General features: G+C 38.4%; 1 protein-coding gene, 2 long non-coding RNA genes and 1 pseudogene across 8 annotated transcripts; 3 read left to right on the forward strand and 1 right to left on the reverse strand.

The window, feature by feature from the left end:
- The first annotated feature begins 4,199 nt into the window (after nucleotides 1-4,199).
- On the forward strand, nucleotides 4,200-7,697 carry LOC110931954. Its single transcript, XM_035988120.1, has 6 exons — nucleotides 4,200-4,304; nucleotides 4,465-4,497; nucleotides 4,602-4,877; nucleotides 4,957-5,055; nucleotides 5,179-5,360; nucleotides 7,094-7,697. The coding sequence occupies exons 1-6, from the start codon at nucleotides 4,200-4,202 to the stop codon at nucleotides 7,197-7,199; spliced, it is 801 nt and encodes a 266-aa protein (XP_035844013.1). The 3' UTR covers nucleotides 7,200-7,697.
- Nucleotides 7,698-9,155: 1,458 nt separating this feature from the next.
- LOC110929524 lies at nucleotides 9,156-11,205 on the forward strand. Of its 5 annotated transcripts, none has more exons than XR_004889362.1 (5): nucleotides 9,156-9,243; nucleotides 9,695-10,285; nucleotides 10,362-10,476; nucleotides 10,572-10,628; nucleotides 10,758-11,205. It is a non-coding gene; the product is annotated as an uncharacterized LOC110929524 (long non-coding RNA). The 5 variants fall into 5 exon arrangements; XR_004889361.1 differs by having other exon boundaries at nucleotides 9,695-9,902; nucleotides 10,087-10,285; nucleotides 10,572-11,205; XR_004889359.1 differs by having other exon boundaries at nucleotides 10,572-11,205.
- Nucleotides 11,206-15,636: 4,431 nt separating this feature from the next.
- On the reverse strand, nucleotides 15,637-19,025 carry LOC110927943. 2 transcript variants are annotated; one of them, XR_002586021.2, is made up of 5 exons: nucleotides 18,705-19,025; nucleotides 17,988-18,254; nucleotides 17,767-17,832; nucleotides 15,882-16,124; nucleotides 15,637-15,800 (listed from the first exon to the last, which is right to left on the reverse strand). It is a non-coding gene; the product is annotated as an uncharacterized LOC110927943 (long non-coding RNA). The 2 variants fall into 2 exon arrangements; XR_002586020.2 differs by having other exon boundaries at nucleotides 17,767-17,835.
- Nucleotides 19,026-21,443: 2,418 nt separating this feature from the next.
- LOC110931953 lies at nucleotides 21,444-21,807 on the forward strand (annotated as a pseudogene).
- Nucleotides 21,808-72,089: the final 50,282 nt, after the last annotated feature.

Genomic DNA, 72,089 nt, shown 5'->3' on the forward strand with positions numbered 1-72,089 from the left:
TTAGTGGAATCGCACAACCCGTTGTGCGATCCGCCTACTTGTTGGGCCAATATTAATTGGGCTTCTTGATTTCATTACTTGATTGTTAAGTGTTGCCATGATCTTTACGTATTTGCTATGATATATATACGTGCATTACATGAAATCAAAACCTGACTTGTATGATAACCCTGCTAGGACGTGGTTGACCACTGTTAGTTCAAGAACCCTCTCTTTTTGTGTATCTGCCGAGCAAACCAAGGTGAGTTCACACAGCCAAGGCATGGGATTCCCGGGTTGGGAATTGGGTTGGAATGTTTGATATGGAATGATTACTCGTACTTACGCAATCACTAGACTATAGACCATCGTCCTCAGGATAGTCAGGACACTTACGTAAAACCTACGTAAACTAGTATCTACCATTGTCTCCCGGGTCGGGAGGACACTTACGTAAATCCTGCGTAACCTAATACCCACTACTGTCTTCCGGGTCGGAAGGACACTTACGTAAATCCTACGTAAACCCCACGCGTACCACTGTCCTCGGGGAAGGGCACTCACGTAAATCCTGTGTGACCTAGTACGTATTCCTGTTCTCGGATTAAGAAGAACACATGGTTGCAAATAGTCTAGTAAGTACCATAATGGGAAGCCCCCATTGTTAAGGATAATTGTGAGAATCCCTCACCAATAGTAAGTACCATAATGGGAAACCCCCATTGTTAAGGATAATTGTGAGAATCCCTCACCAATAGTATATACTTGTATGGGAAGCCCCCACTAGATGAACTTACGCATTACTGTTATGAACTTACCTTCTGTGAACTCGCTCAACTAGTTGTTGATTATTTGCTGCATGCCTTGCAGGACCTTAGGTACATTCTGGGAGCTTGCACAGGGAGGAGCAGGTCGTTGTGGGCATATGGATCGTGATTGCTTATGTCATTACATACATTAATACTTATGATTGGGTTTTTACATTAATGCTTCCGCTACACTTAATTATGTTGGTTTGATAAACAGCTATCGTATTGTTGGATAATTATTACTATTTATTTACATGTTCAATATGATTGGTGGCTTGATCCTTGCCAGTCACGCTCCCAAGCGGTGATACTCCGCAGGTGGATTTTGGGGGTGTGACACTGGTAATGCTGAAGGATTTCTTGACGCTGTGTTTTAACAGCAAGCAGATTAGCAAGCAGATTAATACGATGTGTTTTGTTGATGTGTTTCTTCATGAAGGATAGAAGGAAGAGAGAGAGAGAGAGAGAAAGGGGGAGATAGAGAAAATATCGCATGAAATGTGGGGTGGTTATGGAATGACAATTATTTCCATATTTAAAACAAGCTAAATGACATATCTACCCCTGATTAATTAAATAATCTTATCTTTAAGAAACACATATTACCAAAATGTCACCAAGATGATCTCAACCATTAAACACACCCATTGGATGGCCCAGATCGCTTCCTAGACTTTCTAGGAAAAACACACTTTCCGTATGATCCCCACTCTCTCTCTCTCTCTCTCTCTCTCTCTCTCTGTATATATATATATATATATATATATATATATATATATGGTGGGGTTCGGCTACAAAGTCCATTTTTCCTACAAAGTGTACAAAGTCATAAAACACCATAATTTTAGCCATAAAACACACACAAAACTCACAAATAACATAGTGATTATTACTACAACACAATATCCAAACCCTAACAGTCATTAAAAACTTCAAACACAACATTGCACAACTATGAATATAAAACACAACATGATAATCAACATAAAACACACTAATATTCGTGATTCGATAATCAAAGCCTTATCATCCAAAACACAACACAAAACCCACAAATATGGTGTTTTAGTAATCTTTACTGTGTTATTTGTGGGTTTTGAGTGTGTTTTATGCCTGAAATTGTGGTGTTTTATGACTTTGTACACTTTGTAGGAAAAATGGACTTTGTAGCCAACTCCCACCCTATATATATATATATATATATATATATATATATATATATATATATATATAGGGTAGGGCTAGATAGAAAACCCTATATATATAAAAAACCCAAGAAAACCCAAGCTCCCGACATTTTTTTTTTTTGAAAAAAATAACACATGTAATATACATGTTTTTAAGACTTTTGGGCCAAAAAAATCAAAAAAGCGCCGAAGGGATATTTTTTTAAAAAAAAAAACAAGTTTCAGCAATTTTCAGCGAAATTATGGATTTTTTGCTTAACACGTGTTAGGAGCTGAAATTTGTTTATTTTTTTAAAAAAATCCCTTCGGCGCTTTTTTGTTTTTTTTGGCCCAAAACACTCTAAAACATGTATATTACATGTGTAATTTTTTTCAAAAAAAAAAAATGTCGGGAGGTTGGGTAAAAATGGCTTCCCATTTGGGTTTCCAGAGTTTTCTAAGAATTTTAGGGTTTTTTATCTAGCATTATCCTATATATATATATATATATATATATATATATATATATATATATATATATATATGAGATGGATTTGCGCCATGTGGCATGTGATTTTGGAGCTTTTTGATAATGTGGCAACCTATGGTTGAGGTGTTTTGTAAGTTTGGGATGGAATTCATAAAAGAATTCTAAATTGACTAATGGACGTGGGATCCGAATGGAGTTGGGTCAGGTTAATGGTTTCCAAATACACCTTCGTATGTTATTCGGATCATATAAGTTAGGTCAATTATTGTGACCCAAATCATACCTACCAAGCTCTCCCTTCATCTCTCTTCTCTTTCTTCTACAATCATTCATAATCTCATCAGATCTTCAAGATTTTATCAACATCAAAGGTAAGTATACCAAATCGAACCAAGATCTGCGTTATTTATGTTATTCAATTTTATACAAAGTTGATTTTATAAAGATTGTTTCGATTGCCAAAAACCATTTTTTTTTCCTGATTTCTGTAGATCCGATCAAAAAAATTAAAGGTATGTTGTTATTTATGTTATTCGATTGTATACAAAGTTAATTTTTTAAAGATTGTTTCGATTGCTAATAACATTTTCTTTGTTCTTATTTCTGTAGATCCGATCAAAAAAATTAAAGGCATGTTGTTTTAGTTAGTTGTTTATCATGTCTTCCCCATTTATGACAGTTATTGAATTTTGTTGAATTTGTTTTCATGTGAATCCATAATCTGTGATAAAAATCGGACTCCGATAATTCCTCAAACAAAAGAGGTTAGTTAAATTTTATAGTTTTTTTTTTATCTTTCTTAAGTTTGTAATATTTAATTTTATCCTTTCTGTTTAGTATCTTTTTTAAATTAGTAATATATGTTCTGAATGATTTATGGTTTGTATTTTCCCATGGTTAACCGTCAATCTTTTGTGAAATTCGTACTCGGATTGTTCGTCTACCAAAACAGGTTAGTGAAATGTTGTTGGTATTGTTTGTTTTTTGATGTATAGTCTTTCTTATTTCTTATTAAATTTTGTGTCACTATTTTTTTTTTAAATTAGTAATATATGTTCTGAATGATTTATTGTTTGTATTTTCCCACGGTGAATCCTCAATCTTTTGTGAAATTCGGACTCGGAATGTTCGTTTACCAAAACAAGTTAGTTAAATGTTGTTGGTATTGTTTGTTTTTTGATATGTATACTCTTTCTTATTTCTTATTAAATTTTCTGTTTAGGCATAATTTTGAAACTTTATGTGATTTTCTTTTGAAGTTCATATTGTTAGTTTTGTCAGTCATGAGTTTTTCTATTTAGGTTTAAAGATACCTTTAATTTCTTTCTAAATATGTTTTTGTTTCCATAAACACATTACTGTTTTTAAGGTTAATTTTTGTATTCTCAATTATAACTCGGTTTCTGTAATTAGACATTGTTTCTATAAATAAGTCACCGTTATATTTTTTTAAAAAAATTCCTTATTTCCTTTGCAGCTATGGATCCTAAAAACAACGCTCCTTCGTTTTTAAAGTTGATTGATGACTATGATCCTATATTTTTGGTATGTTTCTTTGGTTTTCATTTTATCAACAGACAATAAGTTATTTAAGCTTATATGTTTTTTGTTTCGATTCATAGGAAATACCGTATGATTTTGCAAGCTTATTGTGGGGAGGAAAAGTTCCATATGGTCAATGTCTTGAACTTATTGATGATGACTTATCCTGGGTCGTCAGACTTAAAAGAAATGTTTCGGGGCCTGTCTTAGGTGATGGATTCACCAAATTCGTTAAAGATTCTAGTCTCAAAAAGAATGATTATCTATTGGTCAAGGCTATTGGAACAAAGTGATGATGACCGAACATTTAATGTTTCTGTAAGCGAAACCAAAGGAAAACATTTCTTTTTCATGGTTGGTCGGATGTTGTGATACATTTACGACTGAAAAAGGATGTTTGGTGGTCTTCAATCCTGTAGATTATACTACATTCAAAGTAACATACTTCATTGATGGTGTGAGTCGTAGCTCTTTCTAGACATCGCTGTTATCTACAACATCTCACTTTACTGTAAGATTATTTTTTACTTTCTCTTTATTTATGTTAATATATTTAGGTTTTATGAACTGATAACAAAAGTAACATTTTTATTATTTTTCTTATTATTCCTACAGGTTATTCCCGAGTGTATCCTGCCCAAGTCGTATGATTATACATCAAATGATATAAGTTCCACTATAAATATAGGCAACAAAACGTTTCATGTTAAGATTGAAACTCTTGATGGTAAAGTCGGTTTTACCAATGGTATTGATGTAATTGTTGCTCAGTTTCAATTGGAGGCCGGTTGCTATTTGTTATTTACAAAATTTTTTGGGAATTATTTCCATGTAAGAATTTTTGGTAAAAATGGTGTTGAAAATAATTTTGCTGATGTAGAAGTTGATGAGGTAACTATACATTTGGTTGCTTATTTATATATTTAATTACTATATTGTTATTCTAATGAATGTTATATGTGATTTTCAGGCCGTAGTTGCACCTATTGATTCAGTTGCAGAGCCAGCAGTTGATGAACAACCAGATGGTCGTCTTTATAAGTTTGTTCGTATGGCTTCTACAAATTTCGTAAGTTTTAATATTATTTTTCAAACTACTAAATATTAAATATTACATATTTTTATTGACATAAAAATACAGTATTCTTTTTATATTCTTCTTCTTATTTATTTTATTTTTAAAACAATACAGAGGCTGCCTGATAATGTTTCAAGGATGGCTAAACTTGATTCTGATTTCAAACCTATCACCGTTAGACTTCTGCATCTGACTCAACAACAGGAGTTTACCAACCGTACCAGACGTGAAAACAAAGAAAAGGGTGTTCGTTATGCGTTATGCAGATGGTCGAGATTCATGAAGCTGGCATTAAGGTGGGTGACACGGTTCACTATTCTTTTTATGAAACTGATCAAGTCTTGAATGTTGGATTGGTTGTACCTCACATCAGGCGTACTGATTAGTTCTTTTACATTTAGGTTTGGATATTTGGTTTTCATATGATATACATTAACTTTGTTATGCTTATTAGTTTTTAACATGGTTAATGGTTTTGAATTTTAAGTTATTACATCTTATCATATCTTAGTTTACTATTAGTGTTCCTCTTAATGGATAACACTATTTTTACATTATTCACTGTGCAAACTTTATCGATAATTGTTTCGACTTCGAATGCAGTTTTTGTTATGATATCGATTCATATAATCAGCCACAAACGGTTTTGTCATTTATTCATCCACCTTATTCATCATGCAATTTTTCGTTTATTAATATATATGTATATTTTTTTTTGTTTAGAAAGATAGATTAACAACCCGTGAGTATTCACGGGATATAACCTATATATATATATATATATATATATATATATATATATATATATATATAGGTTATATATATATATATAGGGTAATGCTAGACAAAAAACCCTAAAATTCTTAGAAAACTCTGGAAAACCCAAATGGGAACCCATTTTTACCCAACCTCCTGACATTTTTTTTTTTTTGAAAAAAATTACACATGTAATATACATGTTTTAGAGTGTTTTGGGCCAAAAAAAACACACTACTAGAAAATAGGTCTAATGCAACTTTTTAGAAGCAACCCTTTTCAAATGAGTTGCATTTGTCTCTAATGCAACTTCATTGAACATAAAGGTTGCATTAGAAGATCTAACGCAACCTTTTTATTTAAAAGTTGCAATTTTTACTAAAAATTGCAACTTTTTTCTTAAAAGGTTGCAAATTTTACTGAAATTGTAACTTTTGTTATAAAGGTTGCGTTGTGAAAATGTAAATGCAACTCTAATTTTAAAAGGTTGCATTGTTAGAAGTTAAATGAAACTCTTATTTTAAAGGTTGTATTGTTGGAAGTTAAATACATTTTGTATAGCAAATGAAAGATAAAAATTCAAAAAATAAAGTCGCTTCCAAAAGGATATTGAACGTGTATGATTTACATCGATCAAAAGTCATATACTAAAATACCGGTACTGATTCTGAAAATACTATTACCAAAACTGATGTCGGGTCGGTATTGGTTCGGTTTGTCACGCTACCAGTACCATACTGACAAATGTTATACAACTTACGATACCAAAAAATACTCAATACAACTTCTTTTCCAACAAATACATACTGATCGAAAGAAAAACTAAATACATCACAAACGCAGATTAGTTAAGAAAATTCAAACTAATATAAACAGTGAATTTAAAGCTTAAAAACACAATTATTTCATAAAATATACATTTTAATATATAATATTAATATTAATTCATACAATATACATTATATTATATTATACTATAATATATAATATATATATAATGATTATAATAATAATAATAATAATAACGTTAACTTTAGCTTGCTCCCAAATTAATTTTATTACCTATAATGTTTAATATATAAAAAACGAAATATAAATTTTATTTTCCTCACATCCCTAAAAAAAAAACCCCAAATTCAAGTTTTTTTTTGTGCTATTACCCGGTCACTACCAAATTACAAATTTCCAACTTCCCTCTCTCCCAAAATTTCCCTCCTATACCCTAAATCAATTTCCCTCTCTAGAATTGCTAATCCATTTTCCCTCTATGCAGATCTCCACCAAGGTTAATGGAGCACATAACTATCGCACCAATGGGAGTCACCGCCACCGAGCGTTCTCTCTCTATCTCCCTTTGTCCACTTCACCACCATCGCTGACTGTTGACCACCGTATGCTGCTGCAATCCGACGTCCCAGTGCCCTTGCCCCTTTACGATTTGCCAGCCTGGTCCAAATTTTGTAAGACTTTTCTCGTTTCTGCACATTTACCAGGATCATCATAAACCCCCTTAATTTTTAGTCGCGTTGATATTCTTATTGCTAATTTGAATGCCATGTTTGTTCCCAATTTTATGTTGTTTGTTGTTGTAATTTTGCTACCTTTTATAAATTAAGTGATTTTATTGTATTGTGAAAGTTGTATGATTCACCTACCCTTTCATTCGAGTCCAACAATTTTTGTATGTTTATTATTGTCATAATTTTATACATAGAATGTATTTTCTGCAGATGTAAAAGAAACATGAGATGATGAGTGTATTGTGGGGTTACTATTAAAATTAATAATCTGTCTAGTATTCAGTTTCATTAGTTAGCATAGTGGCTTCTTTTTAATAACTTTCCTTAGACTGCAGGGAGTGGGGCATTGGTTGGGGCGGGTAAACCCCTTCAACGCCGGCTGCTCCATTCTGGGTTGGTGTTGGTTGGGGCGGTGCTCCTTCGGCATGGGGCGGGGGGGGGGGGGGGTGACTTGGCTGGCTTTGGTTGGCTGGTTCAATAAGGCTGGTTTTGGTTGGCTACTTTAATTAAAAAAAATTCACATGGCTGGCCACGCCATGCCCCTCATTTTTCACCATAAGCTTGTGGATCCCACCCTCGTCACGTGTCGAGCAATGCCCCCAACCCAAGCCCCTCCACTCCCCGCAGTCTTAAAGACTTTTGTATTCGGATTACCTATATTATGGTTTAAACATATGAATTGTCCATTAAATTAAAGGTTAAAGTCAAAACCAATATGTTTTTTTCATGACATCAACTCTTCATCAACATGCTATGTGCTTTTTTGTTTTCTCAAAGAAAATATGATGTTGATAAATCTTGGATTTTTGAATGACAACCATTATTTTAATCTTTGTACGTTAAGTGGTCAAGTTCCTTGTTTTGATTTACATCTGAAGTAATCATATTGATTTGCAACTGCAACTGTATGGAAATAGATTGCTTCATTCCAATTCTAAGTTTGTCTCTAAATATTCATATGTTCTATCTGATTAACATGATAAACTTGCCCCAGTTTTGTCCTGTTTGTGTTTCTTGGTACATATTCTATTTTCTTGTTCTTGTACTGTATTATTAGATTAAATATAATGTGTGTGATCGGTGATTGGTCTGGCGACTATAGAATTGATTTATAAGGGGATAAACTGATGATTGTAAAAGATAAAATCTTTCTATGTTGTTTTTGTTTATGCTCTGATTAGGGGTGCAAACAAGCTGGCCCGAGTTGAGTCTGTGCTTGACTAGGCTTGAGCTCGAGCTCATTTAACTTATGGAACCTTGAAGCTTGAGCTTGGGTCGTTGGTAGTTTTTCAAGCTCGAGTTCGGCTAGGGCTCGGCTTGTTTATTATTTATAAATTAGTTATTATAATTATTATTTAATATATAATTTAGTTAAATTTTTTTCATAATTTTATAATAAACAATTATTATTGTTTAAATACATATTTTATATATAAATTATAAATATATAAACAGTAGGCTTGTTTAAGCTGACAAGCTTAGTTTTAAATTGCGTAATGCGCTCTGATGGAAGGAGCTTGTGGAGAAAGCACGATCTCAGCAGCTACAGCCCCATGTATACAACTCAGGTAACAACCAAGTTAAATTAGTAATTTGGATCTTGTTTCATTACAAAAACTTGTGGACAAAATGGTATTGAATTATGTGGTTCTGGATGCAGGGACTTTCACTCTCTCCAACTTAGGAATGTTTGGAGTGGATCGCTTTGATGCTATTCTACCACCTGGGCAGGCATGTATTAACAAATAGTGTGATTTTTTTCAAAACATTTTTCTTTCCAAGTTAGATTTAGTCTTATTAACATGTCTATTTGTTGTAGGGGGCTATTATGGCTGTTGGAGCTTCAAAGCCTACTTCTATTGCTGATAAGGATGGATATTTCAGTGTGAAAAGTCAAATGCTGGTGAGTTTTTCATGTCTTAAATGATGTATTAGATCAATATGATCCTTATTTCAATGACCCTTAGACGAAAAGAAGATCGAATAGAAAAACAACTATCATACGTTATCACAACCCTGTTGGTCTTCTCAATTCTTGCTAGGTTGACCTAGATATTTAATCTTAAAGAATCACGAGGTTTATTTTTAAGAGGAAAACTTTAGTTTCAGAATTTTTTAAGATAAAGAGGTTGGTAAGGGGTCAAAACGGGTAACTTTTGTAAAAGCCAGGTTGGCCGCAACACTGTTGTTCAAAAATAATTTTAAAGTTTTTAGTAACCTATTAAGCTGTCAGATATGATTATAAAAGTTATATTATTTCAACTATATGAATAAACTGATTTTGGAGGTTTTATGCACTAAAGCTACACTTTGGGCACTTTTGAGTTTTGACCCGTTTCCTTTTTTTATTTTAGCATTTCAATTGGTCAAGCCAGACATGGTATCTTCTATATTCCACTTCTTTTAGCAGTCACAAGTTGGCTAAAACTCGATAAGCAAAGCTTGGGCTCGGGCTTGAGCTAGCTTAAGCTCTACTCGTTTGCACCCCTACCTGTGATTCATGTGACTAATCCTTGAGTTCTGCTGGATCTATTTCTCCTTTTTCAAGAGTGTTTGGAAAAGGTGAGTTGATTGATAACTATTTTTATAGTAACTGTTGTGCTCTTACTTTATCAAAGACATATTGTCAATTGGTATTATAGTAACTGTTGTTTGTCTGTTTGGAATGCTTTATTACCTGTATATTGTGGAGATAGAACAATCAATATTAGTTTTGCTATGACGAATTACATTATATTCTAAGCAGGTGACAACAATACTGATCACCACACCAACCAGAAAGGGACCGGGTTCTCTAGTTACAAAGGAAATTTTTAAGTTTGAGACGTTTAAACAATATCCGATTAGTTGTTCGGATGATTTAACTTATATATATAGACCGGTGACTAGGACTTTTAGCATATTTACTGAGCTAGAACTGCTTTCATGTAGCATATAAACAATTGGTATGTAAATGAATTATTTATTTATATTTTTTGGTGACAAAGTATTAGTTGGTGAACATATTTGTGGATGTTTCAGGTGATTTGATTCTCCTGGTGCCTGTTCTATGTAGATAGGGCTGATGACTGCTGGCTTGCTACATGCAAAGATAACATGAATTGTGATATAACGTCTCCATACTGTGGTGAAAACCGTATGGGGGATTATGCATTTTTTAACACAAGTTGCAAACCTCTTCAACTATATTAAATAACTCTGGTAGTAAGCATTTTATTATTTTTCAATCAGTTAGCTCGCTTGGTCAAAACCTCAAGACAAGTACCTATTTATGGGATTCTTGGACAGGTATTATTCTAGTTTCTTCTTCTAGGCAACATGTAAGTGGGAAATGTTTGTATATCTTGCATACACATTGTGTTATTGAACTATATATGCACATATTTTATTTTGATTGTTTTGGTTGGTGCAACATAGATATCTTTACTCAATGACATTAAGAGTAGACATGAGGGTAAAAAGGAGGGATGCAGAGGTATGGATGTCCCACAAGATGCTTCCTGAAGATCTGAAGGAAGGTGTGACACTCTATGAACAAAAGAAAACGGGAAGTCAATGAAGAATCTCTTGTTCACAAGCTGCCCGAGGACTTATGGAAGGACATAAAGCTCAATGGACAATACAACTGGCAACCAAACTGCCAAATTGTTCATGTAAAATAACATCAGGCATATATAATAATATTTCATACTGCTCCAAGTATAGAAAAAAATCCACAAATCAGTAGCATCACAAGGCTGTTTGGAAGGTTTTATTATCAAACCCAACAACCTATTCCTTATATTGCCTTTTCCATTGTAATTGACCCCTTTATTTTTTATTTGATTACATTGTAATATTGAGTTTGGACATATGTTAATATATATAGGGGTATCTTTTGTATTTTTCTTACTATTGTATTGGTGTAATTGAGATAATAATATAAATTTTAGTACTTTAAACAGTGATGCTATAGAGTTGTATTTGATTGTAGAAAAAGGTTGCATTTGTTATAACTAAAATCTTTAAAAGCGTTGCATTTGATGTAAAAAAAGGTTGCATTTGAGTGAAACAAAAGTTGCTTTTAGTGTCGCAAAGGTTGCATTTTGCGCGTCAAAGGTTGCATTTAAAAGTAAAAAAGTTGCACTAGGGGTAAAAAATGTTGCATTATAAAAAGGTTGCATTTGAATACTAAATACAACCTTTTCAAAAAAAGTTGCATTATCTAACAAAAAAGTTGCATTAGGTCTAATGCAACTTCGGCTAACGCAGCTTTTGTTAAAAGGTTGCATTAGACCTAATGTAACCTTTAAAAGGCCTAATGTAACACTTTACCAGAGTTGCATTAGCTTCATTTTCTTGTAGTGACAAAAAAGCGCCAAAGGGATTTTTAAAAAAAAAATAAACAAATTTCAGTGCCTAACATGTGTTAGGCAAAAAAAGACGTAAATTTGCTGAAATTTGCTGAAACTTTTTTTTTTTTTAAATTATCCCTTCGGCGCTTTTTTGATTTTTTTGGCCCAAAAGTCTTAAAAACATGTATATTACATGTGTTATTTTTTTCAAAAAAAAAAAATGTCGGGAGCTTGGGTTTTCTAGGGTTTTTTATATATATAGGGTTTTCTATATAGCCCAACCCTATATATATATATGATATCATGGTTCTTTTTGCTAATAGTCATGTTCATAATAGTACATTTTATTTTTTTTAAAAGATTCATGATATGTTGGGTCATTAAAATGTTACAAAAAAGATAAAACATAATCTAAGTATTGATAGTCTAAAATCATATAAAAACCAACTTGCATTATTTATAATATTTGTAAATAAGACCCAATTTTCAGTTGATTTATAAATTTCAGATTAATTTAATTATCGGTGATTTTCTTTAAAGGATAGTACGATTTATTTTTCAGTATATATTTGTTAAGAGTATTTTAGGAAACTGATTTTCTTAATCAATAGATTTGGGTTGGATCTAATGGATAATCAACTTTTATTTTTATAACGTTACTAAAACTGTTTCTAAATATATATATTAATCAAATTATAGAAACTATTAAATATTATTTCAAACAAATTTGTTAACTTTATACTTTTAACAAAAAAAATGAAAAAAAAATCCGGTTATTTTTTTATTATTATGAATATACTCCTTAAATTTTGTTAAATAATGTCCTCTTCAATTTTTCCTTTTCTAATTCCCAATTTGTAAGCAATATAATTTACTATTATATCTTCTTTTATAAAATCATCATATATTTATGCACATAATAGACAAATAAATTTCCATAAATGAGACTATTACTATAAACATAAGTAAAGTTCTCTTATAAATATACATAATAAATAATAATCTTCATCATCTTCAAATTTCATATATCAATGGAGATGTTAAATTGTTTTTTACTTTATCTATCAGACAACAATATGAAATCTCGGGTATATTGATGTTATCTTCAACTTTATCTATTTATAATATGTTGCTTTTAATTTTTACTTTGTATACAGATTTTACTGAGGAATTACCACAATTGGGTAGCAGATTTCAACTTAGCTCCTGATGGTATGGTTCAAATAATTACCACTGATCGAAGAATTTTTACCGTCAGGGTTAGGAAAGCAGGCTATTCATATTTTTTTTTCACGACGGATGGTTCAATATGATTCAATCACTACTATTACCAAATAAGTCATTACTTTTGTTTCAGTACGAAGGTAGTCTAACTTTTCGACTGATATACTTCTATCAAGATTTGGCACTTGTTCAAGATGATTTCTTATATTGCCAAACACCAAAATTCTCTGAACATAAAGATCATTTGGTAATTTTTTTTATATTTGTAATATATTAATATTTGACTAATTTTATAAAAAAATTTAATATAATTTTATTTTTTGGAACTTGCTGCTTATCGATAGATTTTTTGTTCATCATAAGTTGAAGAACATTATACCGACGAACCATGTTACTATAACAGCTTATCCTAACCGTACATGGTTGGTTTTTATGGAAAAACATGGTCAAAATTATGATATGACTATTGGATGGAAGGAAATTAAAGAAGACATGAAAATTGAAGATGAACACTACATTATATTTGACATGATTTCGGAGTTAAAATTTGAAATGATGGTTTTTAAAGGCACATAAGATTTGGTCTGTATTCCTCAACGACGTCTTGCACGTGTTAAAGTAGAAGTTAAACAAGAAGTTAATGAAGAAGGTGCTACTTAAATTGTTTAGTGTTCTTTATGCTATGATTATGAACGAATAGAAAACAAGTTTGATGTTCTCAGTATTACATTTTATTAATTTTTACTCATACAAATGTTCTTATCATTTATTCATCCACCTTATTCATCATGCAATTTTTCATTTATTAATATATATCTATTTATTATTTGTTTAGAAAGATAGATTAACAACCCGTGAGTATTCGCAGGTTATAACCTAGTCTATCTACTATCTATACTTTCTATAAAAGGAGAAATCACAATGACATAAGAAAGGCTGATGTGATCCAGAGAGGCTGTCCAACAAGGTTTTTCTTATGTTATTACTGCATCATAAAGCCTAATCATTTTCAATTCTATTCAAACCTCTGCCCTTCACCTTATAATCAAACCTCTGTTCCCAAATTAAAGGTCTGTCCAAATTCAAAATTCTGGCTCCAGATTCAAAATTCAAAATTCAAAATTCAAAATTCAAAATTCAAACCATATATTCTAATCCTATAAAAAAGATATATGAATCTGGCTCCACATTCAAATCTCTCTCGCTCATATCTGTGAGCGTATCTCTCTCTCTCAAATGCATATTTCTCGTGATTCAGCCGGCTAATCTCCGATTATACTTCTTTGTTCGAATGTTTGTTGATTCTGTTTACATGTTATCGTTCCAGTATCATTGTTCTAACATCGTCATTTCAATGAAGCTTCCCTTCACACATCAAACTTTCAACATCGATGTTGCAGTATCATTGTTGCAACATCGTGAAAAGTTGCATGTGCTACCTTCTTTGATGGGAGAGTTGTATTGTTCGATTTTCGTTAAACCGAAAGTCAGCTTTTCTTATGTCAGTGAGATTTTCTTCTTTTATACAAAGTATAGATTCGTACAATATCGTGAAAAGTTAGATGTGCTACAACAGTTGAGAGGAGACCTTTGCATTTTAGGTTTATTTCTTATTTTGATTAACTGTTGATGATGTTGAGAGTTTGTTTCTTAAGATGCATGTTGAGATTATTAAAATAAACTATTAGATAGAAAAATAGAAATTCTATGAAATATTTATAAACTATTACACGCTAGAGTTAACACTTGCTAGGATTTCGTAGACTCTGGCCTTTCTCCATGTGATTTCATGCTCTCTTTTGTTTTGCAGGTCAGTTAGCATGTTGCAGATTTTCTGATCCTGTTCTAGAAGTTGTGTCAGAAACTCTTCTGCATTCTTCTGGAACTCTGATGGAGGAGAGTGGAGGACTTCATCAAGCAATGCTATGCTGTTCCAGGTTTTGTTGTAATTAGTGTCATTGATTATGTCGACTTTCCTGGTTAGTTCTTCGTCTATTCTTTTTTTCTTTGAGTGACAACATCGTGAATTGTGTTTTAACACTACAAGAAAACTGGGTTTTTAGTACGCGCAAAAGTGTCCTAAAATGCTATTTTATAGGACCTTTCATTTAATAGGACCAACGGTAAAAGCGTTTCATGTAAAGGGGTCGTAATAAGTCCCGAAACTAAAAAAGCGTTCTAACATCTCAAATAAGATTATGAAACCAATTTTAAGGTCGCATAATATGTCTTTGAACAACCAAAATAGTGTCATAATAAAAACTTATTAGGACACTTTTACAATGTTCTAACATGTGCTTACATACTTTTAATCTTTTGATACACTTACAAGCGTCCTTAGAAATTAATTGATAGGACCCTTATAATGTAACATTATAGCTAATTTAGTACCACGAAAAGGGTCCTAATATACCAAATAAAATTTGAAACCAATTTTATGGTCGCATAATATGTATATAGACAACTTAAATAGCGTCCTAAAAAGAACATATTAGGACAATTTTACAATGTTCTAATATGTGATTACCTACTTTTAATCTTTGGATACACATATAAGCGTCCTTAAAAATTAATTTATAGGACCCTTATGATGTAATGTTATAGCTACTTTAATATCAAGAAAATGGTTCTAATATCCCAAATAAGATTATAAAACCAATTTTATAAACAGACCATCAACATATAACATCCCAATAGTTATTGTATAACATCAACTATTGAAAGAAATAAAACTTCACAATATTTCAAATAAGCATGTTCATAACAAAAACACCAACCATAAATAAGTTATAACATTATCTAACATAAAGTCTTAGCATTTAACAAATAAATTAAAAGCAATTAAAGAAATAAGAAGCATAAAATCTTGAGTCATCATGCGTCCTCAATCCTCATGGACTACCTACAAATAAACCATCCATATATAAGCATTAAGTTCCATGATATTAAAATTATTTGTATCACAAGTTTGACAAATACATACCGAGATGAATGGATAGGGCCATGCGATGGATGCACCAATACAATCTTGAATTGTAGAAAATAAACCATATGGTCTTACTAAGTTTTCATCTTTTTTTATTGGTACTTGAACGTTTACCTCACACCATTCTGGTCCAATCTCTGTACCACCAACTAGATCATTTGGGTCCAAACTCTGGACTCTTCCTCTTGCTACAATCTCGGTAGAGTTTAGAATGCTTTTGAGGAAAACTTCATCTCCGACCTAGATTTTAGTTTTAAACAAATATCTATTAAACTCTAGTCATAATAGTGCAAAAAAACCATTTTACAAAAAAATTAATAAAGTTTTACACTAGCTCGGCTCGTTTACACCCCTACTACCGATGTATCTGATATTTCAAAATGACTAACATACTTTTCAGGATTTGGTCACCTTAAGTACAACAGTTTAGTAAACCCATGTATTCAAAATGACTAACATACTTTTATATATATTTCATCAAATAAGTTAGTTAAACTGACCAAGGACCCATCACAAATAACTTAAGAAGCGTACAGTAACTTGATACTTTCCAAAAGATGTACTAAATTGGGGTACCAGCAGGAGAAAAAAATAATTAAATAAATATGATAGAAGACAACAGGAAGCTAACTCAGCAGAGAAGAACAGGAAACAGAACCAGTCCCGTTTATTAATTAAGTTGTAAACATACATACTTTGACCTGTTTGTTAGTTTAAAACAATTGTAAGACTACAAGATGGTGATGGTCCATCCTTGGAGGATGATCCGCCACGTAGGCGACACGTCATAGTCCTCCCAATAATGGATCATCCTCCAAAACTAGAGGGCATGGGAGGATGGTCCTAGTCATAGTCCTCCACCACTTTTATGTTTTTTTATTTTTTTTTAATCTTCAACTTTTATTTAACATTTACCAAATAAAGTAACAAAATATTTTCATTAATATTAAAAAACATTACATAAACTTAAAAAAAATTAAACTTAAAGAAATAAATTTAAAAAAAAAACATAAACTTAAAAAAAATAAAGTAAAAAAAAATAAACTTAAAAATATCCTAACATATTAAAATAAGCTACTAGTCTTCGTCTTCCATGTCGTGGCCGGGTTCGTTTTGAGCGTTGTTCCAAATGTACTCCACCAAGTCCGCTTGTAGGTTATGATGTGTGTACTCGTTACGTAGAGCGAATGCGTTCAAATCTTGTTGTTCCTCACTAACTGGAACAGAATTTCCAGAGTGGTAATAAAATGTGAGAGAGAATGGGTTGGTAGAGGGTGAAAAGTTATGAAAAAAAATGGTTAAAGAGGTGAGTATTTATAAAAATGGAATAGAATTGGGGTGTTTTTTGAAATATGACCGTTTAGTTAATTAATTAAAAATTCAGAAATTAATTTTTTTTTCTAACGGTCAAATGCAGCCATGGTCCCCACATATTTTTGTCCTTTTGTGCGCGTCTTGAACGTCGGCTTACAGCCGTTGACGACGGGACGGAGGGGGGCGGCACGGTGTTGAGGGCGTCGCTGATGCGGGACGGTGTGGGGACGAACCCCATACCGAGTAGCCTAAAGGATGGACTGCAATTACTCTATATTTACAAGACCTTATTTAACTGTTGTATAGGTTGTGATCTGAATTGAGAAAACCACCAACAGGTCAGAATAAATTCACAGATGACCCGTGTCAAAAAGAGCAGGTATGACGAACAGCAGATGGTGATTCAAGAAATAACTACTAGGCCTACGTTGCTTATGTATAGCTCTACAATTACAACGCTTAGTTATTAGTTATCGTTTTCTAAATTCTTACCCCATTACCATCATTGAAATTCAAGATCAATAGCAACCGAATGAGATAATAACGGAAACAAGAATCAGTGAGTTACCTCAAGTACAAATCGGTGAGAGTTCAAACCGTTCTGCCGTCTATAATCACGCGTCGTCCCACCAGACTTCTTTATGTGCAATCACCCAACAATAAAAACAACAAATCAATTTAAACAGTGATATCAAATTGATTTTTCAAACTGTGAACATAAAAACTGGGATATCAAACTCCAATCCCAAAATATTAACCAGTACTTGATATATACATGAAGTCACATACCTCAAATCGATTTCTTCCTCCTAACACCACCACCCCTCAACCTCTTCTTCCTCCTAACACCAACACCTACAACCACCATGTCACCACCCAACTCCACCTAACCACCACCGAAACCCTCAATTCTCCCTCTAAACAGATTCCACCACACCACTCCCTCTGCAACTCTTCCTAATCTCTCTCATCAACCCACCTCCTTGCTGGCATATTCAAGGTTAACAAGTTGCTCTGCCCGGGATATCATTGTTGGATACGGCATATTCAATACCTCTGCAAATGTCATTTTGCAGTCAGTATGTAAACTTAAACAAAAGATATAACTTTTTTTATAATATAAACAAGATACTGAAAAATAATAAAATTTATAAATCCCATTCCCTCCATCGATAGATCGAACAAAATTCAATAACGAATTCAAGAAACTTGCAATCTATCTACCAGTGTACTCAAATTCCGAGTAGGAAACAGTTCAGTTCTTAAATATAAGTAATCAATAACTAAACTTCAACAATCCAACTTAGTAACACTGAAAAATGAATCAAATCAATAAACAAAAATCCACTTCACCAGTGATCAAAAACCAAAATTTCAAACTACCAACTCTTCATTTTCATCGAAATATGAACTATCAGAAAAGTTTATTTAAGTTCATTCCACATTCTCTCTTTCACACATAACCCTAAATTCAGTAACTATAATTAATTTAATGAGAACGTTCACCTAATCAATTAATCAAACAAACAAACACGATCGATGATAATTTTTGAATAGAAACACCAAACGACCACCTAGGGCTAGGGGCGTTGTTATGAGATAAGAAACCCAATATTGTTGTACACATCGTGCCTCAAGAGTATGAACTAGATTCGTGATGAAAACTGCAAAAACACAATCGAACCACTAGTAGATTATGATTTTTGAAGAATGGTTGAAATGGAACTTGGAAACCACAGGGAATCAGAGAGACGAGGGTGAGAGGGAAACTTTTATTTTTCTAGTGAGAAATTTTGTTGAGAGGGAAAATGAAAATTTCAAAGTAAATTTTAGGAAAAGTTTGGAGGGAAAATTGTTTCGATGATCGCTTAGGATTAGTGAAAATAACCGATCCGACCCGACCATTACCCGTCTCGACCCGAGAATCGATCAAACATAAAATACAGAAACAATTCACTACCCTAAATATAGGGTCAGTTCCGGTCCATAGGTCCACGTCGGGTTTCAACATGAAAATAACCGAGAACCAACCCGACCCGACCCTATTTTATATGAATAATTGTTAGCGATCTAAATACCTAGGTACTTGGGTTCGGGTCGGGTTGGGTATATTTTTGGTTCAGTTCTTGATTATTTTTGATCCGGATGGCGAGTTTGTGGCGGAGGAGACGGCGAAGACCGGAGAAGATGAAGATGCCCTGAATCGCTGGCCACCACTCACCGGCCACCACCACCGGCCACCACTCACCGGCCACCACTACTCACCACCACCACCACTCACCACCACCACCACTACTCACCACCATCACTCACCGGCCACCACCACCACCACTACCACTCACTAGCCACCACCACCACTCACCGGCCACCACCACTGCTGGCCACCACCACCGCCGGCCACCACCACCACCACCACTCACCACCACCACTCACCACCACCACTCACCGGCCACCACCACTACTCACCACCACCACCACTCACCGGCCACCACCACCACTACCACTCACCGGCTACCACCACTCGCCGGCCACTACCGTCTACCACTGCCGGCCACCAACACCGGCCACCACCACCGCCACCACCACCGCCGGCCACCACCACTTCTCACCACCACCACAGCCACCACCACTACTCACCACCACCACCAACACCACCGCCGCCGGCCACCACCACTACTCACCACCACCACCGGCCACCACCACTACTCACCACCACCACCACCGCCGACCACCACCACTTCTCACCACCACCACCAGCCAGCCACCACCACTCACCGGCCACCACCACCACTCACCGGCCACCACCACTCACCCGCCACCACCACCACCACTACTACTCACCAGCCACCACCACCTCTCACCACCACCACTCACCGGCCACCACCACCGCCGGCCACCACCACTACTCACCACCACCACCACTCACCACCACCACTCACCGGCCACCACCACCGACCACCACCACCACTCACCGGCCACCACCACCGAGCACTCACCGGCCACCACCACCACTCACCGGCCACTACCACTGCCGGCAGCCAACACCGGCCACCACCACCTCCACCACCACCGCCGGCCACCACCACTTCTCACCACCACCACCACCGCCGCCGGCCACCACCGCCGGCGGCCACCACCACTACTCACTACCACCACCACCACCACCGGCCACCGCCACTACTCACCACCACCGCCGCCGCCGGCCACCACCACTTCTCACCACCACCACCACCGGCCACCACCACTACCGCCCACCACTCATCGGCCACCACCACCGACCACCACCACCGGCCACCACCACCACCACCACTCACCGGCCACCACCACCGGCCACCACTCACCGGCCACCACCACCACTCACCACCACCACCATCGGCCACCACCGCTACTCACCACCACCACCACTCACCGGCCACCACCACTACCACTCACCGGCTACCACCACGTCTCACCACCACCACACACCGGCCACCACCACCGTCGGCCTCCAACACTGGCCACCACTACCGCCGGCCACCACCACTTACCACCACCGCCACCGGCCACCACCACTACTCACCACCACCACCGGCCACCACTCACCGGCCACTACTCACCACCACCACCACTCACCGGCCACCACCACTAATCACCACCACCACCACTCACCGGCCACCCCCACCACCACTACCACTCACCGGCCAGCACCACCACTCACCGGCCACTATCACTACCGGCCACCACCACCGCCACCACCACCGCCAGCCACCGTCGCCGGCCACCACCACTACTAACCACCACCAACACTCACCGCCCACCACCACTACTCACCACCACCAACACTCACCGGCCACCACCACCACCACTACCACTCACCAGCCACCACCACCTCTCATCACCACCACTCACCGGCCACCATCACTGCCGGCCACCACCACTACTCACCACCACCATCACCACCACTCACCACCACCACTCACCGACCACCACCACCGGCTACAACCGACCACCACCACCACTCACCACCACCACCACTCACCGGCCACCACCACTACCACTCACCGGCCACCACCACCACTCACCGGCCACTACCACTGCCGGCCACCAACACCGGCCACCACCACTTCTCACCACCACCACCACAGCCACCACCACTACTCACCACCACCACAGCCGTCGGCCACCACCACTACTCACTACCACCACCACCGGCCACCACCACTACTCACCACCACCACCACCGCCGGCCACCACCACTACTCACTACCACCACCATCGCGCACCACTCATCGGCCACCACCACCTCTCACCACCACCACTCACCGGCCACCACCACCGGCCACCACCACCACTCACCACTCACCACTACCACCATCGGCCACCACCACCACTCACCACCACCACTCACCGGCCACCACCACCGGCCACCACCACCGACCACCACCACCACTCACCACCACTCACCACCACCACCACCACTACCACTCACCGGCAACCACCACCACTCACCGGCCACTACCACTGCCGGCCACCAACCCCGGCCACCACCACCGCCGGCCACCACCACTTCTCACCACCACCACCACAGCCACCACCACTACTCACCACCACCACCGCCGTCGGCCACCACCACTACCCACTACCACCACCACCGGCCACCACCACTACTCACCACCACCATTATCACCCACCACTCATCGGCCACCACCACCTCTCACCACCACCACTCACCGGCCACCACCACCGGCCACCACCACCACTCACCATCACCACCATCGGCCACCACCATTACTCACCACCACCACCACTCACCGGCCACCACCACAACTCACCACCACCACTCACCGGCCACCACCACCACCACTACCACTCACCGGCCACCACAACTGTCGGCCACCAACACTGGCCACCACTACCGCCGACCACCACCCCCATCACTCACCATCACCTCTCACCACCACCACCACCGCCGGCCACCACCACTTACCACCACCGCCACCGGCCACCACCACTACTCACCACCACCACCACCGACCACCACTCACCGGCCACAACCACCACCACTCACCACCACCATTCACCGGCCACCACCACCAGCCACTACCACCACTCACCACCACCACTCACCGGCCACCACCACCACCACCACTACCACTCAGCAGCCACCACCACTACTCACTACCACCACCACCACCGGCCACCACCACTACTCACCACCACCACTTACCGGCCACCACGACTACTCACCACCACCACCACCACTCACCACCACCACTCACCGGCCACCACTACTACTCGCCACCACCACCACTCACCGGCCACCATGACCACCACCACTCACCGGCCACCACCACCACTCACCACCACCTCTCACCACCACCACCACTCACCACCACCACTCACCGACCATGATTAAGCGGGTCAATAACCTAGTGTTATTATAAAACTCTAGCGAATGAATGTCCTATAAAACTTATGTTTTACGACTCAAATATCAAGTGTCCTATTACGGTTATTATAATAACACCATAATGATTAAGCGTCCTATAAAGGTTAAAGTTATAAGACCCTAGTGTCAAGTGTCCTACTAAGTTATGTTATAATAGAACTCTAGCGAATAAGCGTCCTATAAAACCGATGTTTTATGACTCAAATATCAGGTGTCCTATTAGAGTGTATTATAATAACACCACAATGATTAAGCGTCCTATAAAGGTTAAATTTGTAAGACCCAAGTGTCAAGTGTCTTTTTAAGTTATATTATAGTAAAACTGTTACGAATAAGCGTCCTATAAAACTAATGTTTTATGACTCACATATCAAGTGTCCTATTACGGTGTATTATAATAACACCACAATAATTAAGCGTACTAGAAAGTTTAAAGTTATAAGACTCAAGTGTCAAGTGTCCTATTAAGTCAAGTTCTAATATGACTTTGACTAGAAAGTGTCCTATAACACTAAACATTTATGACTTAACTACAACGTGTCCTATTGAGTTATGTTATAATAGGACCCCAGATGATCAAGTGTCCTAATACAGTACCACATAATATGACACTAACAATTAAATGTCTTATAACGTACTTTATTAGGATCTACATTTTAAGTGTCCTATTAAATTATATGATAATAGGACCCAAAAAAATCATCCATCCTATTAAATAGTTTTTTAGGACACCGGTTTAGTAGAGTATATTATAAAAGGACCCCAAAAGTTCATTAGTCCTATTAAATACTTTTTTAGGACCCTCTTTTACAAGCGTCCCACAGAAAAGGTCCTAAAAAGCCATTTTTGTTGTAGTGTAACATCGCTGGTGTCTGACCAGTGGTAGAAGCTGAAGTTTGCCATGTAGATTTTTTGTTGGTTTTTCTGATTTGGAACAATTTTTGACAGAAAGTGATTTGTAGGACAATTTATTGATGTTTTGAATCAAAAGTAATCATCGGTCTTTTATAGAGTTTAAAAACGCGTCTACATGGTAAATGAAGAGGTTAATTGTAATTGTGATAATCTGCTTTTGTTCTTTGAACTTTGAAAATTTGTCCCTTGGGTTTCTTGGTATTTAATTTTATAGTTTTCCCATAAAAGTTGGTGTTTGAAAAGGTTTTTGCATTAAAAGACTGCTGTTTTGAAATATACATTAATATGTTTATATTAAATCTACATGTTTTCACTGTTAGATATTTTAGTATATAAACTCATAGCCACTTCACCTGTTTTTCATCACGTTTTCCTACGAAGATATCATACAAATCAGGAAAGTCGAGTAATATAGTTTATTGAAATGGCGTCATTCACTTCTGTAAAATCAGATGATTTAAAGCAGCGTTTTGTCAGGCAAATCGAGGAACAGGTGTATGAAGATAGGGCTACTTTTCAAGAGGTGAAGAGATGTTTTGATGGATTGCAAGTTGGCTTGTTCACGAGAGAGCAGGTTTCCAGAAATCTTATGCGGATGCCTTCAACTTCCGTTCGTGAGCTTTGTGTTGTCAGTAATATAGAGTGTGGTAATAGAGACGTGGAGTTCATGGCGATGCTGAAGGACATACATCGAGAGGTTCAGCAATCGATGGAGTTGAAGCTAAAGTTTCTTAATTGTTGTTGTTATTGTTAGATTTGAAAGTTTAGTTGTTCAGTATGTGTTGGTGCATACATCTGTCGACTTCGTCTTGTATCGAGTCTTAGATTGCATTGTATAGATTAGGGCACGTTTTACGAGAAAATAGGATAGTTTATGATATTAACATACTGATTTCGCTCCTGGGTGCATAGCATGTGATTTCGCCCGAAATCAACTTGCTGATTTCGCTCCTGATGGTCCTGTGTATGTTGGGGCGAAATCAGGAACCTATATATAGGTGTCCATGAGCGAAATCAGGTAACTACTGCCTTGTATTCCACGCCGAAGTGCTGCCGGTGTGAAGACTGAGTGTAATTGTTGTCATATCAATACAATCAGTGTTAAAAGTGAAGAATCAGCTGTTTCTAGCTTTGTTTCTTGTTTTCCGCACCTGAAACAGAGTAAAACTCTTCTGAACGACTCATTCGGGTCAGCAAACACGATCCTACAAGTGGTATCAGAGCTCAGGAGGAGGAGTTCTGCAGAGATTAGCTGGATTTCATCAAGTTTTCTTACTTCTACACCTTCTTTCTTCACCAGAACGAGATTTAACGGTCAAAATTCACTCAAAATTTCACAGATTGTGTATAATTGGACACTAACAAATCCCTGAAAGTTTGGGACCTAAAATCGAACTAAAATTGGACCAAATGGACCTACGAATTGAATTCGCTCGAAAGGAAACTCTCTGATTTCGCTCGAAGCAAACGGATTTCGCTCCAAAATCTCTTGGTATTTCGCTCCAGAAGTTCAAAACAGCCTGTTTTCGCTCGAGATTGTCTGTTATTTTCGCTCCAAATTGCCATAACCTATGATTTTGCTCTTGTGCACTCCTGATTTCGCTCCTGATAATCTTGTGATTTCGCTCAAGGGTGAATATCGTGGTGATTTCGCTCCAGATTGTGTTGTGGGATTTCGCTTGAAGCTGCAATCAGATTAATTTCGCTCCAAAGTCGCTATTTTTGAACTACGTTTTGACAAATCATGGATAACGAGTTCTACAACGCGTTTGCAACCCCGTCTGCTCCAACTGTTATTGCATAAGCCATGAATTTAGAAAATGAGACGGGAACTACCCAAAAGCCCCCGAAACTGATGAGTATCGAAGAATATTACGGATGGAAAGACAGATTCGAGAATTGGGTTCAGGCAAATCATCTTAGGTCGTGGGAATGTATACTGAAGAAATATGTGTTACCACGAACAGATTTGCAGGTTATCAAAGATTTATCAGAGTTTACTGATCAAGAACGGATTATGTACAAAGCCGAAAAGATGATGATCAGTCTGCTGCAACAAGCCATCAAAGAAGACATCTTCATACTTCTACAGCATGACAAAACATCGAAATCGATCTGGGATGCTCTTCGTGTTAAGTTTGAGGGTAGTGAGAACATGATAAAGAGCAAGAAGGCGTTGCTCAAGAAAGAATTTGATTTGTTCAGTAGCTTACCGGGAGAGGATACGAAGAAGCTGATTGAACGTTACTGCCACTTGGTGCGATCTATGTCAATGTTGAGTATCACAAAAGATCCTGAAGAGTGGGTAGACAAGCTGTCTGATGCATTACCTGCAGAAAGAGTGGGGAACGTATTTGATGATTTTGAAGAATACGGGTGTTTATGATGGGCTAACGATTTCTCAGTTTATTGAAAAGATTGAAAGTCAGGATCTGGAACAGCAAAAGATCGCGAGGATGAACAGTCCGAGTGGTCAACAGGACGTAAAGATGTACTGTAAAGGTAGTGTTCCGGTTCCAGAAGCTGAGAGAAGTCCGAAAGTACAAACTGCATTCAGTGCTGGGGATTCAATGGAAAAGGTTGATCAGGGTTCAAACAACAGCAGCAGTGGATTCTCATCATTTCCAAGTGTTAATCCAAAAGAGTCAACCACAAGTTTTCATTCTCAGAGCACAAAGACAGGAAATGGTTATGTGATTCAGTGCAACATCGCTCTAAATCTTCCAGAAGGTCAAAGTTTTTCGGAAGAAACTACAAAAGACCACATGCCTTTACTTGGTTCTGTACTTCTATCATATGAAGGTCTAGTTGCTGGTCGGATCGGAAATCCTATGCTCAGAAAGGAGGATTACGATCAGATAGACGCCGAAGAGATGGAACTAATGGATATCAAATGATGTCTAGCGAGTGTTCTCAGACGAGCTGAAAAGTTCAAGCTTATTACTGGGAGAAATGACTTTCTCGATGCTCATGTATCTACTTTAGGTTTTGATGCAGGGAGAAAGGCCATTTCAAACGGGAATGCAAGAACAGGGAAGCTTGTGGAGCTCAGAATCCATTTGGAAAAGATGACTATTACCGGAAAGCCATTTATCAAAAGGTTGGTCAACAGCAAGAACCACAGGTGGCTCATGGTAGAAAGATTGAGGATTCAAAGAGAGCATGTTTAGTGGATTTCGAATGGAACAATTACATATCACCTGAAAGCAAAGCATGTATAGTCGATCAAGATGATGAAAGACTACCTGAAGGATTCAGCTGGGATATGTTTGTTGATGAAAAGGGAAATTTTAAAGCCTTCATCGCTAAGATTGTTAGAGAACCAGACATGTTTGCCACATGGATGAAGTCTATTGGTGAGACTGTAAAGAGCGTGGATGAAGAGTCTGTTGTTTCTGATGAAAGCTCATTAAATTGTAACAACTCTCACCAAAACTATTATTTCTTATTATATTTTGTCCAATAGGAAACCCTAATTGAGACCCCCAAGTGATACTGCATGAACCCTAAAATTTTCAGAACAATCGGAATCAGGATCAGGGCCCCTAAAACTCAGGGGGGGTATTTCCTAGTTAGTATTATCCAAACTGTTTTTGATAGAAATTGAATTTTAACGAACCGTCGACTCACCCAAGCTACTGGGACGTGTGGCTACCTCATATTAAAAATGACCTCTCGCGCCACGCGCCAGGACCAGGTTTCCCTGTCGTGACACGCGAGCGCGCCGTTTTTCCAGTATAAATAGAGGAGTTTGGCACTTGATTTCCTGCGTTGGTTCGACGAGCAAATTCGATTCAGGCAACGAGATATCGTCGAAATACTACAAAAACCCACATAATCTCGAAATTCTGCCGCAATCAGGGTAATTACTCGATCGCTATTACGATTCATTTCCGGGATCAATATGTCCAAAGAATGTCTAAGTGCCGCCCACATTGGGTTATGCTTTGTCGTTTGTCGATAATTCGATAAATGAGTTGAAGCATTATACTTTGTCGTTTGTCGATAATTCGATAAATGAGTTGAAGTATTATACTTTGTCGTTTGTCGTTAATACGATAAATGAGTTGAAGTATTGCACTTGGTCATTCATTGGGAGAATTTGATCTCGTAAATTATCGTAACTGCTGTATTGATCATTAACCCGGTTTTGTGTGCATCATTTCCTAAATTAGGATTATTAGTCTCAATACACTTACAATAAAAGTAGATGCTAATTCTCAGAAGAATCTGAACCATAAAGCTTGTTAATTCAAATACTGCATGCTTATATTGTGAGTCATTCTCTTTTTCTCAACCTGTTTTACAATACCTCAAATTATTTTCAAAGTGTTATAATTACAGGGACTAAGTCGTGGATATCTTGATTTATTGGTTAGTGGGGTATTGTGCACATTACTATTTCTCCCAGTTAGGTTCATTGACCTACTAGGGAGAAACGTCACTATTAGAGTTCATTGACCTAATAGTGGTATGACCATCGTCACCATTGTGACTTGTCACCATTGTGACAGAAAGCCAGATAAAAATAAGATATGAACCATTGTAATCGCTCTTATGCTGTAATTTATAACTATGGGTCATTTCCTAAAAACTGAATGAACTCACTCAGTATTTCCCGCTGACAAAATCTTTTTAAAACTCGTTTCAGGTAATTACAATAGATTGGAGTAAGGATTGGATCCGACACTGAAGGACTACAAGAAGTGGCTTATTTTCAAATTAAGAAATATTATTTTTATTAAAAGCTACCATTGTAAAACATGGAATTTATTCCATCTTTTGAAATAAAATCCGGTGTTTCTAAACTCTGATATTTTTCCTAACTCACGGTCCTGATGAAATTTCCGCTGCAATGTTTTTCAAAATAATCACCGGTACCACTGGACTGCTCACGGCACCGATTCCGGCCAGATGGGGTCGGGGGTCGTGACAGAAGGTGGTATCAGAGCTAAGCCACTACTTTAAAGCCTATAAAGTGTTGTGATAACAATACTTAAGCTTAAATAAAAGAGTTAGGAGATTGCTATTAACTTAACTGGTAGCACATCGGATAGCATTTAGACTTGCACATAAGAAAAGATGCCTTAGTATAAGCTAAGCCACTTGTTTACGCAAATAGGTGTTATAATAATACCTAAGCTTAAACGGAAAGTTAGAAACTTAAAAAATTATCTGATAACATTCTGAATGATATTTAGACTTGAACTTAAGAATTTTGCCTTAAAATAAACTTTAAGGTAAATTACTTATATAATGTAATGAATACTGGTATGTCATAAGAATAACGGTTAGCAGGCAATAGCACTTAATTGCTATTTATTCTTGCTTATTGATATTATTTGGTCTAGAATAAGATATGTTATGGGAATACAAATTTCCTTGATTCTGGATAAAAGTCTTTATAAAAGAGACACTTTTAAAATCTTGAAAAGATACTATTTATGGGAAATAGAAAATTTTCTCCGATAAAACTGGGTATAGAGTAGCAGACTCTCCAGTTTGTCCGGATATACTGAGATTACCTCTCCGGCGAGTACCGGGTAAGACGGGGTATATGATATGTCAAACAAGTGACAAGATTTCCCTAAATAATATCTTAACCAGATTTTTGACTGGTCCTTGGAAATATGAATTTGATAAATACATTTGACTTTATAAAGGATATGTATATTACAGCATGTGAAATATATGATTATATAGATATGTATATCTATAAGAAATTTCAAAAGCCATAACAATTGATAATTAGGGATAAAGCACAAGTATATGTGTCAATAATAAATTTAGATTCCTTTATCAAGAATCTCTTACCTATATCGATATCAAACATTATTTTGTTTGATCATCTACCTCGTAACTCGAGCAACAATAATAAATGGAAACCCATTAAGTTGGGACACCATCAAAAATATAAGAATTTCCAATACGTTACCATAAACTACTAACGCCAGTAAGAAGCCGGTAAAGTTGTGCTAATGCACAAGAAAACACATGAAACTTAAATTATACATCCACAAATGTTGAAGTTTATCACACACGACTTCCAAAGGCAAGATCTTTGAAAAATATAAATTAGGCACGATGATACCTACACTAATTCCATCAGTAAAAGAACTCCTAAATCAAAAATCGGCACTTTGCCACATGACCTTACAAACAATCAAAATATCGCTGAGATACGTTGGAACAATATTTCACAAACATCGGTGCATAGTCTAACCTGAGTCATAATTATTAGTACTACAAAATAAGTCATATAGTTTTGCACATTCCCTATTTCATTTCACTTCATTCGACATTCTCTAAATAATGTCATTAAACAAATAAGTTATCACACGAAATTCCAGATAAAGCTCTTATATTTCTTTCGTTGCAATTCTGACTTCTGCCTATAAAGAGTTGACTTTCGTGTTTCTACTTCCTCTAATGGTCATCATACCAAATATTGATCCATTTCGTTTCTTGGTAAATCCACACGGTACACATGCACCATTTGTTGCGCATGTGGTTCATTTGAGTTACGAAGACCATAGGAAGGCTCCATTCCAATTTGTCGTTTTATCAAAAGTTCAAATCTCGTTTTGCTATACTTGAGCTTTGCATCGTAAACCGCATTTTACAAAGCGATAACTCTTTAATATCGAATCAATGCATTTCTTGAAAAACTCGATTTTCTTTTTGAAGGGTATACATGGTTTCTGTTGTGATCATGTCCGAACTTCCTTATTAAAACTCGTTTTATCCAAACCCAGTTAACTTGCTCGCAATACATATTCCATTCAAAGTCCCATATAATGAATTGAAGCCATCATATTCAAAATAATCCCAACAAGCACCTCAATTTTCTTGAACTATAACATGCTTGTTGGTCTTCAACTTCATTGAATCATTTTCTTTAAATCACGATCACCTTGTGGTGACGTTTTCACAAAATCTGAAGCTTGCGCTAATCTCGGATTAATTATTTAGTTATTTACTTATTTTGAATCCGCTTTGTTGATTTATTCTATACAAACAATCTTAACACAATTATGTGCTAAGATAAGAATACCCCATTTCATGTCCTATTTCCGTGTATCTCTTAAATAGTTCTTAGAGCATCAATCGAGCCTTTCGTGATATTTAATTATCATCATTGATCGAAAAACATTATATAAATTTAAAATATAAATTTTATTTATTTTATATGGAAACTTACATAAGTAATTACCTAATTTATAATATAGTATTACTATATTTAAAATTCTTGTTAAAACCATTGAGGTGCAGAATTTATATTTTTCATATAAAATTATGTTTGAGGTATACTCTCATTTTAGTTTTATTTAGTTATTTATTATTAGTAATCATATTAATTTTATTATTAGTAATAATATTAATAGTGATAGTGTTAGTATTATTTTAAAATACTAGGGTTATTGTCAAAGACAGGTATTGGATAGCCTAGCCTTAGTTAGGCATGGACTGATCACCTATGCTTAAACAAGGCAGTACTAACCAATATCCAACCATGATAATAACTATTTACTATATATAAATTAAGTCATCATACTTAGTTAGTAAATTTCAATTACATGTAAAAATATTTTTATATTATATATAGAAATATATATACTTCGTACTGTAAAGAGAAAATATATTTTCATAAAAATAATTAAAGGGACGAACAAAATTATCTAAATAATTGTCTAAGCATTCATGAACAAAACATATTATAAATAAATGTTCATCTTAATTAATATTTCACAACTATTAAATACTTATAGAAATATTCTTTTATAATATATACATATTAAAATATCAAATGTCATTTACGCAACCCAATATTTAAGTATGCTTGATATTAGAATAAACATTTATTATTTTACTTTTATAATTTAAAATACCCTATTATAAAATCTTATAGTTAAACATACTTGATTTTAAAAATAATAATGAACTCTAGAATATTGGGTAAACCTATTTATAAAACATATATCATAATTTTATCAAAACTATTACGGGTTTTGATATTTTAAACCTATCTATATTTATGTATTATTCTAGTTTATGATAACATAAAAGGAAAAGGTATTTAGTAAATCAAAATGTCACCTATCTTTAAATCAAATATTTTGATTAAAATCATCTGAATACAATTGTGTATTAAGACAAAAATACTCTAACTTCATTGCCTTTTCATGTATTCTTACAAATTACCCATCTCAGCACATTGATTTTCTCATATCATAATTCGATATCTGACAAAACATTTTCATGTTTTCATTTCATTTTGAACCGGTCAATCTTAAATCTTCCGTAGGTACCAATCAAGGTAAGTTTTCTTCTGACAAAGAATTTTACTAATTCCAAAAAGTTCTTCACATTCATTTTAAGAATCTATAGATCATATATCTTTTGGCTTGAACCCAATCACCTTGAAAAACTATACCATTTCATCTCATTCGTTTGAACATTTCATCTTTTGAAATATCTAGATTCGCTTCCTTGAAACTCACAATTTCGAAAACGGTGAATTTATTCGGTCATCATTATTGAATTCTTTCAGTCATTACAAACACTTTGTAGCATCCGAATAGAGCTGTAACCTGTGCTAAACCCTATTCATGAGTCATTCGTTTGATTTATCATATTCTTGGTACAATTATGTACTTAGATTACAATACACTAAATCCTGTTGTCCAGTACCATTTAAGTAAACGATATTGATTTTCGGATAATCATTAACAAATCATTTTCCATACTTCCATTCACAAATAAGTATCTATCCATTCAGAATCTCCCTCGATTGATCAAAGTAAGTTCATTTCGAATATTGAACCCAATTGTTTCTATAAATCATTTTTAATTTTAAATTTTCATACCCCTCAAAATATCATTTGATTCCATTCCACGCTACATTATTCCTCTTAATTAGAAGAAGAAACATAAACCAAGAAAATATCCTAGTCCAAATCTCGAGGACGAGATTTTTATTAAGGTGGGGAGGATGTAACAACTCTCACCAAAACTATTATTTCTTATTATATTTTGTCCAATAGGAAACCCTAATTGAGACCCCCAAGTGATACTGCATGAACCCTAAAATTTTCAGAACAATCGGAATCAGGATCAGGGCCCCTAAAACTCAGGGGGGGCATTTCCTAGTTAGTATTATCCAAACTGTTTTCGATAGAAATTGAATTTTAACGAACCGTCGACTCACCCAAGCTACTGGGACGCGTGGCTACCTCATATTAAAAGTGACCTCTCGCGCCACGCGCCAGGACCAGGTTTCCCTGTCGTGACATGCGAGCGCGCCGTTTTTCCAGTACAAATAGAGGAGTTTGGCACTTGATTTCGTGCGTTGGTTCGACGAGAAAATTCGATTCAGGCAACGAGATATCGTCGAAATACTACAAAAACCCACATAATCTCGAAATTCTGCCGCAATCGGGGTAATTACTCGATCGCTATTACGATTCATTTCCGGGATCAATATGTCCAAAGAATGTCTAAGTGCCGCCCACATTGGGTTATGCTTTGTCGTTTGTCGATAATTCGATAAATGAGTTGAAGCATTATACTTTGTCGTTTGTCGATAATTCGATAAATGAGTTGAAGTATTATACTTTGTCGTTTGTCGTTAATACGATAAATGAGTTGAAGTATTGCACTTGGTCATTCATTGGGAGAATTTGATCTCGTAAATTATCGTAACTGCTGTATTGATCATTAACCCGGTTTTGTGTGCATCATTTCCTAAATTAGGATTATTAGTCTCAATACACTTACAATAAAAGTAGATGCTAATTCTCAGAAGAATCTGAACCATAAAGCTTGTTAATTCAAATACTGCATGCTTATATTGTGAGTCATTCTCTTTTTCTCAACCTGTTTTACAATACCTCAAATTATTTTCAAAGTGTTATAATTACAGGGACTAAGTCGTGGATATCTTGATTTATTGGTTAGTGGGGTATTGTGCACATTACTATTTCTCCCAGTTAGGTTCATTGACCTACTAGGGAGAAACGTCACTATTAGAGTTCATTGACCTAATAGTGGTATGACCATCGTCACCATTGTGACTTGTCACCATTGTGACAGAAAGCCAGATAAAAATAAGATATGAACCATTGTAATCGCTCTTATGCTGTAATTTATAACTATGGGTCATTTCCTAAAAACTGAATGAACTCACTCAGTATTTCCCGCTGACAAAATCTTTTTAAAACGCGTTTCAGGTAATTACAATAGATTGGAGTAAGGATTGGATCCGACACTGAAGGACTACAAGAAGTGGCTTATTTTCAAATTAAGAAATATTATTTTTATTAAAAGCTACCATTGTAAAACATGGAATTTATTCCATCTTTTGAAATAAAATCCGGTGTTTCTAAACTCTGATATTTTTCCTAACTCACGGTCCTGATGAAATTTCCGCTGCAATGTTTTTCAAAATAATCACCGGTACCACTGGACTGCTCACGGCACCGATTCCGGCCAGATGGGGTCGGGGGTCGTGACATAAATGTTGATGAAAGTTCACAGATTTCAGATGAGAGTGTACAAAATGATGTTAGCTCAGAAAAAGAAGTTGTCTTTGATCAACCACCTTCAGATTCTGGTTTATCAGATGCTAGTTCTGAAAAATCTGTACAGTTTGATCAGTCACCTACTGATGATAGCAGTAGTGATGATGAGTGTAACAACTCTCAATAAAATTAATACTTAGTATGTTAATTATCTATTAAGGAAACCCTAATTGAGAAACCCAAGTAATTCTGCATAAACCCTAAAATTTTCAGAACAATCAGAATCAGGATCAGGGCCCCTAAAACTCAGGGGGGGGGGGGTAAACCTAGCTGACAATTATCTTCATAACTTGCTGTAGAATGTAAATTTCGTTGAACTGTGACTCACTAAGGCTATGTTGGACACGAACCTACCCTACCCTAAATTGTTACCCGTCGCGCCACGCGAAGGAGACAAGTCTCCCTGTGGCGACACGCGAGGGGGACAAATTTCAGGTATAAATAGGGGGGACTTGGGACTTGAATTCTGACACTGATTCAACGTAAAAATTCCAAACGTACGTTGAGTTATAGCAGAAACAGTCCACAACACACACAATTCACGAAGTGCTGCCGCAAAACAGGGTAATAACTCGATCGCTATTACGATTCAACGTCCGATCGATTGAAACTATCCAACGATTGTTTGAGTGCTGCTCAAATTGGGTTTATACTTTGTTATTCATCGTGATTTCGACAGGATGTTTGAGTGCTGCCCGAACTCGGGCTATACTCTGTCATTCGTTGTGAATCCGCTGGATATTTAAGTATTGCACTTTGTCAATCATTGTGAGGGTTTAATCTCGTGAATTGTCGTAACTGCTATATTAGTTACTAACCCAGTTTGTGTGCATTCTTATTTAAATTAGGTTAAACAAGGCTAATCAGTAGGCTTATACTCTGCTCATTAAAAACTGCAATGTGAGTCATTCTCTTTTTATCAACTGTTTTACAAAACTCCAAGTTATTTTCAAAGTTATAATTACAGGGATTAAGTCTTTGTAATCACCAAATTACAGCCGGTTGTGGGGTTTTGTATACATTACTTGATAATCTTCATCATTGGGGCAGCCAAGGGGTGATATGACCATCGTCACAGACACCATTGGACAACAGGAGGGCCAATGGGTCGAGTGACAAATACTGTGGGTAGTTGGTTGATATCAGAAACATTGTAATCGCTCTTAATACTGTAAATTATAATAAATGTGTCATTTTCAGTAAAATTGAATGATTCGCTCAGTATTTCCCCGCTGACAAAACCTTTTTCAAACATGTTTCAGGTGATCTGTTGTGATCCAAGAAAAGTGCCATGAAGCACTACAAGCTTAGAAAAGTGGCTCAATGTAAATAAATAAAGAAACATGTTTTGTAAAATAAAGATTTCCCAGTGAAATCACCTTATTGTAAATTACAAAGGTTTTATCTTATGTAAAAGGGCTGTTTTAAATATTAAGAGATCCTGTATTAAAGACTTCCGCTGTCGCCTAAATTAAATACCATGGGATTTCCTGCCTCGCGGCTCTGGACCGGGTCAAACGGGACCGAGGGTCGTGACAATGAGGAGGAAAAACATATTAATGTTGCAAAATCTCATCTTTCTCCTGAAAGTTTTCATTTCTATTTTGCAGATCGCATGGAGAAACTGAAGGAGAAACGAGTTACTAAAGAACAACAACAAATGAAAACTGAAGATGTTGTTCAGAATGAGAACGTTGAAAGTGTTGCTGAGGAGATGTTTGAGAATGAGAAAGTGAAGGTAGAAGAAAAGGTGAAAGAAGAAGAAAAAGTGGTTGAAGTGGTGAAAACAATCGAAGTTGAAAAGATTGTTGAAGTCATCAAGCCTTGCACGAAGTGTTTGGAAGCATGCAAGGAATGTGCAGCAAAAGACGATATAATTACTGAATATGAGAAGAAGAAGGAGCAGTTGCTGTTCAATCTCAACTATGTGAAAGAATTTTATGATGTCTTGAACAAAACAGTAACTGGTCTTCAAAAGACAAATTCTGAAAGAGAACAGGCACTAACAATGATGAATGCAGTCATGATGTCGAAGCAGAAAGCTATCAATTTCTACATCGAAGAGAGTGCTAAGTGGAAGCAAGAATTGGAGACAGAAAAGATTGAAAATGAGAGAATCAGACGCTTGTTGTAGAGTTATTCTAGTTCTGATTATCTTATTGATCGTATTTACCCAACTGTTGCAGGTATGGAAGCTTTTCAAGATGACAAGCCGAAGAAAAAGGATACTGGTAAGAAACCGACTGTTAGCTATAACAAGTGTCCACCTCCGATTTGGGAAGGGTATTCTCCTAGAAAACTAAACGAGGAGCAACTTGAAAAAGCAGTCAATATAAAGCTAAAAACCGACACAACTGATGAATTACCAGAAAACATTGATGTCACGATCACCTCGTCTGACACTGATCATGAGTCTGAGTTAATAAAAAAGGTGGTCGATCAGGTGTTAGATACTGATGAGGAGTCTGAGTCAAAGTCTGAATCTGGAGGGTCAAGTTCGTCAGTCAGTGGTTCAAAGTCGTCGGTTAAACGGTCTTACAGTAAAGAATTTTTGTTATCAAAGTCAAATTTGGATGATGAAACATTTGAAGTAGCATACACTTCAAATGATTCGGACAAATTATATTCTGACAAAGAATTTCCAATAAGAAGTGTTCATTTTGACATGATCAAAAAGGTTTTCAAAATGACAGAAATTAATATTTCTGAAATAAAAGATTTAAATCTTACTGGAAAACCTAAAAAGTACACTTCAAGAGTTCAACAACGTTTAAACAAGAAAAAGGGTTACAATTCTGGTCCTGGTTTTCAAAAGAAACCAAACCAAAATCGTAGCTACAAAAAGAAAGGTTTAGGATTTATTCCACCAGAAAATTATAAAAATGAGAAAAATTCTAAAACAAAAACAGAATTTGTTTCAGGTGGAAGTGCTGAAGAGGAACAGAAGAAACCGTTCTGGAGACAATCAAACCAGGAGTTTCTTGCTGAGAAGAAAAGGATTGGAGCTGATGTGTTTCATCCAAAGGAAACTTGAACCTGTTACAAATGCAATAAAGCTGGTCACATTGCATGGAATTGTCCGAAAAATGCCAAAACAAAACAGGGAGTTTCTAAGAAATTGAAAGAAAAAGTTGTTGATGTTGAACCACCAACCGAAAAATTTAAAGTTTTTGAAAATTCAACTTATGAGGTTGGTGAATGTTCTAAAAAGATTTTTTTGTAAAAAGAATGAGAAGAACAATCAAGTGTGGGTTGTTAAGAAAGTTGATGAGAAGTTCGGCGATGAATCTGGTTCCACAAAACCAGAAGAGCCACAGGGTGAAGGAAAAATTTCAGTGAATGATGATGATTTTCCATCACTGAAATTTGAAGAGGTTAAACAGAAGGTTGGCAAGGTTGAAATCTCGAATCAGTTTTATACCAAGAAAACTAAGTTTGATGTCGAGAAAACATTCAATGGGAATGTAAAGAAAATTTTTGGGAAAATGCTGAATGGAAAAGCAAAGGGGGTTAAAGATTTTTATAAAACTAAAAAGGCAACTTACAACCCTACTGCACAAGAATTGAAAACCATCAAGTCTGAGAAGACTTGGATGGAAGTTTGTTTTCCTTGAAGTCTTAGGACTACGCCGGAGATCCCAAGTTTATATCGTGGATCAGGAAACGGCATCATTCATGTTTTTATGAGGTTGAATGAATTTGAAAAATGTTTGAATTTTTACAGGATGAAGGACTACGCCGGAGCTTCCAGGTTGGCAAGTGTGAAGCAGGAATCGGCATCCTGATTGGTAAAGTGATTTATGTAGACGTGACATTCCTACAAGTGGTATTGTTTTGGATATACGTACAATTGGTACAGAGGTTGCTTTATTGCAAAAGGGTAAATCAGGGACATTAAGTTATACTTGATTTACTACATATAGGTAAAGGACAGAGATGATGAACCATATCCCCAAATCTATTCTTGTTGATCCTAGAATTGGTAAAAACAAACTCATTTTCCGGAAAAATCATTTTGATTAAAACAAACTTAAGTGTTTTGAAATCTAAATGAGAAAATGGTTTGTTGAAAGGGGGAGCTCGGATTGTTTATGCCTTAGTGGATGGCGAATTGATGCATTTCGATGTCAGTTGTCAAGTTTCTGTATAGTTTTAGAATTGGGTCAAGAGCTTAGTTAGTTTTCAAATATTTTCTTTAATGTGTTTGCATTTTAGGGGGAGTAGAAATTTTTTAGAAAATCCAAAAACATTAGAAAATTTGAAAAATACAAAAACATGATAAAATGTAAAATGAGTTCTGTTGTCAAAAGAGGAAATGATAGTACATCAGTGGACTGTCGCAACATGCTAAAGAATTGTAATGTAAAAATGTGATAAACAATCTCACTGTGGATGTGTCAGTAGGTTTTTACACACTTAGTAAATTGTGACGAGATATAAACCTAAAATTTCAAACTTGCTTGTTCTGTGGGTTAACAACTTCTTGGATATATAGGTAACCCCTAAAATCTTGTTTGAAAGGTCCCTTATTCTAAGATACTAGGTCTTTATGCTCAGTGATATCTAGGGTATTATCCTGGGACTTCTGCTGAATGGAAGTTCTGACCTAGTCCCCGGATAATGCTTTCTGCTAAAGCTTTGAAATATAAGCTCGCCCTCAGCAAGCTGATGAAACAATAAAATTGATAGTCGCTGCTGTTGCAAACAAAAGATCCTCTAAAGGGGACACACCCAAAAGTCGAAGTCGTCATCTCTTTGCGTATACGGAAGTATCGACCTGAGCTCTCACCGCCCTCGCATTTAACCCCTTTACAGATATCATCTGTGGTATACTCACCTGTAAGACTGAATATTGGGATCTGGATACGGGAGTATATTCAAGTAGTAGGACACATGAATAAGTTCAAGAGCTTAAGACATTAATCACATATCTCAGATCAATTGAACTGTGTGTGAAAATTTAAGTGGACAAATATACTGACAATCTAGGTGAATTGTTTAGAACTTAAAATGTAATCAGTTTAACGGTGTTAGTGACATGTCTCATAAACTGATATGATCCTCTTGCGCAAACTCACAAAAAATATTGTTTGTAAATATTTGTTTCTGCATTTACTTTCTTTCAGAAAATCCAAAAAGTTTTTGTGTGTGTTTTTAGCATAACTTTTGAAAAAGTCAAAATATTTTCGACAACTGATGTTGGAAAGCAGATTTTCAAAGTCTCAAGTGCTAAACATGATGACATTGTTGAGACAGGGAGTGTGTTTTGAATGTCAAAATATGTTTTTAAATCAACAAGTGGTTCATCAAAGAGGAAGTTTTTGCGAGAGGGAGTCGTTGTTGGTGCATACGTTTATATTCAAATTGTTAAATATGTAAAACTTACTTTGAGGGAGAGCTTATGCAGGTTAAGATGAGCCAGGTTATTCGATTCTAAGTCCTGAGCTGAACGAGAGTCAAGTGACGATTTTGGAACATGAAGAGCCAGGATGATCGATACTGAGAAGCTTATGTGCCATAGAACCAGATTTCGATACCTGAAGACTCTGTGGATAGAGCTTGAGCCAGGTTTCGATTCTGTGTTCAAAGTTAAAGCCTGGCAACAATCTTGGACATGTGAAAGCCAGACAACGATCCTGAAGCAGATGTTGCTGAAGAACAAAGAAATGCCAGCACATTGTTAGGGGGAGTCTGTTGATGAAGAAAGAGAGAGAAAAGCCCAGAGGCTGATCAAGACTGAAGAAGTGAAGACATAGCATGGTCAAAGACTCGACGACTCGTCAACATCTGAGGGGGAGTCTGTTGGTGCATACATCTGTCGACTTCGTCTTGTATCGAGTCTTAGATTGCATTGTATAGATTAGGGCACGATTTACGAGAAAATAGGATAGTTTATGATATTAACATACTGATTTCGCTCCTGGGTGCATAGCATGTGATTTCGCCCGAAATCAACTTGCTGATTTCGCTCCTGATGGTCCTGTGTATGTTGGGGCGAAATCAGGAACCTATATATAGGTGTCCATGAGCGAAATCAGGTAACTACTGCCTTGTATTCCATGCCGAAGTGCTGCCGGTGTGAAGACTGAGTGTAATTGTTGTCATATCAATACAATCAGTGTTAAAAGTGAAGAATCAGCTATTTCTAGCTTTGTTTCTTGTTTTCCGCACCTGAAACAGAGTAAAACTCCTCTGAACGACTCATTCGGGTCAGCAAACACGATCCTACAGTATGTTATGTAATTATTGGACTTTTAATGTCATGAATAAATGAATAAATGAATAAATTTTAATCTTATGAATCTATGTTGTGTTTTAGTTTTACTTATTTAGTGTTTGAGTTTGATTTAGATTATGTTGATGTTGAATTGTGTCTGAACATCTGTTTGGTAAGTCAATAGAGGTTTAATAGTGTCAAGGGCTGGTTTGATGGTGAACAGATGAGTGCAAAGATAAAACAAATGTTCAAAATTTGATCATTGATAGCAGATTTTTGAAGAATCTGTGGTCCTACAAATTACAGAGAGTCAATATTAGGAGTTGTAAAAGGTCTGTTGTAGTTAAAGTGTGGTAAAAGAGAACATCTACTGATGATGAAAGATTGAAGAAGGAAAGGTCTGTATGGGAGACCAGATGTTAAAGAACAACATATGATATTCAAAATATGTTGAGCCGACAAAAGGTTTTTATAGTAACAGTGGTTAGGTTAATAGCAGATGGTGGGAGTTTGTTACTCCATTAGATTAGATTTTGCACAGTATGTGAAATTGTAATTGTAGACCTTTGTATAAGCATGCTGTTGTTGTCATATATTTGAACCTTCTTATGAAACAACTGTGTATGCTAACGACTGTTGATTTACCACTGTTGACTAAATGAATAAATTTTAATACTATTAATCTTTGTTGTCGCATCTTCATTTTAATTATTTCAGTCATTCCTAAGTATTATTATATAATTTTGTTCATCAATAACAGTTTTTTGGAAGAATTTCCGGTAAGACCTAATTACAAGGAGTCGATATTTGTTGTTGTAAAAGGTGTATTGTAGCTAAAGTCTGACAAAAGAGAGCATTTGCTGATGAATAAATGTCTGAAGATGCAAAGGTCTGCTATGGGTCAACAGATGTTAACGAACAACAGATGATATTCAATCTTAAAATGCTCAACAGAGGTTTTGATACTAACAGTGGTTGGGCTAATAGCAGAAATTAGACTTACGACTGTTGAGTTACACCGATTGAAAACAACTGTTTTTGAAACTTCTGCTTGCCTAAAAATACATCCATTATAACAAGAGAGGTTCTGACGTGGACAAATGTTAGCTAAAAATAAAACAACTGCTGAAAGTTATCATCTGTTCTCATAACTTCTATTTATCTAACGACTGTTTGACTCACACTGTTCCCAAGTTCTGTAGTCGACCAACAGAGGTTTCCAAACAACTGTTATCGGTTGTCACAAGAGAGGTTCTGACGTGGACAGATCTTAGCCATCAAATATTTGTAACTACTGCCACGTCAGCATTCACTTTTTCTCTCTATATAAAAGCTGTTTCATCCCTAAATCGAGGTTCTACCATTGCCGTCTCGAATTCAAAATTCTCAAAAACAGTTTCCAACATATTAAAAACCCTCCAACTTAAACCCTGTTTCATCCCCAAATCACCTTCTTCTCCGATCATGTCTCTGAACATCAAAAACCACCCTCACAACTACCTCCCCATCTTCGAGAAAACCAGCAAAAATACCAGCTTTCACTCAATAATTGACCTTTTAAGATCATCAAAATACAAATCAATCCTTACTGCTGATGCTCCGGTTCATACAGAAACACTCCGATAATTTTGGTTTAATGCTGAAATAGAGTTTGAAGATAATAATCCAGTTGCCATCACATCTAAGGTCGGGGAAAGTGTGGTACGAATTTCTCCCTTTACAAATTCCACTACATTTGCATGGACGACTTGGGAGGTAAGATCAACTTTGAAAAACTTGAACTTCATACAGAGTTCATTGAAAAAGGGTATGATGCACAATTAAAGGAAGTTACTATCTACAAACCAAATTCCCTCCGCCAATGAAATTTTGTTTCATACTCTTTTAACTTGTCTCTCAGCCAAGATCGCCTCATTTAATGAGATACCTTTGAACATTCGGTATTTGGGTTATGCTATTTTAACAAAATCCGATTACAATTTAGCACAAGCACTGTTTTTTATTTGTTGAATAATATGAAAAATGTGAAAAAATTGAAAACAGGTGTTCGTAGTAATGCTTTTCTGTTGTATCCAAGACTTCTATGCTACTACCTACGAAAAGAAGTGTCACAAACAGATTTTGAACAAGGTGTAGCTTTTCAAATAAATAGTCTTACAAGTAAAACTTTTACTAAACTTATGGATAAAGAGTCAAAAGTTTCAACAAAGGAAATAAAGGGGGATGAGCCTGTTTTAGATGCGTCCGCATCAGTTGCTCAAACTTCTGTTGTTGAGCCAACTGCTCCTGGTGATCATGACACCATAACCGGTGTTGTAAAACACACACCAGGAAAACGCAAAAAGAAACCTGTCACATCCAAAAAGCCTACCAAAACCAAACAAAATAAAAAGGTTCCTCTGGAAGATGAGATCCCAGAGGTTAATGCAGTGACAACAGAAATGTCACTTGAAACCACTATTGCTACTTCCTCACAGTTGTTGGAAAGATCTCAACCCATCCAAACTCCTCATGTATCCTCACAAAAGGATCATGTTGTAAGCACAGGGACACCACAATATGAAGTAGACCTTTCATATGAAAGTATGTTTAAAAGTCCCTCTCCCAGGGCAATCACGCTTTCTACACCACAACACTCAACTCAAGTTCCATCAACAATATTACCTCTGTTTGAAGCAATTGAATTTCAGAAAGAAAACAGTTCCTCTAATGCACACATTACTGAGAGTAGATCACAACAAATGACTGTGTCTGAACTAATTCAATCTGCTATCCTACAAACAGTTGAGGAGGTTATCCCCGTTGAGTATTACGAAACTCTTGGTGGTAGTTCAAGTGGAGCTGCCACTACAACTGTTGAACCAATTGGTGATCAGTTGGACAGTGGTTACATCATTAAGACTCCCTTGATGGAAACCACTGATGAGGTTACAACTGTAATCTCTGCTTCAGTGGGAAGTCCCCAGAACCAAGAAAAAGGGGCATCTGTTTCTGATGATATGGAGACTTCTCTTATTATCAAAACAAATACAACCACTACAGGTGGGAATTCAGATGATCCTATTAAAGTAGGTGATGAATTAAGTTATAAGGATTTGACGGTTAGAGTGTCTACCATTGAAACAGATGTTGCTGAAATGAAAGAATTGATTAAGCAGATGATAGAGCTTTTTAAAAGTCAACCTACCAGACAGGAAATTGCCAATGAGCTTTGGAATTCTATGCAACCCATCCTTCAAGCTCAGAGGAATTTGGCTGAAAGCAACCGCAATTTCAGTTTGGAATTTATCAGAAATTTGGTTGATGCCAGGTATAAAGACACACAAGCAGACATTATGAACATTAAGGGACATCTGTTGAAACTTACTGGCTCCACCTCTACATCAATCTTTGAGAAAGATGATGATGATGATGATAATGATGCCAAAAAAATGGGAGAAAGATTCATTGAGAAAGTTTCCACCAGATTCAAAAGCTAATCCTACAGAAATTGTATCCCCTACTCAACCTAAATCCCAACCTTCTCCAAAAAATCCACCACAAAAGAAGGAGAAAATAGCTTCCACACCATCATCACCCATTCTGTCAATAGATGCTGGGAACACAAAAGTATCAGCAGATGTTTACCAAACAACTGCTGAGACACTAGTTGTTTCAGCAGAAGTTTGTCAAACATCTGCCATGATCATTTTCACTACACCAACCACAATCCAACCACCTCCAACGTCACAAAGATTTCCCATACATTCATCTTCACTACCAAAAGATTCTCCTTCACCAGAAATCATCTCCACACGTATGAGAAAAACTCATATTGTGTTAGAAGATGATGAGGAGATTAAATCAGCAATCCCTGTATCATCTGCCTCCATTCAAAACAGTCCATGCTCGTCATTTCCACCCAGAGAACCTACTTCATCTCTTACAATTGCTACACTACCATCAGCCATTCCTCTGGAGGCTCAATATCCGCTGGAGTTAGTCATTGTTAAAGTTGAAATTAAATCATTCTTCACAATAGAGGATCCATCTAAAAGATCCTTCCCATCTCTTTATGGCTATAAGAAGCCTCAAAACTTAGATAAGTATCTGAAATTAAAAGTATCACGGGCTGAAGTTATAGAAGGGAGAAAAGCATAGGGATGGATGACAGGGAATACCAGAGGTTTTTTTATCATTTCATCTTAGCAAAGTCGTAAAACTTGAAGACTATGCTAGAGACGTCAGTAAATCCATGTCTGAGAGGCCAGTAATTCCTGAACTTCAGATGAAACTGAGGGATGCTTATGTTGCACACATTATGAAGTACAAACCATATAAGGCAACTGAAGATCAATTCAAAAACTGGTCAGCAGATGCTCTTAGAGAAGAGATCGATAGAATCACAAAAATGAACAATGATCCTCTGGTAAAGCCAACTCCACCTAATTAGAAGAAAGTCAAAACAGTGGATTCAGATGATGCATTGAAGTTTAAAAGAATGAGAGCAGAGCTTGTGGCTGCTGGTTATGGTCCAGCTAGATCCATTGCCAGATGGTCTAAACTGAAGATAGTTGAGACCTACAAAAAGCTGGAAGAAGTTAGAGCTGAACATTCAAATGTTCTTTCAGTCTATCCTAAAACTGTTGCTCTGTCTCTAAAAATCGATGCTCCGAAAAACCTTCTCTCATCATCTGATTTGTTTGAACCAATTGCAAATTTAGTTAGCAGATCACAATCACTAAACTCATCTTCAATAATTCTTTGCCCAAGAAAACCAACTGATCTAAAAATAGTAAAGTGGAAGTCATGCTAAAAAACCCAAGTATTGACTTTGATCAGATCAGATGGTAGTGTTGAAGAGATTAAAATGGATAGTGCATATAATCTGAATGCATACGATCTCTAAGATTTGTTGGACCTTCAACTTGAGAGGGATGATGAAGAAGACATGTTCTCCTTGGACTTTGAACTACAATTCAAAGGACAAACCAGGGAGATGTTGATGAGAAATAAAAATCAGTAATAAAGAAGGGTTTTCGTATCATCTGTTGTATAGGGAGATTACTGGATCAGCAGCTGTTACATTGTTTCCATTAGCATATTTAACCAGATCACAACATGTAGCAAAGGACATGTTGCTGCGTAACAAATTCTTGAGTGAGGTTTGATGTGTGTTGTTTAGGCAGGTGATCGTATGTTCTTAGTTAATGTTTGTTAAAACTTAAGTTGTATTCGAATTTTATTAAGTTTGTTAGATATCTTTTATATGTACTTATGTTTATAACAATTTACATTGTCAATGGGTGGATACTCTCTTTTTTGAATAAGAGAATGAAAATAATCATATGTAACTGATGAAGTTTATTAAGTTTGTTAGACATCTTTTATTAAGTTTGTTAAATATCTTTTATATTTACTTATAGTTGTCTTTTAGCTATAATAGATAACACATTTTCATACAATATCTATACATGCATCTATATGTTCTATCAATATGTGTTATGCATGGTTTTCTAAGAAACAACCCGTGTTTGCACACGGGTCTTACTGCTAGTAATTATAATAAAAGAAACCAACTTTTGGACACGTGTCATTCATTGAAGGTATCCTCAAATATATACTTATCTTATATTAACTACATAACTAATAAATTAATATTAAATCTTATAATACTTCAATATAATATTATCCTCAAATCTAAATTGTTAATTTAATATATTTTTAAAACAAATACCTCTCTTTCCTACTTATCTTATATTAAATATATAAATAATAAATTAATATTGAATGTTATCCTAATTTATTAAAAATATAACTTTTTTGTATTTGGTATACAAAATTACATTTATCCAACTCGTGTAAAACAAGGGTTTTTAAAAATTTAACTTTTATTATTTACTATACAAAGTTACATTTATATAACCCCTGTAATACACGGAGTTTTTAAAGATATAATTTTTTTTTATCATTTGCTATGTAAAATTAGATTTATTCAACATGTGTAATACACCGGGTTTTTAAGAATATAATTTTTTTTTTATTATTTGGTAGATTTTTCAACCCGACTATACACGGGTTTTTTAAAGATACGATGTTTTTAGTATTTAATATACAAAATTACATTTATTTAATAGAGTAAATTACAAGTTTTGTCCTTTATGTTTGTCCCAAATTTCAGGCGCTGTCCTTTACCTTTAAAATTGATGCCTTTTGTACTTAATGTTTCAAAATCTTGCACGTTATGTCCTTTAGGCCAAACCCAGTTAGATTTTTTGGTTAAATCTAGTCATGTGCCTTACACATAAGGGTATTTTTGTCATTTCATCTCTTTAGGGGCTATTGTGTAAAACAGCTTATGTTTAAGGGCTAGTTTGTAAAAAAAATAAAAAGATTTATAAATACAAAAAATATGCCCTTTCTCTCTCACTCACTCTCTCATGTTCTCTGCCTTCTCTCTCTCTAAATTCCCACTCTCTCTCTTCTCTCCCCCTCTCTCTCTCACCTACCGCCACCTCCCACCACCACCACCGTCTACCAGACTACCACGGCCGTCTCCACCATCACCACCCCCACCGGAACCCTAACCCCTACCTGCAACAACCCAAACCAGCAACAAACACCATTAAACCCACCACCCCCACTGAAAATCGACGGAAGAATCTGGTAGAATAAAGGAAATTGAGTGAGAAACAAGTTATACGTATAAAAGATTTGGAATAATATGCTAAAATCGACGGCAACGATGACGGTGGTGGTGGTGGTTCAAGATGAATAGCCGGCGATAAAGACGGTGGTGGTGGTTTCGAGATGAATCGACGACAACGACGATCATGATGAAGGTAGGAGTGCCGGAGAAGGTGTTGTGCTCTGATGACGGTGGTGCAAGAGTGGTACTGGTGGTGGTGGCCGGAATGGCGATTGTGTGTGAACTGGTCCAGTGAAGGAAATTGGGGGCATCGGTTAGTACAGAAAAGGCGTTAATGTGTCAATTGTGTGCGATATTGAAGTTATTGATTCCTGTTTTGAGATGTACGTATTCCTAATTTTAGTTAGTTTGATTATTTTGTGAGTGAGATGTTAATGGAAGAAGTTGAAGTTATTGATTTACTTATTGAATTTGGGGGCTATAGTGATGCATAGTTTGGATTATAAGTTGTGATTTGTGTTCTTCAATGGTGTTAGAGATATAAAATCTGAAAAGAAATGAGAAATCTATTGATGGTGATAGTGGGTGGTCGGCGGCAGGTGAGGGTGGGAAGTGGTGGTGGCGGCAGGTGATGTTCTTTATTTGTTTTCTAAAAATCATTTATAAATTAGGATGTGAAAAGACAATGCTACCCTCATGTGCAGTGCACATGACATAACTTAACTGGAAATTATAACTGGGTTTGGCCTAAAGGACATAACGTGCAAGATTTTAAACATTAAGTGCAAAAGTCAGCAATTTTAAAGGTAAAGGACAACGCCTGAAATTTGAGACAAACAAAAAGGACAAAACTTGTAATTTACTCTATTTAATATGTGTAATACACATGATTTTTAAAGATATAAACTCTTTTTTAGATCTACTCAACACGTGTAATATACGGGGTTTTTAAGGATGTAATTTTTTTTATCATTTGGTAGATTTGTTCAACCCGATTATACACGGGTTTTTTAAAGATACGACGTTTTTAGTATTTAGTATATAAAATTACATTTATTTAACCCGTACAATATGTGAGTTTCATAATGATATAACTTTTTATTATTTAATACATAAAATTACATTTATTCACACGGGGTTCTAACCTAGTAACAAAATAAAAGAAAAATGAAAACCTAAAGCTATCATTTCTCACGGTTATTTTTTATATAGTAAATTTGAAAATATAAGATATGAATGATCGAATAAATAAATGTTATCTTTGAAATTTTAAATATAAAAATAAAAGAAAACAAAAATATGAAACTTAATAAAAAAAATTAGATTATATTAGGTGTAAACATGTGACATTAATTAAAGTCTTTTATTATAATTTAGATTAGATATAGTGGTTTTTTTTTGGATATAATAGCAAAAAGTGGAAAACATTTCTTTTTAAATTTGTAGGATTTTAGTTACAGATTTGCATAAAAAAATCCATCACCTCAAAATAACTGAATTTCATCACACATCGGTTGCAAAAATTCATCAATGCTAAATACCCGCCAATGATAAGTCGCTAAGTATCCATTGCTAAAATCAATTTGTGATCCGTCGTGACAAAATATGTCTCCAAAATTCATCAAATGTAGGCTTTATAATTTACACAATATACTATAAGATCACCATAGGCTTATTATTCAAACTTATCCAATGATACTTATAGCAATTTTAAAGAAATCTTATGAGACTTGAACATAAGACATTACACTTAAGTATATTAAAGGGTATTGTCTTGTCAATGGATCTTGGGCTGATAATGAGTTGGGTTTGGGATAGGTTTAGCGAATTCCAACTCCAAACTCGGTTAGATAAGTTTGTCCCAAACCCACTCCAAAACCCGTAGGGTTTTTAATAGGTAAATACCCATCGGGTATACACACGAGTTTCGGGTAAACCCATTAATTTAAAAAAGAGTAAACTGCAATTTTACCCCCTGGGTTAGAGCCCATTGGCACTCTGACCCCCTACCAGGAAAATTTTGCTGTCTGACCCCCCAACTAATGAAAAACTCTGCAACATTACCCCCCGCTATCAAATAATTTAGCAGTTCTGTTAAATGGTATGTTAAATGACTATATTACCCTTTCATATTACCCCTTATGCTTTGTTGTAAGCAAATGTATTACCCCCCGGTGTTAAAATGACTATATTATCCTTTCTTATTACTCCATATGCTTTGTTGTAAGAAACAGTATTATCCCTCGTGTTAAATATTTCTTTGCTTCCTTACCCCCTGCAGAAAACAAAACCATTCCCGCTTAAAATGTTTGACCAGGCAAAGTCGAAGGTTGCAGAAAACGAATCCACTATAATTCTTCTGTGATTCTTCAAACAAATGAACCTCTAACCCTAATCCTAATTCCACTGATAATGATACAACTACATCTTCATGAGAAGAAATACTTATTGGATTCAACAATACAATAAGTAAATAGTTTTTGCAATTTTCTTTATAATTCTAAAAAAATCAAAACTTGATGGGAAACCCAGGAGACAAACCACTCTTTAATGAATTGTATGTAAATTATGACCAAGAAATTACCAACTAACTGTAAGTAACTAACTACATAGACATCGATCTGTCCTTTTTCTATTTGATTGATGATAATGTAAATCAGAATATATAATTCATTTGCATCAATCTTTCTTGTTGGAAACAGCGGGACTGTTAAATCGATTGGTTTCTGCATTGAATTTGTTGTTATATTCAGTTTTTCTTCTTTTTTCTGTACTCAGTCACGGGTTCTATTATTCTAAATACCTTTCTTTTTGTTTGATAGGAAACTTTTGAGTCAAAGCAATAGGAAACTTTTGAGTCAAAGCAAGCAAGCATGTTTCTTGCTATTGACAAACTTTTCAATCTGCACAATGCTTTACAACTCAAATATTGTTTGATAAATAAATGGTACAAGTGTAAACATAAAAATTTAAAACAAGATCTCCATTCGCAACAATTTCACAGATATATAAATTCTTGTTAAGAGGTGTCAAGAGCGACTGATGTAATGAGAAAGCCGCCCTGTTAACATGTTTGCCATTAAACAGTATTACCAATTAATCAACATACTGACTGGCATCATCAAAAGGGCAGTACACTTCCCTTTAAAGCTGTCCTGTTAACATGTTTGCCTAATTTACACCCATGGAGACTTCAAACAACCCCATCCAACAAGACACTACCACTCTGCCAACACCCTCTCCGGCAAGCACCTCCGGTCCCAGATCTGCGATGGCTGCCGGTCTGTCCCCGTCTCTGTTCGTTGTTCCACTGATAATCTTGTTTTGTGCCTATTCTGCGACCACCTAGGGTTTCGACAAACGGTGATGGCAGCCGGGATTTGCTCAGGTCTCGCAAGTAATGGTGGTGTACTTTGGAGATGGTGTTGCACACTCCGGATTCAACGAATGTAGATAAGGTTTCAATCATCTCTTTCCCAATTTCAGTTTCATACTCACTTTTGAGTCTCTTGATTGTTGATGGATGCTAGTAATGGTGGTGTACTGTGGAGATGGTGTACTGTGGTTGTTAGGGGTGGTGGAGATGGTGCAGGTGGTGGAAGGTGGTTTGTGTGGAAGATGATTCTAGATGGTTTATTTGAAGATGAAGATGGTTTGAAGATTGATTTATTTGAAGATGAAGATGGATCTGGTTTAGTAATGTTAGGGAGAAATTACATAAATACCCTTTGCTTGTTAAAGACTAACATGGACTATAAACAGTTTCATGAACCAGGGGGTAATCTTGCATAGTTTCTCACTAGTTGGGGGGTCAAACAACAAAATTTTCCTGGGAGGGGGTCAGAGTGCCAATCACATATAACCCCATGGGGTAAAAGTGCAGTTTACTCTTTTAAAAAATACCCGTTGGGTATACGAAAACCTATCGCGTACCTACTAATAAATTACATTTAGCATTATCACTATAAATATATATCGAATAACTACAGCGTATACGAAATAAAATACCTATATGTATAAAAATGGATGTATCATATATATACATATTTAAATATGTAAAATAAATTATATCGGGTATATAATCGGGTAAACGGGTACACTTTATCAGGTAATAAATCGGGTTGGGTAGACGGGTATATCATCAAATCCCAAACCCCTTCCAAACTCGCAAGAGGCACATTGAGACCCATTTAAACATTTACTTAACATACGTTGATTTGGAATGTTTACGTGTGTAATGGATTTTGATTACGCATTACAATATAAGTATGTTTAACCAATTTATTTGGTACAAATGTGTGTATACCTGCATTATGGACATAGATACCGCACTTATGAAACCCACACATTGACTTCCTACTTTTTATACAATTATCCTGATCTTTCAAAATACTTAAATGAGCTAAAAGAAGAAGCTAATTAATAATATGCTCAACCTTACAAAAGTTTTTCTATCTGCCACGAGAAATTTTTTCACTCATATTGTAGTTTTCTAAATGTAATTTGAAATATGAGAATTTGTAATCTTATTCCAGGAAATGTAATTTGTCGATTTATTTAAAATTTTATTGCTGAAATTTGGAAATATGTAATCATATTCCAGGATATAGACTCCGAAGAACCAACAGTCGGTAAATTAACCTTGGTAAATTGAGCGTTGGTGATAACATTTTTTTTTTATGTTGAAACTTTTTTTTTTTTTCAAAAAGAAATTTTTATTTCATTCCAATCATCAGGGCAAATTACATAAGGATAGCAGGTAGACGAGCAACAAACTGCGCCGCCATCCCTTTCTGATAACATTGGAAACAAACGTTGGTGTTCCATTGGTAAGAGCATTACTCACGATCAATATACCGACAGAGTTCAACGATGGATTTCTGTTGGTGATGTTTTCATCAAGGATGGATTTCTAGTGGAATTATACGTAGATAGATAAAAGTTAATTTTTATTGTATTTATGCACTCGATGTCACATTCAATATTACATGACTATTTTGGTTATGCATATTTAAAGTACTTACCTATAATTTGAATCAAACAATTAGTAGCGAAAAAAGTGATTATTTACATCACTCTCAAAACAACTATCTATCGTACTAATTCCTCACTTACTTCTTTGAATTGGATTATGGTGACTCTTATTATATCCAAACACAACTGTTTTTTCTAATATTAGAAACAAATTAAAACGTCCTGGAGTCGAAACATTCCAAAACCTCTGTTTGATGATGACAAGGTGTTGTAATTTATATACATATCGACACGTATGTGAGGAGGATAACAAAGACTTCTAGCAACTCACAACTGTTGATTATCTTTTTGTAGGGCAAGAGAAGTTAATGTGAGTAAATGACTTAGTAGCCTAAAGAGGGCGATAGCTTGATTGCTTGCCATTCATATATATCAATATATATTATATATATCAATTCATTTAAAGTGTCTATATCAATTCATTTAAAGTGTCAGCCTTTAAAAAATAGCAAATCTTTTTAAGAGTAAACTTTCGTTTTGCTTCGTGTGGTTTGGTCGTTTTAATGATTTGCTCCAATCATTTAAAAACGGTCATTTTCCTCAAATAGTTTACTATGTTTTTCTTATTTTGCTCCCCGCCTCTAACTCTATCCAAATTGTTAGTTAATTGAAAAGGTATTTTGGTAACATAATACCATTAGTTTTATACTTGAAATTATCAAAATACCTTTTTAGTTAACAAACAATTTGGATGGAGTAAAAGGCGGGGGGCAAAATGGGAAAAACATAGTAAACTATTGGAGAAAAATGATTATTTTTAAATAATTGGGACACAACCGTTAAAACAACTAAACCACAGGAAGCAAAACGGAAGTTTGCTCATCTTTTAAAGTAATGGCTAGCTACTACCAAATATTCCGGGTTCACATATTTGTGGTGTGGAAGGCGACTAGTGATTGAAATTGTGAACACATTAAATGCGAGTGTGTGTTATAATATAGAATATGTCTTGACGTATAAATGTAGTGAAAGAGATCGAGATACATATATTAGAGTCAACGGAACAAATAATTAAGAATATTAATACTTATGTTACACTTCTATAATCTATGCTAAACATGCATCCTTTTAGCATATATTTCATTTTGATTGTTTCAATAGATCATAGTTGTAAATAATTTATATTCATGTGAGAGAGAGGGAGTCATACGCATCCACAAAAAACACCATCCATAAGTTATGTAAAGGTGGAGTAGGGAGAAAGTATGCCCATCAAGACATGGATATATTATTCAAACGGTTAACCCCGTCTCTAAATCATTTACATTAAAATTCAAACGATTCAATAGATTGGTAAGAATATTGTAAAGATGCAGTTTTTTAAGTCATTATATATATATATATATATATATATATATATATATATATATATAGGGAAAGGATAAATTGAAAACCCACTTGAGTTGAAGAAACTCTGAAAACCCATTAATAACCATTGATTAAACTTCAAGGATGGCTGAGATTCATTTTGGGCCATTAGTTGATTTTGAATCCCTTTATCTCTATTTTTTTAATATATTTGATGTACGTTGAGGGCAATATGGGAAAGATTTAATATAATCTCTTACAAAGAGACAAAACTCTGCATGTGTAAGAAACCTTACATCACTACATTAGTCTTCAAAATTTCAAAAACCACAAAATAACTCTCTCTCTCTCTCTCTCTCACACAATCTTCATTAACCCCTCTCAGTATACCCCCAAAATCACCGGACAAAATCGATGAACGCCAGAGATATTCAATAATCACCGGAGATTTTCAACAATCACCGGACACTTACTCTCTCTCATAATCTTCATTAACCCCTCTCAATATTCAGACAAAAAGCAGAATTGAGTGAAAAATCGCTTAAGATATTGAACAATCGCCGCACAAATCGACGATCGCTGGAGATCTTCAACAATCACCGGAGAAAATCAACGATCGCCGGAGATTATAGGGTTCAGGTGCGTCGGTTCAGGTGCGTCGGTTCTTTGATTAATAGAGATTATAGGGTTCTTTGTTTAATGGAGATTATAGGGTTGTGTTAAATACAGATTATAGTGTTTTGAAGAGTTTTCAAACTGCTCCGTTCGTTTATACCCATCTGGGTTTTCTTTTGAAGAGTTTTCAAACTGCTTCGTTCGTTTAATCAGTTAAGTTAGGGTTTTTACTTTCTTTTGAATAATCTCACTTCTTAATTGCTTGGATACAACGGTTTTTTGGGTGAATACATGATCAAAAATTGTTCTATTGGGAAGAAAAGATTACATTTATGTTTGACAATTAATTTGAAATAAAGCAACATTCATATTTATTTTTGTTCTTTTGGTTATTTTATTAGTTAGAACTCCTTTTTCACAAACAAAAGCGGGTGTTTAAAAAAATAGAAAATAAAATAAAAAAGAAACTAATTGGTATGTAACATTAAATTGTTAGATGGTTTGTTACATTTATGTTTGACAATTTATTTTGTAACAGTGTTGGAAGGCAGTGAATCGGACATACCAGCAAAGGATTTGAAAGAAAAGAAAAAAGTATTTTTGTAACTAAGGTATTTGTTTTTTAGGGAACAAGTGTGTTGTATGCGTTGTTAGGTTATATAATAATGTTGCACTTTAACATTTGTGGGGGCAAAATTTTGTAACTTAAGTATTTTATTCATAAGGTTGTTTTACGATACTTTTTTTAATTTATCGGTGTTTGGGCCACCGGTGTTGAAGGGGTATGGTCCCAGATCTCGCGTCAGCATCGACCGCGAGTGACCATTACTCTTATCAAAACCCCAACTAGCTAACAACCTACTTGTGTCCGTGCGGGAACGCATCGACACAGTGGTTGAATCCAATCTGTCCAGTGATGGAGGAGGACTTACCTGGAATATGAGAACGGCAGGGTGATGCGGCATAACATCACATCTGGTGTATGAAAACGGAAGTATTCACAGCGATGCGGCCTGGCACCGCGTCCAGTGAACACTTCTATCAATACAAGGAAGCTGCGACAGTCACCATAGGCGACGATGCGGCTGGCACCGCGTCTCGCGTATTTCTTGATCGCAAGCAAGGGACGCGGTAACATCAGATGTTACCGCAGACAGCGATGCGGCTCGCACCGCATCCTATACGCCTAACAAGTGGGACTGACACCACAGTGCAAGTAGCACCGATGACAGTCATCTGTCAGGGCTACGTAAGTAACAGACTGACGTGGCGTAACCTCCACACCCGACAAGCTTGACACACCTGCAAAGGTGCAGCACGTCGTCAGTCTGTCCATCATCCTCCTCCTTCACTCCTCGGCTATAAATACCAACCCCAAACCAGGTTTGAGGTATCTCTTCACAACTCTCTCACTACTACTACTATCATATTTTGCTTCCCAAGCAGATTACTGATTCTCACGCCGGAGAGTGGTAACAAGGAGCACCCCCACCCCATCCTCCTTGTTACGAGTCACGGTTTGTTTCCTTGTGCAGGAGATCAACCCACCGGTGATCCAGCCAGCGATCCTCGAGAGGAAGTGATGAACCCTTCTTGACGATATCAGTGAGTTAACCCTGCCCGGTTAACCATTGTTTCATCATTGGCGCCCACCGCTACTCTTAGCACTTTTTAAACCATCCTTTTCCCTCTCACAAGATCATGACTGATCACCAAAACAACACTGGGGATAACCAAAATCCCACAAACCTAGGTCCGGTAGGGGTCAATCCCTCAACCTCGCAACCCGGACACATCGGCACGTCGACGCAAAGGGGCCCATCCCTTACGTTCGGACATGACTTATCACAGTACGCAGCTGTGATCCCACCAGGCACGGACCTTCATACCTGGTATGACCAGCAGGCAACCCTCCTGACTACAACATACAACCGCGCTTGTACGGAAGCGCAAATACAAGCTGGGCCTACCCCAGCACCGCACACCCCTGCCAACCGTATTCTACAATACGAAGGCAGGGTACATTCACGTCCAGCTTCGAGAAGCAGACGTGAAGACCGCGGATCATCTTACTGTGAGGTCCGCACAATAAACGAGGACAATTCCTCGTACGGATCCCACACCAGGGGACCAGTGCATACCCGCCTAGGTCCATACGTTGAGGACAGGCGACGGTCCGCATCCCGACATGGCTCTGGAATTCAGAGCCGGTTGGGCCCGCAACCGTATACCGAAGGGTATGGTCGTACCGACCCGGACGACCATACATATATCGGGGATTCGCATGACACCAGCAGCAGACCGGGAGGACGCAACTATGTCCCTCCCACTCATCCCCGCAACACATACCTCAGGGCCTCAAAACGCCCTGAGAACCAGCCATACAGGCCAAAAGCTGCGGCCGAAAATCCAAATTCGCCCCGCGAATTGCCCACGCCCATGTTACCACAACAAAATTCCCATTCAACGTCGGGAAATACAACGGTTCGTCCGACCCGGACGACCACATGAACGTTTTCATAGGCGCAGGGTGCAACGGCCTGTGGGACGAACCCACCTGGTGCAATTTTTCCCCCAGACCCTCACGGGCCTGGCCAGGGCATGGTTCGATTCTTTGCCAGTGGGATCACTGGCCTCATTCGAGGACTTGCATGCAAAGTTCCTCGCTCATTTCAGCCAGAAACGACGTCACGTACGTAACTCATTGGACGTCATGAATATCTGGCGAAGGGACGACGAATCTCTAGAAGCATTCGTCTTCCGGTACAATAAAGAGTGCCTAGAGATAGGTGACGTGCAAGACCAAATGGCACGGAACCATTTCATCAAGGCCGTTAGGGACAGGCAGATGGTCATGACCATCTCTGGCAAGGAGGGCTTGCCTAAAAAATGGGAAGATGTCATGGCCGCGGTCAAGACATACGCCCAGACGCAGCGGTCTCTCGAACCGCATGTGGCAAAGGCACAGCCCCAAGCCGACACCTCCCACCAAGGGTCCAAGCGTAACAATAAACGCAACCGAGACATTGGAAATCGCGATATTTCCAAACCATACTTCCCGCGGACCAACCCGTTTGACCCAAGGAACTACAACCCCCAACGGGACAACCGGGCACCAAAGAAAGATTCTCGGGACCGCAACTGGACCGAGATCACTGTGTAGCCAAGCGAAGTCCTTCTTACGGACGCACAACTCTTGCGACCGGCCCAACCGATGAAGTCCAAGAAAAATCAGGATCTCACACTCTATTGTGAGTATCACAAGGACTCGGGCCACACCACAAACAACTGAATCAGTCTCCGGCTGGAGATTGAGCGAGCCTTAAAAGAGGGGAATTTGCCGGGTGGGTAGAAACCCACCAAGCGCATCACCCCTCATGGCGAAGGCACCTCCTCAGGGAAGAAGACCATGTATGTGGCCTCAACACACATGATCAACGGAGGTAAAGGTAGGCCGCATAAGCGGCGAGAAGACCGGACAATGACTGGAAAGACGAGCAAGTCGTCTTTCCAAAAGTCCGAGGCGGACTGCGCGACAGGCGCGCCGTCGTTATTACAGGCCAACTAGCGCATTACTGCACCGAGCGGCTATTCATCGACCCGGGCAGTACTTCTGATATAATCTACGAACAATGCTTCAACCAGTTCTACCAGGAGGACAAAGATCGGTTGCAAGCAGTAGATTACCCGTTGGCCGGGTTTGCAGGGGAAACTGTCTTTCCCCTGGGCCAGATAACTTTTCCTGTGCGTCTTACCAGCGTAAGGCACACACGAACAGAAGAGGTAAACTTTATGGTTTTACCTCACACCTCCAGATATGACGTACTCCTTGGGAGGGAATCCCAAGGCGATTTCAATATGATTACGTCCGTCCCTCACTCTGCAGTCGGTTTCCCAACCGAATCGGGGTCCGCGATAATCTACGCACGCAGAATCGTCATGATGTCGGACGAAATGCGTCCAACCAAGGTCGCAAGGCCCACCCCCAACAACCAACCAGAAAAATGGGTTCTCAACGCGAGATACCCAGAACAAAAGGTTACATTGGGTCACGCCGTGTCCCCGATCACCAAAGCGCACCTGAAGCAGCTTCTCTTCAGGAACCAAGACATTTTCGCGTGGACACCCGCAGACATGACAGGGGTCCCACGTGATATCGCGCAACATCACTTGAATACCTTGCCAGGTATCAAGCCGGTGATCCAAGGCCAACGCCACCTTGGATCCGCTAAAAACCAGGCGATGCAAGAGCAGGTCGAAGAACTGCTCTCCGCAGGCATCCTGCGGGAAGTTAAATACCAGAATTGGTTGTCCAACCCAGTCATGGTAGAAAAACCATCCGGGGGCTGGCGCATGTGCGTCGATTACAAAGATCTCAACAAAGCCTGTCCCAAGGATTGTTACGCACTTCCAGAAATCGACGAAAAGGTCGATAATCTCGCACCATTCAGATGGAAGTGTTTCCTCGATTGCTACAAAGGTTACCACCAGGTACAAATGGCAATCGAGGATGAAGATAAAACGGCATTCCGCACTCCTACCGGGAATTACTGTTATACAAAAATGCCGTTTGGGTTGCGCAACGCGGGCGCAACCTACCAAAAACTGATGAGCGACACTTTCCGCGGGCAAATAAGCAAAAGTGTCGAAATCTACATGGACGACCTAGTCGTCATGAGCATGGAGGAAGATACCATGCTCACAGATATCGAAAGAACATTCCAGACTCTGCGAAGCGTTAACATAAAGCTCAATCCAGGGAAGTGCTCGTTTGGAATGGAAGAAGGCAAATTCCTTGGGTTCATCGTGACTAAAGATGGATTCAAGGTAAACCCGGAAAAAGTTCAGGCGATCGAGCGCATGCCATCGCCTTCAACAATGAAAGATATGCAGCGACTGGCCGGCAGGCTAGCCGCACTCAACAGATTCTTAGCCAACCATGCAGCTAAGTCTTACCCTTTCATCAAGACCCTGCGGAACTGTTTAAAGAAAGAACAATTCCAGTGGACCGCAGAGGCTGAGAACGCTTTCTGAGAAATGAAGGAGTGTTTGATACAACTCCCAACTTTAATCGCACCACGCAAGGATGAGCCACTCATATTATACCTATCTGCCGCGGACAACGTGGTAGGTGCGGTATTGATAGTGGAGCGGGAGGGGGTTCAAACACCCATCTATTACATCAGCAAGATGCTCAACGACCCAGAGACGAGATATTCAATAATGGAGAAGTTGGTATTAGCATTGGTGCACGCTTCACGACGGTTGCGACGCTACTTCGCAAATCATGTCATCATAGTGCTAACCAATTACAGGATCGGCCCGATCCTATCCAAACCTGACATCTCTGGGAGGTTAGCAAAATGGGCAATAGAGCTGGGCGCGCACACGCTGAACTATAAACCGCGCCCCGCGATTAATGGCCAAATCTTAGCTGATTTCCCCACCGAAGTACCGATGAATCGCATCCAAGAATGCAAAGAAGCACAAAACCTTGCACCAACACCATCTTCCTCAGAAACATGGGCACTATTCACCGATGGTGCCTCCAACGAGGAAGGTGCAGGCGCAGGTCTGCGACTTGTGAGCCCTGATGGTCAAGAGCTTACATATGCAATCCGCCTCGATTTTAAAAGCACAAACAACGAGGCAGAATATGAGGCTCTATTAGCGGGACTACGTTTAGCAGTCAAGCTCAGCGTGCAACATCTGGACGCACACGTCGACTCTTTGTTGGTTGCGGGGCAAATACGCGGCGATTATGCCGCAAAGGGGGATATCATGATCCTCTACCTCGAGCAAGCCCTGCAACTAACATCAAAATTCACTTCATTCAATATCCGACATATTAATAGAAGTGAAAACAAATCCGCAGATGCACTATCAAAACTTGCATCCACCAGCTTCCAACACCTGGCAAAGGAGATACGCATCGAGATTCTGCAGAATCCTTCGGTACCCCTGCGCCAAATTAATGTCATCCAATACGGCACAACATCGTGGATGACACCAATTATTGCATATCTGCAATCAGGTGTGACTCCCGAAAGCAAGTCAGAGGCGCGTAAGTTACAATACAAAGCGTGCCACTATCAAATGGGAGACGGTATCTTATACCGACAATCATACCTAGGGCCACTCCTGCGATGCGTCAATCCCCAGGATGCCACATACCTCATCCGAGAAATACACGAGGGAATATGTGGCATACACGCTGGACCACGCATGGTAGTAGCCAAAATCATGAATGCTGGGTATTACTGGCCCGGCATGCACCTGGACGCCGTCAAAGAGCTACGCAAATGCATCGACTGCCAGCGACATGCTCCAAAAACGCTGCGCCCAAAGAACAACTTGGTCCCTGTCACTACTGCATGGCCCTTTCAGAAATGGGCAATCGACGTTGTAGGACCTTTCCCTGACGCACCAGGTGCGGTCAAATTCATCATAGTAGCGGTTGATTACTTCACAAAATGCGTAGAGGCAAAACCGCTCGCCTCGACCACTGCTATGATAACAAGGAAATTCATCTGGGAACACATCATCTGCCGTTTCAGCTTACCAATGTGCATCGTCACCGATAACGGCACCAACTTGGCTGCCGACGAATTCCAAAAATGGCTAGAAGAACTGCATATTGAGCACATATTCTCATCAGTGGCACACCCGCAAGGGAATGGCCAAGTCGAGAGTATCAATAAAAGTCTAGTCGAAGGCATCAAAGCACGGTTGGGAACAGCCAGACATGGTTGGGTCGATGAACTCCCAAGTATCTTATGGGCTCACCGCACAAGCCCAAAAACGAGCAATGGGGAGACACCTTTCAGCCTAGTTTATGGCTCAGAAGCGGTGATCCCCGCGGAAGTAGGTCTCCCCTCTCCCAGAATGTTGGCTATTGAAAAACTAAACAACAATACGGAACGCAGGATCGATTTGGACCTCTTGGAAGAAAGGCGCGAAAACGCTGCCATCAATGAGGCCAAATACAAATCCAAACTGGAAAAGTACTACAACACACGCGTCCGCGTTTGTACTTTCAATCCAGGAGACTACGTCCTACGCGACAATGAAGTATCTAATGCTGAGCGCCCAGGAAAACTTGCCCCCAAGTGGGAAGGACCTTACCTCATCAAAGAGGTCTTGGGGAAAGGCGCATATAAATTACAAACATTAGAAGGCGAACCTATCGCACGTACATGGAATGCACAACAGCTTAGACGCTGTTACATGTAAGCCATGTTTTTACATTTTCATGTAACCTATCGGGCCGCAGGCCATTTGCAAATAAATAAACGAGCAATTCAATGCAATATTGTTTGTTACTACTATTACAAATGCGTGTTCCACTTTGCGGTATCCGCAAAAACAGATTGGCAAAATCTTCATTCGCGATACCCACACAAAGTGCCAACCACACACAAATATTGTAATAGGCCAGCAAAAGGCAGAATATTAAGTGTCTATCCGGCCGGATAGACAAGCTTTTACAAAACTTACACAATTCCTAAACCCTAAAAAGGTAAACAATGGAGTTGACGCATACTCATACGACAAAGGTATAGAGTATACTTGACCCCATTCACAAATGGGTAGAGTTCCGGATATACAAGTTTTTACAAAACTTACACAATTCTAAAACTCTAATGGGGCAAATGACGGAATTGACGCATACTTATACGACAAAGGTATAGAGTATACTCAACCCCATTCACAATGGGTAGAGTTCCACATACATACGTTCAAACATGCAAGAAGTAAAAACACTTGTATAAATTGAGCAGCAGTAAAACTTTATATTCAAAAAATTCAGGCACCCACGCGGTGCACAACGGATTTACATAAAGTTTCCAACATATACAAGAGGAAAACAAAAAAGGGGCACACAGGCCAACCTAAACCCTATTTTGAACCACTGGTACCCGCGCCATCTTGGCCGCCACCAGCAGGATTCTCCTCTTCTGCATCGGCATACAGCATCCGCAACCGGTCTACGTAATCCGCAGCCTCTAAACATTCGTCCAACTTCTCCACGCAAGAGAGGGACGTATCATAAAAGGAGGCAACAGTCGCGTTAAGGCGCGCTTCGGTGTCCACGTCACGAAACCCGGATCGCTCTTCAGTATAACCGCCTTCAGACATGACGTTTATGTGACCGATACAGCGGCTGTAACCAGCTTTAAAACCGGCATCGCGAGCATGTTCCTTGACCAAGTCCAAACCAGTTGCGGTCTCAGGTGCATCCATGATAGCCTGAACAATCTGCAATAAAAGGATGATAAGACTCACATGCTAATCCAAGCAAATATAAAGGCACGGGATACTTACACGCGCAATACCGTGACTCCGCATCCATTCACGATCAGCCTCTAGTTGGTTAAACGAAGAGGTTAGAGCATCTCTGGCCTCAACAGCAGCATTAGCCTGCTCTTCCGCTACAGTCACGCGGGCTGTGAGGTCGGTAACCGCGACCTCCCGGGTCTGAACTTCAGCCTTTCAAAGAGCAATAAACAGTTCACAAAATTAGTAAACATTCTCAAAAGGCGAAAAGATAAATACAACAGGAATAACGAATTATACCTAAAGGCTGGCAACAACTTGATCCAAACGGGTGCGCTCAGCATTCGCCTCTTCAAGAGCCTTAGAAGAGCGACTCTCCCTCTCTTTGGCCTCCTCAAGGGCCTTTGCAGCACGAGCCCCCGCTTCCTTGGCCTCTTCAAGCGCCTTTATAGCCCGGGCCTCCGCCTGCTGCGCTTTAACCGCAATCACCTCAGCCGCAGCCTTCTCCTTGCCCAAAACAGCGTTCGCTGCTTTGGCATTCGTCAACTCCTGACGAACACGAAACAGTGATTCATTCACCTTGGCCCAAGATTCTTTCCACGACTTACGATCACTAAAAAGAGTTTCTTGCCAACTCTTGCGCTCTTCAGAAAGTAACTTGGCAAGAGTACGAACCTGTTTTAACTCAGCAGTTGCAGCCCACTCTGCCGTCTGTTTCTGCTTCTCAAAAGCAGCCCTATCCCTCTCAAGCTGCTCCGCACCCGCACGAGCAGCCTTCACCAACTCTTCTGCTTCGGCCCGCAAGCGAGCAGCTTCCTCCTCCCTGCGGCCTAACACCTTGTAATCTTCCAAAATGGCATTCGCCACTATGGAACTTCCTACTAGCATGGTAGAAAGTTGGTTGATGCGCAGCTCACGGGGTGCAGAACGGGCACGTTCAACTTCAAATGGGGTGCCCAGACCACCCAGAATCTCCTTGCACGCGGAGGGGTCGTTGGAAATATCATCCCCCTGCATAACAGTCCAGGGGGGTCGGTGATAAACTGTACTTCGACCCTGGGTATAGGTGCGGTAATAATACTCCAATTCAGACTCCCCAGGCTGAATCGGAGGCCCATCATAACCCGCACCACCGGAAGATGAACCGGTAACCTTCTCACCAGCAGAAGATTTCTGCGGCTCAGCATCAGTTTTTTGCAGCTCTGCATCAGACTTTTGCTTCCCAGAATCAGAAAACCGTAGATCCAAATTATCACCCTCATTGGGAGAGATCAGATTGTTGGAGGAATCAACAGTATCGAAAATCTGGGTCGTGACCTTCTCCGCAGTACCCTCCGCTTGCACGGTTGGATCAGGCACCACCTTGACAAAAGGCGCCGAAGGTTCCTTAGACACCCCCGCACCCGCACCCGTGGTATGCGGGGGAGACGAAGGAGCATCAAAGATAGAAAAATCTTTATCTTGAAGCTCTTCAAAACAAAGTCAATAGATATCAAAAAACAAGTTGTGCATAACACTTGAGACAAGCTATAAAACACTTACCAACAGTAACCGCAGGTTTCTTTGGTGTCGGACCAGTCCTTTTAGACTGCAACCTCCGACGTTTCGGTTCACCGGCACCAGCGGCCGTCTCCTCTACTTGCCTCTTCCCACCGGCAGACTGCGAACCCGCAGCAGTTCCACCCGCAGCTGCACCCAAACCCTCAAGGGTATCAGATACTATCACGTAATCCATGTATCTACGGAAAGAAGAGTGCCGCCTGCGGCACCAGATGAGGCACAACAGTAACCTCTGGTATTTTCTTCTGGCGAAAGCGCACGCCTTTCACCACCTGTTTCTTGGGCACACCCTTCGCGTCAGGATCCCCTAAGGCCCCAAGATCACCTGCATGGAAACCATCCAAAAGGTGGGTCGGTGAAACCATTTTTGTTATCACAAGTAAAGAGAATCCCTAAATGTACCTTTGCCTCGCGGCCATTCAACTGCCAACGCGGCCTCAGTAGGCACCCGGAAGTTATCTCGGATGATGACATTAAACCCATCCTCATCATCCGCACAAGCAACTGTTTCAGCCTTGCCCTCGAAATCCGGATCAAACATCCTCCATAGGGCAGCATCCTCTGATAGCAAACTTGCAAGTCAGTAACGCATAAGGGAATAAGGAAAATCGAACAAAAGAAAAGTACATACCACCACTTTTCTCCCGCACCACGGGCCTTGACTTCTTGTTCATCCTTGTCAGCATCATGCGCAACACCCACAGCTGTGTGTTGTTCAGCTTCACCCACTCAATGGTCTGCAACTGCGGAAACCACTCCACCGTCTTTACACTAGGGACTGCAATGGTTTCCGTTATGATCGTCTCGGTCACATTCCGAAACGTCATATTCGCAACAACTGCAGCAGCCTTGATATAAAAAAACTTCATTTTCCACTTCGTGATACCCTTGGGAGGAGTCATCAGTTTGGGACTACCATCCCGTTGACGGAAGGAAAAGAACCCCAAGGATACCGTCATTTGATAAAAACGTCGGAAATCTCCAACAGAAGGCTCTATGCCAAGAGCACGAAAAGTTGATTCAAAATTTCGAATCCGGATCATACCAAACGGACTCAGTTGGGAAATGTGGATCTTATACCACTCCAAAACCTCAACAACGAATACAGTCAAAGGTAACCGGAGATTACAGTCACCAAAAAAATCTGCCCACATAGTAATGTAACCGGCTGGAGCATCGGCACCAGTGTCACCCTCCGATGGGTAAAGGGCCCCATATTCTGGGGGCATCTGGACGTCAAGGATCAGACGATTAAATGACGACCTTGGCTACTATAGCACCGGTAAACCACCACCGGGCGCCCCCCTTCTTCTTCTTCTTCTGCCACCACGGGCGGCGAGGATTCAGGGTTGTCACCCTCAGCATGGTGAACATCCGATGGATCAGCCATTAACAGAATGCAGGAAAGAAGACAGAGACACAAAATGAGTTCGAAAAACTCAAAAAACCTCACTGGAAACTTCAAACAATTGATCGAAGAAGACAAAGTAACTTTCTTTCTCTCACCGGAAATTTTTTGAAATTTTCAACAAGTGAGGGGAAACCACGAACGGTTTCCCCTTATATACCCATCGCAATTAATGCGGAGGGAGAAAACGAATCATCACGTTCAAAAAGAACCAATTATGCGGCAACACGTGTAATACAACAGTTCCGCTGACGACTATATCACGCGCGCGTGACCGCCCACGCGCCTGACAAGAGAGACCTTTACACACCTTGCTACAGTGCATTTAATGCCCCGGGCAGTGCAAATGTCCTTTCATTTCAGCACATGCCAGAATGATCTCACCAACTTCCACCAACTCACACGTGAGATCAGCCACGTATGCAACAAAAAGCGACTACATTATCCAATTATAAGCGGCATGCGGTTTCTCTAGTATACCGCACCATAACCCATACCGCATGTCGTTTTTTTACAATACCCCATAAAATAGCCAAAAAATTATATCTTTCCATGGTTATGGGGGTATAAACATACCCACGAGCACACGTGGAATATGCGGAGATGACACACACGAGCCCGTACAGGTGTGTCAGATACTCAGAACCAGCGTTGTTCTTTGGACTGAACCGCATCTCAGAAATAGGTAAACCGCATTGCCTTCATTCTCTTCAAGCTTCAAATCCCTCCTGTCCGGTTCACAACCACAGAGGGTGCATAAACAACTTCTTCAACGAGAAGAAGGAAGGGAATGTACGCGCACGCACATCAGCAACCCTGACTCCTGATCCTTCAAGAGCCACATCCGAGCAACACACCCGTTTCAAGCGAGTATGGGGTGACAAAACCGCAGACACTCATGAGTCGTTGCAGACACAACCATAGCTTCCGCAAACGGTTGCTACGGAAGAGCCACAACTAAGTCTTCATATCGAGGAACGAAACTACTTCAAGGAAAACTCCTCGGTATTGGAGCGTGAAGGAAGGTGCCTAAGGAAGAGATGCGGACGAGATCCCTAATGATCATACGAGATCTTATCGAACAACAAGCGATCGAATAAGCGTTAACAAGTCTGCTTATGACTTTGTTACCCTACTTGTAAGATGGATAGAATAAACAATGGTGGGCATCACCATGCCTATGACCATGTTTATTTGACCATTATCCAGAATCACATTGTTCGACCAAACATGGCCAACAATGACGCAAGTACTCAACTTCGTCCCCACAACCGTGGCCAATAATGTCAAGCAACGAGGTAACCGCAAAGGACGTGCGGTTACTAGGGAGCTAATTGGAAGAACATGAACACCCCACAAAAGGGATCATCATTTGATGTCCAATCATGACATCAAGAAACTCTCTTCTTCATTCACCACTTCAAAGGTTGGTTCGAAGTTTGTGCATACGCCCAGCAAGGTCTCAGGTTGGTTCGACACACCAACAGGTGGCACCCAACCCGAGGCTGAGAAATTTCGCATCAGACGAATCATTCTCACCAGTACGGAAGAGGCATCAAATGACTCTTCCAGACCTCCAGCTTGATTTACTAAGAGCAAAGACCATCCACTTGGTCTAGAATCTTCTCCAGACTCCAAACTACCTTCTAAACACCATAGTCCAGTACTCCCCCCACATGCAACTTGCATATGGCAGCAACACTAGACTGGGGGGACTTGAAGGGGTATGGTCCCAGATCTCGCGTCAGCATCGACCGCGAGTGACCATTACCCTTATCAAAACCCCCACTAGTTAACAACCTACTTGTGTCCGTGCGGGAATGCATCGACACAGTGGTTGAATCCAATCTGTCCAGTGATGGAGGAGGACTTACCTGGAATATGAGAACGGTAGGGTGATGCGGCATAACATCACATCTGGTGTATGAAAACGGAAGTATTCACAGCGATGCGGCCTGGCACCGCGTCCAGTGAACACTTCTATCAATACAAGGAAGCTGCGACAGTCACCACAGGCGACGATGCGGCTGGCACCGCGTCTCGCATATTTCTTGATCGGAAGCAAGGGACGCGGTAACATCAGATGTTACCGCAGGCAGCGATGCGGCTCGCACCGCATCCTATACGTCTAACAAGTGGGACTGACACCACAGTGCAAGTAGCACCGATGACAGTCATCTGTCAGGGCTACGTAAGTAACAGACTGACGTGGCATAACCTCCACACCTGACAAGCCTGACACACCTGCAAAGGTGCAGCACGTCGTCAGTCTGTCCATCATCCTCCTCCTTCACTCCTCGGCTATAAATACCAACCCCAAACCAGGTTTGAGGTATCTCTTCACAACTCTCTCACTACTAGTACTATCATACTTTGCTTCCCAAGCAGATTACTGATTCTCATGCCGGAGAGTGGTAACAAGGAGCACCCCCCACCCCATCCTCCTTGTTACGAGTCACGGTTTGTTTCCTTGTGCAGGAGATCAACCCACCGGTGATCCAGCCAGCGATCCTCGAGAGGAAGGGATTAACCCTTCTTGACGAGATCAGTGAGTTAACCCTGCCCGGTTAACCATTGTTTCATCAGGTGTTGTATATAACAAATAAATGTATAAGCATTAGGTGAAAAACTGGATATACACGTTGAATAAGGTTGCATTATATGTTACTTTATATGTACCATCTTATTAAGGTTACATTCTACAAATGAGCAATAAATATTACATTATATGTAACATTTTACAAAAATAAAACAAAAAATGTAACCAATGAGGAAAAATGTTACTTTATATGTACCATCTTATTAAGGTTACATTCTATAAAATGAGCAATAAGTATTACATTATATGTAACATTTTACAAAAAAAAGTACAAAAAATAACGTTACATTTTCTGTATAATTTCAAAAAATGTAAACACCCAGTAAACAAGAAAAAATGCTTGTTTTTTTTTTACCATTTGAAGGATATCCACATACATAAGAGTGTAACGCGTTTTCTTTTCTTTCTCCTCCGACACAAAGTGTTATATTACATCACATTGTTACAAAAGTCGTCTTCCTACAAAAAGATATTACATGTTGGTACGTACACTACAAAAAAAGAAGTTACATATATTATACATATATATGAAGTTACACCACGTGTAAACATACATTTTCTGTATAATTTCAAAAAATGTAAACACCCAGTAAACAAAAAAAAAATGAGCAATAAGTATTACATTATGTGTAACGTCCTTCCACGTTTCATATACACAACCAACAACAGGCTTTAAAACAATAGGAACATTAGAACACCACATTCTAGTGCAATTGGGTGTGTGGTGAACATAAAATTCCTCGTCCGCATGAATACCTACAAAAAAGGTCACGAGTCTTTTAGAAAACATTGGATTGTTAATAAATTTTAACACGTATAAGTTAAAAAAAAATTTACTTGTAACATGAAACCTAACAAACTAATGCATTTTACTGTATTGTCAATACAAGTTTAACACGTTTTGCTACAATGCAAACAAAACATGGTGGTACATTTTTTTTGATGTCACCAAAAAGTGTAGATGGTGGTGCATTTTTTTATGTGATCCAAAAATGTAATCTCGAATGTTTTTCCCTTCCAAGAAATATAAAAACTTAATACAAGTGTAACCACACATGTTTTTACCTTCTACAAAATATAAAAGCTTGTTTCATAGAAATAAAAAATAAAAATGGTATTGTTAACACTAGTTTACCACATTTTCAACCAAACTAACTAACACATCCTCTGTTTTTTTTCCTCCTCTACTAACAAAATAATAATAATAATAATAATAATAATAATAATAATAATAATAATAATAATAATAATAAACTACAAACATTAAAACTAGGGGTGTTACAATAACCCTATAGAAAAAAATCATGCTTTCACATAAACAATGACCTGTGGATAGCAGCTCTGTAAAAGTACAATTCTAAACACCATCCTCATCATCATTTGTGCCATTTTGATGCAGATCTGAGGCTACACATAGAAAAAATACCAAAAACCAAAAAAAAAAAAAAAAATCAACAAGAATCCAATCAAAATGTAAACAAGAAAACCTTAATTTACACAACTACTCGTATGCATTTAAAGCTGTACATTTAATAAAACTGGAAAAAAAGTATCACTCACCTGGAAACTCTGAAGAAATAGGTTCAGGATCTTCAACAACTCTACTCTCACCCAATGCATCTTCATCTTCATTAAATGCAAAATCAGGTAAAAGATTATGTGGGACAACATTTAAGGGTGGACCCGGATGATCATTGAGTGTCGCCGTACCACCGGCAACAGTCCGAGGTTGTTGGTTGTTCAACTCAGCCATGTTTAATGCAAAAACTCTTCAATGGTGAGTATGGTTTTTTTCTTTCACTCCACTTTCTGGTTGGGATAAATGAGATGTGAGATATGGATATGTACATAAAACAAAAGAGAAGATATGTGAGAGAGGAGAGAGATACAACAAGTACAAAGCTATTAAATGAAACTAGTGAAAAGAAGAAAAGAAGTCTGCGGCATCAAGTCTCTTACACAATTACACATTCATCAGTCAAAAGATTAAAAGGAAAATGTCAAAAATGCCCTTGTCTCCTCTTAAATTAACAAGCAACATGGATCAATCCTAGCCATATATAACAGTTTCCTGGGTTTTCTTAACTGGAATGGGTTTTCTCATTATAATTAGCATATATATATATGTTCTTTGCAGAACCTCATTTTTAGTGAGAACTTACAGAACCAATATAGACCACTAATTATTTTTTCAAACCTAAAGTTTTAAAATAAATAAAAAGAGTATAATAGTACTTTATCAATTAGTTTTTTTAATTAAATAACTAACTAATTCTCTTACATATTTTCTCTCTCCTCTCTCCAATTTTACATATTTACACACCTTTCTAATATAATCGTTCTTTTTTCCTCTCTCTTCAATTTTACAAATTTATACACTAGTTTAGGGTGTAAGGGGCACTCCTCTCTTAGACCACCCGTAGTGGGGCATTATGTGGGCATTATGCTAAAAAAAACGCCCCCACTCCCATTACATAGGGCATTATGGGGCATTATGCTCAAAAAAAAATTGCTTTGGCGTGATATATAAAACGCCTAAAGGGGATTGTGGGAGGGTTGATTGACCAATGAGATTTTTTAGGGGTTTTCTCTTTATTTTATTTAATGCCCCAATAATGCCAAATAATGCCCCATCCCCATTACACCCCATTTTAGAAAACGTCCAATAATGCCCCTTTGCTGACTGGACCGCCACATGACGTAAAATGCCCCAGGGTGGGCATTATATTCCCCTTCCACTACACATGGTCTTAGGGGAGTCCCCTCTCTTACACACACCCAATCAACACGCGCCATGTCAACTCCCCTCTTAACTCCCCTCACACCCTCAATTTGATGGCGGCATTCCTCTCTTAGGGGACTTGCTTTTTTATTTTATTTTTTTGTTTTTTTTTATTTGTTGTAATTATGCATGCATATAAATTAAACAAATATTAATAAAAATTAAATAAAATTTAATAAAATACATTTCATTAAATTAAAAATAAAAATTACATTCAAACTAGAAAATAAAAATTACATTCAAACTAGAAAATAAAAATTTTAGAAATTGCACGGCCATCCGTACTTGTTAGCGATGTCGCGCTTTCGGGCGAGGATGAACGGCAACATTTCCGGCGGAGCATCTTCGTGCGGCTTGAGGAATGTTTTCATATCTCTATCGTACGCGTAGTTTCTCATCGTCTCGTGTTGTTCCGTTATGAGCTCGCGAGCCTCCGACTCTCTTTTCTTCCTCAATTCAATCGCCTCCAATTCCATCGCGTGGTTCGCTTCTTTCATGGCGGTGTACTCTTTGAATTGTGCCGCCAACTCGGCCGAGCCCTCGGACGATGTCGCTTGACGCTTGTCTCGCCGTTGTGTTCTTTGTGGCGAGGGGTCTTCGTTCATATCGGGTATGGAAGGGTCCACGTCAACGGGCTTTCCTTTTTGTGCCGAACCTTCCCCTTCCTCACCCAACAACGGGACTTGGGCCCATTTGTCGTGTTTTCGAATGACCTCCCATGCCTCGACATGTTGAAAACCGCTCAGATATTTATCATTAAATTCCTTTAAAGCGACTTTCATCACGTTGAGATCACTACACCCGCTTCCTCGTGTGCGATCCTACATATTATAAAATAACAAGTGTTAAAAAAATATGAAGTTAGTAAACAAAATTAAAAGATATACAACGTTAAAAATATAATTTTTACCGCTTGTTGGTATAGGCCGTTGAAAAAGTTTATTTTCGTCATCATCGGACCCCATTTAGACCGTACTTGATGCACGGTCCGGTTACTTCCACCAACGGTGGCGTTATAATGATATAAAATCTTACGCCAAAAACCATCGCGGGTTTGTTGATTGCCCTTCTTTTTGTTGGTAGAACAATGTACCCACGCCTTCGCCAACGCCTCTTCTTGGACTTTTGTCCAATTTTGGCGCTCCATTTTTCCCTTTTTATCCCGAGCGTGATCTTCTTCCTTGTCGGCGTCTTCATCCACATTATATTCATCATCGCCGGTGTCATCTTCATAGTCGCCCAAATTTTGAGTTTCGGGCACTACTTCCTCGTCCTCGTCCTCGTGAATAGGTAGAGGACGTTCAACATTTTCTCGTGGAGATGGAACTTGTGGGGAACGAAAACCATACGGGTCGAAGGCGGGAGTTTGAGGATCCATTGATAACAAATTTTGAAAATAGCCGAAAGTGGGTTGTGGTTGGGTGTTGTAAAAGGAGGGGTGTGAAGGTTGTTGGTAAAAAATCGGGGGTTGTGAAGTATATCTGAAAGGGGTGTCACACCCCAACCGATGGCGGAATCATCGGGGCATGGCACTGAGCGA

This window comes from Helianthus annuus, chromosome 3, assembly GCF_002127325.2.
Source record: "Helianthus annuus cultivar XRQ/B chromosome 3, HanXRQr2.0-SUNRISE, whole genome shotgun sequence".
Taxonomy (NCBI): Eukaryota; Viridiplantae; Streptophyta; class Magnoliopsida; order Asterales; family Asteraceae; genus Helianthus; species Helianthus annuus.

Coding starts and splice junctions, on each gene's coding strand:
- LOC110931954 (XM_035988120.1), top strand. CDS start 4,200: ATGGATTCACCAAATTCGTTAAAGATTCTAGTCTCAAAAAGAATGATT. Junction 5,056..5,178: donor GTATGGCTTCTACAAATTTC/GTAAGTTTTAAT, acceptor AAAACAATACAG/AGGCTGCCTGATAATGTTTC. Junction 5,361..7,093: donor TTCATGAAGCTGGCATTAAG/GTGGGTGACACG, acceptor CCCTCTATGCAG/ATCTCCACCAAGGTTAATGG.